Source organism: Magallana gigas, chromosome 9 (assembly GCF_963853765.1).
Source record: "Magallana gigas chromosome 9, xbMagGiga1.1, whole genome shotgun sequence".
In the NCBI taxonomy this organism is placed as follows: Eukaryota; Metazoa; Mollusca; class Bivalvia; order Ostreida; family Ostreidae; genus Magallana; species Magallana gigas.
Window position 1 is genome coordinate 35,667,756 of NC_088861.1, and position 72,089 is coordinate 35,739,844.

The window sequence follows — 72,089 nt, forward strand, 5'->3', positions numbered from 1 at the left end:
AACAGGATGAAGTTGCCATTGATTGCTCAAGCAATGACATTCCTGGCACTTCTATGGATAATGCATCCCTCATTTCGGAACCCTGCAAAACAGATGACACTTCAGATAATGCACCAGGGGTATACCAAACAAGAAGGGGGATAAATGTCAGAGTGCCAGGATACTTGAAAGATTATTGTAGTTAAATCTTTCATTATTGTATTTTTTATGCTGATAAGTACTTTTAAGAAAGACTGGTTTGTTATGAAAATTATGTAGACATTTGATAAGGTTGAAATCTTAAAATCTGTTGAAAGAAGTTTACACTTTATTCACAGATTTAAGCATTTCTGAATATGTAAATACATGTATATATTTTGAGAAATAATAATTTTGGCATTACTTCTAAACATTTAACTGCTAATACTTTGAAGAAAATTCCCTTAACAATGTATAAAGTACAGAATATTTATTTACCTGTATGTTTTTATATCTCTTGATTTTATGCCTCCAATATACTATGATGTTTACACATCTTAGTATCATTTTTATGCCGTTCATACGAGTAGTATCGAGAGATAGACAGATTTAAATTAGTATGTATCTATAGCTTCATTTGTCTACAGACTTCATTAATTGTCGTATAAAAAATAATGGCGGTGTCTTGTCGAGATGTTTACACATCTTTTTGGCACTGCGCATTACAATGTACATAAATTTAAGTTATTTATATAGCTTTATTGAATATAATGTTTTTTCTTACTTACTTTTGGTCGATCGTTGATAATCCACGCGTACCTTGCGTACAGACGACAATTGATGTATTTTTCAACCTCCTTTTGTGAAGAGTTCATTTTGGATAACTCATACCATAATTTATTCGTACTAACGTTATATATAATAATTTTTACTATCCTCGGAGGTCCATGAGTCGTTACCCTAAGAATGTCGGTCATTTTAATCACTTTATTAAAATTGTGACACTAAATTATTTATAACATACCTAAAGCACTTCTATTTCTGCGTAAAACTTTACACTGTTTTCATTATTTTTTTCATTTCATAAATAAATAAGTGGGCAGTGAAAGCACCAATGAAGCGGAGACGGCCATTTTGAAACCTGGTCCTAGAGTCGTGACGTCAGATATAAACAAAACTATAAGGCCAAAGCAATCTAAACATTCGTTTATAATGGACAATACTAACAACAATGAATTGCACAGTATAAAAAATTATGAAAATACATTTAACAATATTCAAAACTCTATTTAATTATAACAAATTGAATAATTTAAATAAACAGTAACACAATAAATCTATAAAAATAATGGAACAAATTTGATAACAGTTAATACATGTAAATCCATCTTTTGAATTGATATGTTCTATTTATAAAGTATAATTGACAACAGATTTAACAATGCAATATTGGATAGTTGTATTAAAACAATATGATCACTCTTCTGTACAGTGAGGACAGAAGAAGGAGTCATTCCTCCTAACAAATCTGACAGGTGAGCAGTAAATTAAATGAACCCAGTGGTTGCATCTGTCACATTGTGCCCATTTAGTAAACACTAAAGAAACACAATTTCTGATCTGTTCTGGCTGCCATCTGTGACAAATGCAACAAAGCTTTGACGGATCAATGTTCTCAGTGTCACTGTCTGAATCACTGATGGCATCATCTGAAATCAAATTTATAGCCGATGGTCCTGGTTGTTGAGTCTCGTCAACAAAAACAATTTTCTTCTTAGGTTCAGCTTTCTTCACACTAGTTGACTTTCTTTTCCCATGTGATCCTTTCTGATTTCTTTCATGCTCCACCATTTTTTCAATTACTCCATCAGAAATTTCCTTCCCTGCCACTATCTTACTCAATGTTTTTCTCTCCTTGGTAACTGGCTCACTCTTTATTTCCTTCAAGTGTTTCTCTTTGTTCACTAATTCCATTACAAAACCTCTATTATCTTCCTCATTGTCTAAATTTTCCGCATCTTCATGTGTATTCTTTTCACTTGGTGTTGTGTTTGTAATAGGGCTAATTTGTTTAAACACCTCTGCTGGAGCCAGATATTCCATTCTGATCGCTTCAGGATTCAAAGGGTAGATACCTGATTTCCTGAATCCAGACTGAATATTTTCTGGAGAAAGTGCTCTAGTGTATGCCTTGCCAGCAACCTCACATACATTGTATCTGGTAATGGTAGCAGAGGACTCCCTCATCAATTTGTGGCACAGGTTGTTGTATATTTTCTCCAAGGGACCATAGCAAGAGACATCCATGGGCTGCAAGATGTGACTAGTATGTGCAGGTAAAATGAAGATAATTATGCCCTGCTCTTTTGCCCATTCTATCAGATCAACAGAAACATGGGAGCGATGTCCATCCAAAAGTAAAAGAACCTTTTGATTGTCACTTCGTGGTACAAACTTCAAGAAATGGTTTTCTAAATATTCGCGGAATATAACACCATTTGACCAACCTGTTTCACTCACAGTCCCACTGGTTCCAGGAGATGCCCCATTTAATAACTCTTGTCTCATCCGCTTCCCTGGGAAAATAAAAAATGGTGGTATGGCAACCCCACATACTCAGATGCAATATTTACACACTCCTGTCGGGTGTAACCATACCCATAAGCTGCCATCGTCTTAAAATGTTGAACTAGGTTTGCCTCTTCAAAGCATTCCAGCACTGGGCTCTTCCCAAAAGCTGCTGTCTCAGGATCCACTTTTTGAAGAACTCGATCTCTTAGAGTGGTGTCTGGCACTTGAAATATTTTTGATGCCTTTTTCACTGACATTTGATTTTCTTTCACCATTCTATAAGCATTTGTTAGAGCTGATGGAGAATATGACCTGTATTTTTTCTTTTTTGACGTGGGATTAACCTAACAAAAACACAAAAACAAAATAAAAAGGCTATAAGGAACTTTACTTCTTATAACTAAAAATTATCTTTGTTTGGCCTTAAACATTCCAATCAGATCACATGACTTTCATTGACTGGATGTCAACAAAGGAGACAACCCCTGTTATATTCTTAAATTTTGGGTTTAAACGTGTATTTGACCATTTTCATTTGTGACTTTATTTGGTATTAAGTGATCTTAGCAAATAGTTGAAGATAAAAATTAAAATAAAAAATATTACCTGTTTTGACCGCATTGTCGGCTGCTGTATAGTAAAAAGTGACGTCACATATCGTAGTAAATTTTTTCTCAAGAAATGCGCAGCCTCGAACCAAATCTCGCGAGATACGCGAAGAAAACAAAAGGGACACGACTCTAGGACCGTGACGAATTTAGGACCTCCGACGATACATGATTGGGGGGAATGTGGTATTTACGTCGGGCTCGGTGACACTTAACAATAGAACTCAATTAAACTGAACACTAATCAGCGCCTTTATTCCCTTGTCCTGGAGACGTTCACACGTATTTCTTGGGACTGAGGACCTGGGCCATCTACTGCTGACCTTTTGGTAAGCTTTAGTATAGATATATATATTCACAAATATAACAATATTTTCTTTTGCACGGTTGTGAATTCATTTTCATCTGGTGATCAACAAAACTGAATAATTCAGGTAGGTCCTAATGTTTGAGATATTCCCCTTTTTACGTTAGCTCCTTCTGTATTGGTTATAATTATGATGTCGGAAGAAGCGATGTACGAATTGCGTTCGCTGAATCCATCCCATATGTAAATATATACTGTACATATAGCGGTCCTACTAAACAGAGAACTCTAGAGAACCATAGAGAACTCTGGGATTTTAGCTGTATTTATAGCTGTACATGCATATTTACATAATTAGGCCTATATATAATCGGTTGTTTATTTGGGTCAATTTCTTGATCTATGAATTGCGTTTAAAAATAGTATAAATTCGGAAACCTGATTTAGTCTACTATATAAAGTATAAAACCACGCATTGTAGCAGACGGTAAGAATATCTCTCTCTCTCTCTCTCTCTCTCTCTCTCTCTCTCTCTCTCTCTCTGCATGTAGACTGGCGATTTTATATGATATAGTATTCTTAATCGCTAAGCTTTTTCCAAATAGTGTAAACAATGGATAAAACAATGGATAAAATTTCAATATCAGGGACAATATCATAATTACGTCCCAATCTAATTAAAACCAGATCCTCGATCCGCTCCTTGCCCAGTGTTTTTCTATTGTCGCGAGAGAGAGAGAGAGGGAGAGAGAGAGAGAGAGAGAGAGAGAGAGAGAGAGAAGAGAGAGAGAGAGAGAGAGAGAGAGAGAGAGAGAGAGGATTGGTAAGATTGATATGATAAAAGTTCCGAACACAGGCACGTAGCCGCACGTATCATGAGAGGGAGGGGGGGATGACTTTTTTGAACGGCAAAGATTATTCGCAAGTTCGGTTGATCTAAGTCCCTGAGCCCCCCCCCCCCCCCCCCCACACACACACACACACACACAAACAGACTTACTTTTTTTGGACCATGAGATAAAAATGGAAGGAAATGAACAGGAATTTGAAGTGATATGTGCACTGGGCTATTTCAAAGTTACTGTAAATCAAATCTGATAACATTATAGGCGTATTGACATGCCAGTCTACACGCGTGACGGACTACATCAAGTGCTTCCCAATTATGACTAATGTGCTATTTTTAGACGAAGGCTCTATGAGCCTCCTCTATTGCTACCGGTCAGCTCACATGTGACGTCGATAGTGGATTTGACGGACACCACCTAGCGGCAAAAATTGCAATATTCGTTTGGGATTCATATTTCAATATTGTTATTGAAATAAATATCTTTTTTGCAATTACAATAAATAGAACTATACATTTTGCAATAAATAAACAAAATTTCTCTCGAAAATTTTAGTCCATATGTCAAATTCCAAGTAAGTATGAATATGCATGAGTTTAAGAATAGCAATGGTGTGTAGTCGTTTAGTGGCTATTTATACTTTTTATACAGCTTCCTGTCCGTGACGTCAAATAATGAGGATTCTTCAAGAACCATCTTGTGTTGACCGAAATATTGTGGTTCTTAGTCTGTATCGTATATTACTTGCTCATTATCAATTAATCTCCTGCGGAGATATATCTTTCTATGTATAGCTACACTCCCGCCCCCGGCATCGATCCTTCAAAAAGTTGAACTACTGCAATGTGAACTTGAGTATTTCCCCAATTAAGTACCGTGATCGTAGCATGGCACATTTTAGTTTCGTTTTACTTGGCATGCATACTAAACCTACTATAATGATAGTAAAACAAATACATTTAACATTCAGATTACACCCTTTAACGCACCCCCCCCCCTCCCCCACACATTTAGTGTGTGCAAAGGTAGAGTACCCAGGCCACATGCTGTGAAGCTTGATTAATCCTGCATGCATTGTCTGGCCAGCGCTGTCGATTTCAAAGTAAGTTGGGAAGTCAGTGTGTTTTTGCAAGCTGATAAAAGAATTTCGCGTGAAAAAGATGTAAAAACATTTGACAGAATGTACATATTTTCTTTCAAAAGTGAAGTACGGGGTATTACAAGATCTACTGAGGTATATTATTTTAAATTAAGTTTAAAGTGATATTACAGAGAATTCTCTTCATCTTGGATAGTTCCCTTTTAAAACATAGTAAGATAAAAGAATAGAAGTCGTGCATATACTGAAAGACTGAATCATTTTACAGCCAAAAAAAAAGCACGCAATTGCGTGTTAAATATTTTTCCGAAATTCTAAATTCATATCTCTAAAATTTTGTTTACACCACAAGTAAAATCTGTATAAATTAGTAATATTTTCATCCCTTGTAGAAAGTCACGATGAAATGTTTACAGTTGATGCGCTAAGCTGTTGATCAAAAGGCTGAGCTAGCAATATTTACTTTTTGGACCGCCTGAAATGATTAAATCAACGGTAATTTTTAGCAAAATTGGGCAAAGTGAGTTGTAGCGTCTCTTATATATAAATATATCATCTCCATAACCTTTTGAAACGCTTAGAAATATATTTGAACACTCTCTACAATCGAATCGTACATTCTGCAAAAGAAAAGGAACAACACATATGCATGAGATTGAGATCATGCATGTATTACCTACATGTAACATTAGGGGGTTTTTAAGCATGAACGAATTTTTCATGTGAAAAGGTTCACTGTTCAAAGTTTTTATTGATTATATATCATAAATTTTAGTATATAATGTGAATCATTAGGTATAGTTCTAACTAACCGAATATTTTTGTTTGTTATTTGTTTTTGCATATTCCATAAAAGAGCATGAATATGTTAGCAAAGTTGTTTCTGTCCTGTAGTATTTAGTATTGCAAACTCTTAATTGATACTCTAAACCTTCTATACCTTAAAATTTGAAGAAGAAAAAACCACTATTATTTTTGGGAGTTGATTTTTATCAACTCCTCTATACAGTTACTCTGACAAACCGGAAGTGAAACTGTGTTTGGACCTAACCACAAATCATCACCACAGACCAATCCTTGATCTCGAAAATAATCGAAAAATTCGATGTAATGCATTCTGAAGCATTAAATATTATTATAGTTAAATATTGCTTGGATCCATATAATTTTCCAGAAATATTTACATTACTGATACATAGTTTGATGGAATTTATTCTATCTTAAAATATTACGCCACATGATTCATATGATGTTTTCCTAGAATACTTAAAATTGTCGGAAAAGCCCGAAAATTCATATTATGAAAATATGCATTATTCGAATACGGATAAGAAACTACCTGCCAAGCGAAATTACATATCGTTGATTTTAAGATAAACATCAATCGATGAAATCAACTCCAGTCGGTACGTCAATACTTGGAATTATTAGATTAATCTCCTCCGCAAATTTCAGTACTTTGATTAGATATGTACCGACATGGTTTTCAGGGATTGTATATCAACAATAATTGAGTATACGTACAGATCGAGTAAACTTGCCGTCTAGCTTTATAATGAGACTGAACTGCAAATGAAGTTGGAGTTAAATGTATGTTAAATTTGATCGATAGATGATGAAGAGAATTGAGTTTAAACCTCGATCGCCTTTTTTGTCGGTTTTATCCTCTAAAATGAAATCCTTCATCAATTTTCTTGAAACCCGAATTTTCTCGAAACCAACTAGAACATATAGGACAATCCATTTAAAATTGAGAAGCCGGTAGGAGACATGCATCGCCGTGAATGAACCAGAGAGACAAATCATTGGGCTTACTTAGAATTGAAATATTGCAAAAAGGATATCTCTTTTGCAATTCTTGTGAAGTTGAATTACTTAAAAGCATTTTAAGGTGAGGTAGTTATTCTCATATTTCTGCTAAAATGACATTTAATAGTTTGTTTATAATTTCAGTATATCATTATTTAAATTGAAATATTTTTAGAAACCATAAACAAGAAGTAAATTATATATTTTCTGTGATTATGTTTATATTACAACACTCATTGAGGTATACATTTTAGATATAATATATCATTGACGACTGTATATCACGTGAGGCACACTTGGCTCTATGTGTTTGTTCTCTTTTACCAAGGTGTGATGACATGTATTTAAGTGCAAATTTTAAAATATCGTTTAAGAACGTATTAACATGTAATATTTTCAAAATCTCATCAATTCTAAGTTGCATTGTCTTATTTTATCAAACTTGATTATCTTACTGTTAAAAACAATCAAAGTGAATTTAGCATGTCTATGCTTCTTACTTTCATAAATTTATATATAATTTTATTTTTATCTTCCATGTACAATTGATTGAATTAAAGGTACACATTATATATATATATATATATATATATATATATATATATATATATATGTATTTGTTCGTTGATTAATCTTAGGCATATGGTGGTAAAATTAAAGAACAATCTTTCACTTTATGTATATTTTTTGTATTTCTTTACTTTTATTTGAAATCAGTATGAAGCGCTTAAAAATCGCGTTGGTTCAATTATTTATATAGGTGTTTCTTTTACATGCTTTAATCATATTCTATATATATCGTCTTTCATGAACTACATATATGCATGAATACATAAAAGTCCATAACCTTGACCCAAGGTCGACTTTTTCATATTTTAATATCAATGACTCACTTATGAGTGTTATCTTATCACCATTCATGTGTATATTAGAATTGGAGCAACTTTAGACATCAGCTGAAAGCTGAACACTATTCGTAGAGGCCATTTTCCCGCCATATTTCTTCTTCCGCACCGCTATTCCTATAACCCCTGTAGTGAGTAAGTAATTTATTTATCATACTCTTGTACGATTGTATCTGTAAATATACATAGATTGTTAGAAGCAGTACACATGACAAATAAAGTACCCCCCGAACAAATCAGTCACTTAAATACATATACATATAATATAACAAATTATTCAGCATGCAAGGTGCGATACATCAGTCTCATTGCATCCTGTAATAATGAAAAATGAAATGTAGTAACTAATAAATTTAAAAAATACATGTAAGTAATAATGAATATCTTAGCATATTAGTGATCATCCATTGTATGAATAGATTTATACCTGGCGTGAATCATGCAATATTTAAATGTATCAAAACATAATAAATGATATATTTTTGAGCATCTTATTGAGTATACCTTGTTTAAATAGTTCGATACGTGCTGAGATTATTTGAGAATTAAGAAGAATTTGTAATTTTTATCTGAGTACTAATTTTGTAGACACCAAATACTTGTTAGTAGTTTATTTTTGAATAATTGCATTTTTCACAATATAACAAAAAATGATATTTATCCTTAACTTGATTTAAAGAGCAAAGTATACACATTCGTTCTTGAATAACTTCACCCCGATATATTCAAGTTTCTACTGCTATTGAGAATACACCACATCTAAATTGTGCAAATATAGATATAAGGTACTTTTCAAGTTCATAGAACTGTTTGTTTCTAACCCCGTAAGAATCATGTTTACATTGTACATTTTTACGTAACTTTGAAAAAGAAATTCAATGGTTTAACTCGCCAGTATCTCAGAATAATAATGCAATACATTTTTCTCCACAAGACTAATATTATTAAATAGACTGAGTCTCGAAATAGTGGCCAAAACCTTAATTTAGAAGTACAATCAGTTTGTATTTCTTTTATTTCACTTCACCAAACGGTTATCTTTTAAAAGCATACTAGGCTACATGTATAATTATTCATGTCCAATACAAGTTTGGTAATAATGATCAGGGTCAAATTAAAATACTAGAATCGAATCATGTTTATCCCCTGACGGTATTGACTTGGATCTCCCTGGATAGCAAGAAGGGATGCAAATCTAGGACACTTATGTAAAAACGAATGATAAGGTTTTGAATATAATAATTGTCTATAACTTGGAATTTCCTGAACCCCTATACGCTGGAGGCGTAGTCTATGATTTTTACCACACACGTATAAAAGCATTTTTCAGCGATTAGCTGAAATAAAACATATTTTTTGTAATCATTAATAGTATATCTTATTAAGCAGTTCAAAATATTTCCATAACCAGGTCTCACCTGTGCAAACGAACAGTTCACATCGCCGTGTTACTAGGTCGCGATGAAATTATCAATTTTAAGCCAGGACAAATACTGTTCAATGCATCATATACAAACGGAAAATTCCCCGAAACAGGGAACAAAAGGGCAAAATCTAAAACAGCAGTGTGAGCATATATAGTGTTCCATCTCCAATCCTCGGCAATGCAATGTCCGATAACTCTGATAAAATTATTTCCATGTATCATAATTGGACGGTTTGAATTAACATATTGACTATATCTCAGGTTAACAAATTTGTCATCATTTTTAATAATAAAATGCATAGATATTATAACAATTATTTCATGTCAAAGAGAAGACTATGATTATTATGATTTGACGCTTAATCTTGGAGAACCTATATTTCATTTGAAGAAAAAAAGTATTTCATTGTAAAAAAAAATACTGTGGAATCATTAGATTTCGTGGTGGCCCAATTTTCGTGGAATTCGTGGGTACCTCTCAACCATGAATTGACATCCACCACGAATTATTAAATTTGGGTTATAAAGTCATATTTTCTGTTGTAGATATAAGAAAATACACGAAATTACGTCCCGACGAACTTGTAAAATTTCAGTAACCCACGAAAATTGGCCCCCACGAATTTTAATGATTCCACAGTATGTGTTTTAAAAGGACGATCGTATATGTTTTTTTTTAAATTTACTGGGTTTTATTTTTATTTTTAATCAGTTACTGTCACTAGTGGTAGAGAAAATAAATTGAGAGATTTGTATTTTAAAAAAATCAAAGTTAATGTTCAAGTCAATGAAACTTAGATACTGTCAAGACACGGGTAGTGAGGATAACATAACAGCTATATATTTGCTTTTTATTTGGTTATAATAATCACAATGTATGATTTCAACAAATGTACCAATGGACTTCATATGCATACTTGTTTGTTTAAGGTAATAACTAATCAATAACTAATTCATAACAAATGTATTAAAATTTAAACCCAACGATATTCACAATACCTTGACCGAAGCGTGTAATCACTCTATAACTGATTAAGAAGTGGACATTTATTAAATATACGAACTTTGTAATTATTTAAAAAAAATAATGTTTAATTTTCTATTTTATTTTCACTTGCAGTTAAAATTTTATAAAATGCAATAATGACACTGATAAGTTTGCATTTTCAGATAACGATAAGATTGAACTTTTAAATACATACTTTAGTTCAATTTCTAATTTAGATAATAACAATAATGACTTTCCTGTTTTGCAACACAAGTGTACAGACAATTTTTCAAATCTTGTCATTCAAGAACACGAAGTTTTTGACATTTTGTCAGTAATACCTGTTAATAAAGCAGTAGGCCCTGACAGCATAAGTCACAAAATGCTCAAATCCTGCAAAGAAACTATTTCAAAACCTTTGTGTCTTCTATTCAACAAATCACTAACATCTAAGACTTTTCCTGACTGCTGGAAATTGGCACATGTAATTCCGTTATTTAAGAAAGATGATCCATCTATCACATCAAACTACAGACCTCTGTCATTGCTGAGTTGTATTAGGAACATTTTTGATAGAATCTTGTTTAAACATCTATACCATTTTTTACACGCCAACAACTTATTTTATAAATATCAGGCCGGTTTTTTGCCTGGACATTCAACTGTTTACCAACTTTTAGAAACATATCACTCTATTGTGAAAAGTATTGATGATGGTAATTACTGCTGTATGATCTTTTGTGATCTTTCAAAAGCTTTCGACAGTGTCTGGCATAACGGTCTCATTCATAAACTTAAATCATCTGGAGTCTCAGGGCCAATTCTTGAATGGTTTATTAGCTACTTAAGTAATAGAACACAGAAGGTTATGTATAAAAACAAGCTCTCTTCCACCCAATTCATAAATGTAGGTGTTCCCCAGGGCTCTGTTCTTGGCCCATTATTGTTTTTACTCTATGTAAATGATGTGGCTGAAAACATGAGATCAATATGTAGACTTTATGCTGATGATAGTTCATTACAACAGTGTTCAAACAATATTTCTGTCATAGAAGATAATCTTAATTATGATCTTCATGTACTTAAGGAATGGTCAGAACAATGGCTTCTAGAATTTAATCCACAAAAAACAAAAGTTGTATTCTTTAGTTTTGAAAATGTTGAAAAATTTCCTTATTTGTTATTTGATTATTGTACCTTGGAATATGTTTCACAACACAAGCATCTAGGAGTATTGTTATCTTCAAATTTAAGTTGGTCTAATCACGACGACAACAGCTTACAAAAACTTAGTCAGCTAATTCCTTCTTTTAAGGTATGATTGTTTGATCTAAATGAAGGTCAAAAAGGAAGACACAAATCATTCGGATAAAAAGATTAAAAGATTAGGGTGAAAGTGCAGTTTGAAACTAATTAGTAAAAAAACCGGTTCTGATTTTGATAAATCCTAGAATGGTTTAGTTCTTCGTTTCTATTTTCAGGTATTAAATGAATGGGGTATATTATACGAAATACTATTCTGAACATAAAATCAGGTAAAGTATATTCGTATTCTTTAGAATGTTTATGGTATGTTATTAATGGTGAAATAGACTTGCTTGAACATGTCCAACAGATTATCGGTAATTTTGGGGAAAACCAAAGACTATTCTTTAACTTACAAAGTTAACACTCAAAATGATTGAAATACAATTGCACTTTTCCTAGAACCCATGCGTGCGTATTGTCAGCAATGAAAAAAAAGAGAGGAAAACTCAAAGAAAACACCCAATGTAAACTCAGTGCCATGACTCTACAGTTCTTTTGTAAGACTTGTACAGCAGTAAATAGTTTTTTTTATCTACATTAAATGCGCATGCATACAATATGTATATATAATCGCTTAATTTACTATACAATATGCATATACTTACATATATGTACATGTATTTTATATATGTAGTATATATTTACCATCTGTCTATTTATAAAGCAGAAATACCATAACTAAATGTATGTTAATATAGGAAGACAAGAAGTATTTGGAACCAAACACGGCAACAAATCATATGTAGAAATGTTTATTTACTGTCTAAAACTAGGATAATAACTAAATATAATAAAACACAGTGTTAGAATCTCAAATGTTAGGCTGTCAGTAAAAACAAAAAAACAAAGAAAAAAACAACACTGTTTTCTTACGCGTGTATTGCTTGAATACAGATTTACACACATATCTAAACTTTAGGGATTCCCATTTCGTCCAGCTCTCTCTGCATTTGCCATACGGCGCATGCGCCACAGAAGCACATCATGATGCAGTCATCACAGGCTGTTCCCTAAAACAGGTAGACCAGATAATCAATTATTTTCTTTCTTTGAAAATAAAATGTATTTATCTATTTACTTTTCGCACAACAGCCTCAGATTGGCAAAAGTCAAACGAATTGAACTGATTATAAAATGCATGTTGAAATTTGCAAAATCATCATTGTTTTGTACCTTTCATTAATATGAATTACTCTTGAAGATTTGCATTGCAATAAAATTGATAAAATAAGATACATCATTAATTATTAATATAACATATATGCATTGGTCAATGGATATGAAAAGGGAAAACATATAATAACCTAACTTTTATGGACAACTCAACTAAGTTTAAACACAGGCTGTATTTTGTTATTTCAAAATTTTTAGGAAATAAAAATTAAAACTAATAGGTGCTTTTGTGATAACATAAGGTACTTTTGTAATAATATAAGGTACTTTTCTAATAATATAAGGTACTTTTGTGATAATGTAAGGTACTTTTGTGATAATATCACTACCTTTATTCCCCCCATGGTTCTGACTCTCGTTCTGAGGACATTACCACCGCCAGGCATAAAGAACGGGAAGCACATCCACTCTCCAAGTCTCTGTGAAATCTCTGACATCATGCAGGGAATGCAGCAGAAGCCCCTGCAACCTACATATATAAACAACGTTTTGTATCTACATGAGAAACATTATAAATTTGTCATTAAGTCTGAGTGACAATTTCTCTGTAAAATTCAGTGACAATAAGAAACTTAAAACTTGATTTAAAAAAAAAACGTGATATAAAGTTTCATTATTTAAACATAGTTGCATAATCATGATAAAGAGCATATTCGAATATTGACTTACATGAGGGAAAGTCTGGAAAGCAAGCGTAAGGTCCAGTACTCCAATCCCTCTCTCCTTCAACACTCACAAACTTTTTCTTAGGCTCTTTATCCTTTATTGGCTGACTTGTTACAACGTCTACATGTACACCAGTGGAGTCCATTGGGTCTGCTTTCCTATCTTAAAGCAAGAGCGTGCGAACCTGTAAAAGAAAATGAGCCCTCTTTCATTTCTTTCTTAACATTGTGTAACCAACACCGATTCTAATTAAGTACACCAACATTTCTTTAAAAAGTATTTTTTCTTGGTATTGAAAGGGATCATTTCAAATGACATGTACAATGAATAATGTATTATTGCAGACTGTTTTTTTTTATCGCAATTCAAACATTTTTTTCATATCACATTGACAATAGCAATTTTCTTTTATTTGCATTATACGAGGAATAATATTTTATTGGACCTATAAATCTTTATTGTAAACACGAAATTCAACGTCTGTATTTAAAGGGATCAATTTTGGGAATGAAATTAACTAATTCCCCCTTTATATTGCTACAAAAAAAAAACGAAGTTCTAATCTAATGCAGAAAATATTATTGAAGAGGTTTCTATACTACTATATTAAAATAATAGACTCGAATTTTTTAGCTTTAATACCAATAAATCGGTAGAGTACTGTCTTTTGTTTTATATTTTTAAACATCATTGGTACTTGAATATTACCAATTTGTTGTTTTTTTCTCAATCAAGCTTCGTTAATTAATAATCAACGAAAATTTCTCCAAAAATTCCCGAAATCATCTGGTTTTTTTGGATTTTTGCAATCTTGCGCATGCGCATTACATTCACGCGAAATCACGGGAGGTTCTTCATTTTTTGCTTCAACAATATCACATTTGCATGGATAAACATGGAAACGATAAAACAAATGCGTGTTAATTTGCATTGGAAATTTTTTCTGTTCATTAAAGAAAATACGGGAGATAACTCTAACACAGCGCATTTACTATAAAAAAAATCCCGAGAGTTTTGAATGGCAACATGGTGTGTAAAAAACGTTGTTTAAATATGTCGAATTCTGCAATTCTAGAATTAAACTTTTCGAAGAAAGGAATTTACAGCTTCAAAATGGTTTGTTGTGAACAATTTGACGTATTTTCAATGCAACTTGATTAAGTTTCTCCAAAATCGTCTAGGAGCGATTCTGCAATTTTCTACTACATTGCAGGTATATGGGAGGCATTTTAACTGTGGTGAAGGCCTTTCCCGAGACACAGTTAGATTATTCCAACTCGGCATAGTGCATTGAATTTTATAGCATTATTGTAGGCTTAAAGTTTGGTTATGCAAATGTCAACAATATACGGTGTTTCGATTTATCTATGTTGCAAATGCCTGATATCATATGCAATGTCAACCCGCATGGGTCAAAGTCTAGTATATTTTAAATTTCATTCGCAATCATAATTATTTCCTTCATCTAAATTAATCAATGACCAACCCTCCAAATATCTTCACTTTATTATATTTTTTGATCTACCAATTAAAAAATAGTTCGAACAATTATTATTAAATTTTTACTTTTAAATGTGTATTTTTGTTAGTTGTGCAATGTGATTATTGTATATAATACATGTATATGTACACCATATTTTCAAGTTATTACACTTAGCTGCATTTTACAACGGTGCTCAAAATTATGCACCATGAAAGTTCCATATATAATACGTGGGAAAAAAATTCTGTCTTGCATTGTCGCCCTGATGAATGTTTACAAGATTTTATAGATACAAAATGATAATCTGGTTTTTTGTTGTTTAGACATTTGTCAAACTTAAAAGAAAATCATTGTTATAATCAGACGTATTAGTCACAGCATTCTAATTGAAAAATACATTAGTTATAAAATGTGATCTTTATTATTCTTTTGGAATAATGACAATAACGATCTGCTTTCTCCTTTGAACATAAAAATATGCTGTATTCATACGTTTTAATAAAAAAGATAGCAAGTCTACGGTCATATGTTTTATAAATACGTTGCTTTGTACTTACCTTTTTGAAAAGTCGTCGTTTCAGATAAGAGGTGTCTTTAATTTGTTACCAACATCTTTAAGTCCTTATAAAAGAAATATGTGTATGTAGGCGTTGACGTAGTTTCCAGGAATTATTTAATCCGAGAATTAGATAGGAAAATATTCAGAGAGACCCTGTACCCAAAATTCTAAAAAAGAATGTAGGTAGCCAAATAGATTTGTTGTTGTTCCATATTGCAAATACATATTTGGATAGCATAGATTATAACTCGACTGGTTTGCAGCGCATTTCACCATTGTCTCTGTATTTTCTATCAGAAAATTATAAAGACGAGGGTTATTTACTCAAGGCAAAAACATATGACATTATCATTAAAGAGACAACATCATTATTAAATGATATTTTATGGAATCGATTCACAATTATTTTTCATTTTCACCATTATACATATTGTAAATACAATTTTGTTTTTTCACTAATGAAATAGGGAATCTATTGCAAAAACAATTAAAGCATATTCTCTTGCTCCTTCTTTGTTCTTTTTTTACAACCGCTGGTTTTTCTATATTAGTGATGTATTCAGGTCTACGAATAAGGATGAGGATGCTAGATATAAGGCCAGAGTACACAAAATTGCAGGAAAAGAACAACGAAGTTTTGGATAAAAACGCATTGGTTGCATTTTTATCATTACATTTGATTTGCTCAAAACTTTTATAAATACAGCATTTGTACAAAAAAAAACTATGTATTCTATGTTTGTTCGTACATGAGTATTATGTACAAATATCATTTAAATCTTGTACCACAATATCTTAGTGATTTTGCTAACATTTATAGAAAAGATAATTCTCGCTACAGTACTCGTTATGAAGACAATTATATACCTTCTAGAGTTAAGTATGATACATATAAAAAAAAATCATTTATTTAAGATGCTATAGGCAAATGGGAACTCACTAAATTCGGATATCAACAAATCAACATCCATCCGCCAGTTTCAAAGAAGCATCTCTAATAATACTATTAACTCAAAAGTTCCTAAATATTTTCTTCATGGTAAAAGAGTAGCTAACATCATTTATACAAAATTAGGACACAATTGTTAACCAAATTATGATTTATACAGAAGAAATATTGTTGATTCTCCAAATTGAATATGTGGAAAGAAAGAAGATGTACAGTACCGATCAGACCCAACCTAACAGAAAGTATACCCCAACTAAACCCTGGGTTTACTTTCTGGGTTTACTCTGGGTTTACTTTGTTTTTACTAGAGTGGACCCAGAGTAAACCTAGAGTAAACCCAAAGTAAACCCAGAGTGGACACAGAGAGTAAGCCCAGTCATATATACCGCTGAAAGCAGACGCTAACTGTGTATTCGGAATATACAAAAGATAGGAATTACAGCCAGTAGGATGGTTAGATAAAATACTAGTCTGCTTCACACTTCAGTGCATACAATTGACCTCAAAAAGCAATTTCAAAGTAAACCCAAAGTAAACCCCAAGTGGACCCAAATTTTCAAAAAGTAAACCCAGTTTAAAAAACAAGTAAACCCAAAAAGTAAAACCGGGGTTTAGTTGGGGTTTACTCAAGTGTTAGGTTGGGTATGATCGGTACCGTATATCATTTTTCATTTGTTGAAAAACTATTTTCTATTGCAAGTAATACCTTATTTAACTATTCCAAATACAAAATTTAGGTATGATAGATTCGCATACTTTACTATGGGGTAATGACAGCTTAGATTATTAAACTAATGTTAGAATTTTCACCGCTGTGCAGAATTTTATAGCCAATTCTCGGAGATTTATATAAGTATACAATTTTGTTCTTAACCATTTTTTTTTAGATATATATGTATATATCATGTTTTATAACACTTGAAAATTACTTATTTGAGGGTGAGAACCTAGTAAGTTGCAAGAACTTGTGTTCAAACCCTTTGTATATTGAATATTGAATAAAGTTCTGCACAGCGGTGAAAATTCTAACATATACAATTGAATATGTTCAAACATGAGTATGTTTTCGTAGTCATAGGAATAAACAACACAGGGCACAAACATTCTATTTATTAGACAAACTCTGGTCGACACATCTTGAATATATACATGTAATATTATAAAAGCATTTTACATTACTTTTGTTGTCAAACCAACTAGAAGTGATGAATATTTTTGGTTGTCCTAGTTATTCCCATATGAAAAACAAGTTTCGGTTTCGGTATATTGTCTGAAATCAAAGGCTTATTTAAGGCAGTTTTGTGGTTACATAATCAAAATAGTGTGTTAAATAATTTATTCTTAAACGCGTCAGACGAATTTGAATGGCATCTCAACCTTTAACTTATACTTTTGAATGCTGTGTGTACCAACGTGGAGATTTTCCACTTTTTGCAATAAAAATATGCTGGGATAGATTTATTTGGTTGTCTAACCGATATTGGTTTTATCTTAGAAATATGAAACAAGAGGCCCATGGGCCACATCGCTCACCTGAGGAACAATAGGTTTGATAAAATCAGCATGATACAAACTATCTGGACAATGTAGTATAATATATGTAGAACCTGTATAAATAAAAATCCATTTTACCCCTGGATATTTTTATTTTTATTATCATATAGTCCTTTTTTAACAAAATGATTTTATAGTTACTGTTGTAATTTATATTGATCATTGCAGTTCCCAAAAAGATCCTAAACAATTGTTTAAGTATGGGGTATAAACCTACATAAAACTTTGATCCCTTGTGAGGCCAAGAATAGTCCAGGGGCCCACAGTCTAAACAATTTTAAAGATTGCTGATTAGTTTCGAAGAAGGAAATTTTAAAAGATACTACTCTATATATATTCCAATGAGGACCCCCCCCCCATTGTGGCCCCAGGGTCATAATTTTCACAACTTTGAATGTACACTACCTGAAAATGCTTTCATGTACACACAAGTTTCAGCTTTTCTGTATATATATATTATATATATATATATATATATATATATATATATATATATATATATATATATATATATATATATATATATACATACGTGTGTGTGTGTGTGTGTGTGTGTGTGTGTGTGTGTGTGTGTGTGTGTGTGTGTGTGTGTGTGTGTGTGTGTGTGTGTGTGTGTGTGTGTGTGTGTGTGTGTGTGTGTGTGTGTGCGTGTGTGTGTGTAAAAGCTCAACTCCTCATTGTGGTCTACCCTACCCTGAGGTCATTATTTTCACAACTTTGAATCTACACTGCCTGAGGATGCTTCCACACAAGTTTTAGCTTTTCTGGCTGATTAGTTTTTGGGAAGAAGGTTTTTAGAGATTCCATCTATGTATTCCGGGGGTCATTATTTTCACAACTTTGAATAAACATTACCTGAGGATGCTTCAAGTACTCAAGTATCAGATTTCCTGGCCAAATGGTTCTTAAGAAAAGGATTTTTGAATATTTCTTTAAAATGTTCAATAATTTCTTATTAACTCCCGTTGAAAAAATGTGAGGTCCTTAATTAGCACAACCTAGGATTATCTTTGCCTAAGGATGCTTTGTGCCATGTTTGGTTGAAATTGATTGGTCCAGTAGTTCTTGAGAGGATGTCGAAAATGAGAAATGTTTACGGACAGACGGGCGACAGAAAATATGACAAGGAAAGCACACTTGAGCTTTCATCTCATTGTTCTGCTGCTACCTTAATTACGAAAAACAAGAGTTTGTATGAAGATAACGATATAATGAATATAAACATTAAAATGTGAGACTGTATACATTTAGTAAATTATCAAAGTCAAAGTAAATTTTACATTCTTTTGTAGTTTAGATAATAATAATTAAAAAAAACCCTTTTCCTTAATAAGAATGATTTTTTTCCCAAACATAGTTGTATTACATTCCAAAACAATGGTAATAGGTTATTAAAAAAATGGATATCACCTATACGATAAAATTTAAAACAAAATTTTTGTTCCTGTTATTCTGCGTTGTACATTTTTTGTTTTTGTTGAGATTAAAAAGAAAAACTATTATCTTATTTTCTCAGAACTCTTTATATCAAAATGAATAGGATGTTAAATCTTATGAAAGACTGATGTTGTGGTTTAAAATTGTTTAAAGTTGAGATAAATTTATTATGAATTAAAGCCTGTTAACATTCAAATCAGATTATGTTTTGATAAGTGGTAGGTCATTTTTATAGAAAATTGATAACAATCCGAAAGCTCTAAGCAAAATTCACACTACTGGAAGTGTTCTTGATTTCCAGTAAAGTTTAAGGTCTTGGGTCGCAACCTAAAGGTCAAGGTTGCCTCATCATCTTTACTCACCTGAGAGATATATGGAAATGAGAAAATCACAACAACAACAACTATCCATTGATGTACAATGTAATATCTCAAACTGAGAGAGGGAGAGAGAGAGAGAGAGAGAGACAGAGAAATACTGAATATTGACAAGTAAGATATTTACCTTTAATAAATTATTCACTAGGAAAATGATAATTTACATAGGAGAAAAAATTCCTACAGGATATTTTAAAAACCCTGCAGGAAATTCTAGAAAATTTACAAGAATTATATTTTCCATAGGAGTTAATTTTTTCCTTAAGAAATTTAAATCATAAAGATATTTTTCTATAGGAAATGAAAATGTACTACTGGGGTTTAATTTAAAAAGGTAGTTTTCCCATTAAAAATTTATCTTTTCTGTACGATTTTTAAATCCTACATAAGTTTTGTTTAAATCCCATTGGAGTTTAAATTTCTAAAGAAAGTTTTTTTTTTTAATTTTGGAACGCAATTTTGAATTTCTATGAAATGTTTTTAACCTACGGGAAAAGGTAATGTTCATAAAAAAAAACAGGATATGTTATTAACTCTTCAAGCCGTGGTATCTGTAATGAGTACATGCGTTTTTTGAAATATGCACGCTGGAGGCATGCATTAATGCAACTGTCGCACTGGCATTATCATCAAGTAAAAAATTACTGACTCAGAGGCATCGACCCTTACCTCAGCGTTAGACACAAAGACGATTGAAAACAATTCGCATAACAATGTTGTATCAAAAAGGGTAACCTATATCTACGACTCCAAGGTACACTGTGTCAAAGGGCAACGTTAACGTGTCTTGCATAAATTAGAGCGATAGATGGTCATTTATCTAACTAATTTTATAGTGTTTTATGATTATTTTCAAGATGTGTCTGTATCTGGGGGTGTTTGTATTAACTTATAGGTTTTTTAGGGTACTTGGGGGGATTTTAACAGAACAGATTTAGAAACATGCATTATAATAACTAATTAATGAAAGCTTTACATATCATTAGGTTATTTTAAGATAATGAGACGATTATTGGATAAATACTAAGAATTTAGGTTCAGTGTTTGCATCTTTGCGAAATATCCACTTGCTAAGCTCCAACAAGAATGAAAGATACGGGACATATAGTCCATACATTGTATAAACTACAAAAATAAGTTCTACGAGTTTGTTTTTCAATATGTATTTATTAAAAGATGTCTATCATTTTAATACTGATCTCCAAAACATTTTGTTACGTTTTGTGAATCTTATCAATATACATACAATGTAAAACAATTTTGTTCATTAAATTTGGTTTTTTCTGTTCAGACACATAATGCGCAAAAAATAATATATAAAACGTGCCAAAAAGAGTTTATCAACATTAAGTTGATCTAAGTTTTCAAAAACTTCTCAGATAAATTTGATGTTCATGTATTAAAATTCTGTTTACACAGACGAAGTGGTACTTTACAGGGCATGCCAATATGACTTGTTTTCTTTGATTCGAGTATTGGGGATATCTCAATTCAAATAAAGTCATATATTGCACATTATGGCTTCTTAGACATTTATATAGTTGAAAAGAAAACAAAACACCTATATAAACTTACAATGTTTTGAAATTGATGAGTTTATTACATCTATTTGAACAATGAGAAAATGGAACGGGGGACGATTTTAAAAACAATTTGAACATTATTTTTTCATATTTGTTTTAAAAGACAACCATTATTGCAATCTATTTTGAAACTTCCAAAAGCCTATTAACAATCTGTATGATTACATTTACAAAAGTATTACACATGATGTGTTAAATGAATTCAATGTACTGTAATTTCCTTATATTATGCGAGTACTTAATTCCGCTGTTTTGTATCAAATTATAAGAGATTATAAAATCGCGAACGCAAAACATTTATCATAGTTTCCAACTCTCAAAAAATAATGGCGAGATTTTTAAAATCCACGAGGGGTTGTTCTCGCGATTTTACGCGGATATATTAAATTCTTCACGTTTAAATAGAAATTTAAAGTACTTGATTTTGATAATCTCTTTTAATTGCTTTTTATGTTTCTTCGGTTAACATTATTTTCATTTGTTTAAAGATGCAAAAATGAAATTGAATATTTTCCTCCACATATCTCAACAAGTATAAATGGTTAACAAAAAATTAAAGGTCAGTCTTGTTTTTTTTAACAAATCATTACACATTAAAAAAAAAGGAAAAAAAAAAAGAATTATATTCCATTCTCCCGCAAAGAATTATAGACGCCATTTAAATTTAAATAACAGTAAAACTAATGTGCATTTAAAAGTTTTATAATGCTAAAAGATATAAGTTGCAACTAACAAGTATTTAAAATGATTAAAGGTTTAATCGGTGTGATACGTGTATCTTAAGGTATTTAGGCCACAACGATCATCTTACCGTTTCTGGGAACAGTTTTTGGTTTTCATTTCGAGGTAAAAGCTACACTACAGTTCCTCGAAATTAATCACAATAGGTTAATTTCTTGGAAATTTAAGATAAACATGAAACAAAGGTTCGATTTTAAATACAGATTTTTTTTAAAAACAATCCCTCCTTCTTAGTTTATTATATATATAAGGAATATTCGTTAACCGTACACTATCGTAGATAGCAAATTTAAGGTCGAGGAGGTATTGAAAGACATGTATGCAGTTAACAAAGCAAGGCAGAAAAGATTGCTTATTTCAAAATGAGCGCCTTTTTAATTATGTTGTCTTGTTTATTATATGTACCTTAAATGGTGGCAAGGGGATAAAGAAACAAAAATAATAAATTAAAAAAAAGGATTTATGAGAAATTGTCAAAATACACTATTCATCGTCAATAACAAACAGTTTTACTTTACAGTCTTACTTAACATAAATTTCCCCATATAGTGCATAACAATTTAATCATTACACATTCACGCGCTCCATTAAGAATTGTAAATATACGATACCCAAATATCAAATTAGTCAAGTAGGACACACATTTTAACCGTGATTATTTGTTTGGTTTCTCCAAATAAACACCCAATCTGTACACGATCTTCTTTAGTTAATGTGTTGCGCATATGCGACTTTATAACAAAAACAGACAAGCGGTGTTCGGGTACGGAATCTTCGAAACATGTGGGCTTCTTTTAGTCTAATTTGTTTTTGGTGTCTCATTGAATATTCCATTTTAGTGCACTGGTTGTTTCTACATACCTTAAGCGTTTAAGATAACGTGTTCAGGTGAATAAAATACTCAAATGCGGTGGATCAGAATAGACTTAATAAGTGATCTGATCTATACATACCGTTTGTTTACCTTTAAGCGTTTATACAAGGTAAAAGCTTGCATTCCGATCGTCGTAGATGAAAGAAAAATAAATTGTATTTATGCCCTCATTTCATTTTTAACATTCAATTGAACTTTTATGTAAAATACTTAAATAAAGTTTAAAAAATACAAAATTAGGCATGCATAGATTAATTTCGTCGGAAAATCCAAAATATTTTATTTTTTCTTCGAAAAGTCCACACAAAGGTCACCGTCTAGAAAAGAGTGTAATCTGTTCCCACTAAACGGTGCGAAATACCTCCAACATGAGGCGCGGGTTAAAAGCATATTTCAGTTCCTCCATATCCGGCCATCGCCAATATTCATCGGATTATTCTAGTATTTTTTTTTCTCTGAGCAGGCCACATGCTTGTAAGCTGTCCATTTCCCTGCATGCTTATGAATAATTTTAAAGTTTTAAATATCAGTAGCCCAAATAAGGTTCTATTTTGGCGATTTTTTAATGTAAATATTAATTGTAAACCATTTTATGCTTTCAATAACATTTCTACATATAGCACGATGTATGTTAATTAAATAGTTACTGTTAAATTCCACTGTTTCTTATGGTGCTTTAAACAATGGCAATATAAAGAGTCACAGCGATTTGTTTAGAGTACTTACAGGGACGTTACAAATGATATTTTGAGAAATATGGTGCTAAATCCGACAAAGGGTACATATTAACTCTTACGAAATAAAGCCGGTTGATTTTCAAGGTATCGTTTTGTTTAACAATTTCTACACACAATTAACATGATTTGTGAGTAGGCGCAACAAGTTTTGATGATCTGCAGGGCTTGGACTTCCATCTTAAGTTATAATGGAATGTTAAACATTTTACTGTATGTGATTGTAATTTATCGTTTAAAGAATAAATACATGGAAGTAACAAGTTTTTTTTTTCTCCAGAAAGTGCGGGAAAAAAACCACCAGACAGAACTGAATGTTTCGATTAACCTCAGGTTAATTTCAGGTCTGATCAATTCACAAGTGGGTTAAATGAATACATGTAGGTTTGGAACAATTCTTTATAGGGATAGAGGTACGTTAATTTTTTTTTTTATGCAAACCAATATGTCACAGTCTTGCATCAAGCTAAAATAATCAGAATTCATGTGTGTCTTTATGTAGATTGCCTAACAGAAAATGCTATTACAAGATATATCTACCACTAAACACTACATGTACTAATAGTCTGTCGCAAGATATTTTTGCCACATATTTCCTTAAATTATTCGATATTCATAAATACCTCTTGGTTCAGTCGATTTTCTATCAATAGTATGAAAAAATCCCAAGATTTCCCCTTTGAAACGCCCCCTCTAGCTTGTCGGGTATCAATACACGGCTAAAAATAAAAAGTCTACGGGGTTTTTCCATTGCCAAGGAGATAAAGACGCCCGGATGATAACGTTGAAAAATTGCGCGAGGTGTCCCGAGGACTTTCGAATGGAGAAAAGATGTCAACATTCCCCATTATAAATCTCCGTAGGACGAGGGAAAAATGATAATGTGTGAATGAAGTTATCTTGGAATTTTTTCCTTTCATCGATTTTAATTGCACTTCTGTCACAGGTATGTGTATTTTTATTAAAAATCGTTCAAATATGCATCATAAATATCTTGGGACAGACTATAGTTGTGTTCATAGTTAACTTGAAATTGTAAACTTTTATCCATATTTAGCTTTAGTAAACGAAAACACATCACGGGTTTGAATGCCATTGCAAAGAACTTTAAGGGCTAGATAATAGTGTAGAAACTCAATAACTGGCATTTATTGAATAAGCTTTATACGTTTTTGTTAAATAAATAGAGAACCAAACATTTCTAGGTATACATGTATTTTGTGTTTGTTCATCTGCTTCTGCTTAAAATTAAACTCAAATAAAAGGATGGATAAAGAATGTGTGATGGTCGTGACCATTTTTGGGGTGTTTTGATCTCCTTTATCATGCTACAGATATTCTTTGTTTTAAATGAGGCTAAATGATAACGATACAGTCCCTTAATCGCTACTTAACAGGGTTTTTTTTAATTTACTACTTTTCTTTAAAAAAAATTAAAATATATATATATATAACTTATCAACTAAAAAATAATAATTAATTGTCTTTCTTAAACACTCCAGCTAAAACAAAACAACAACGCTAATTTATTTCATTCGAATGTGAATATGTATTTTAGTTTTGAGGATTTAAGACATTATCGGATATTCTTAAGCAGTCTTATACCCTTACCCAGTTTTTAATTTCAGTCAAATTTATAGAATTTCAAATTCTAATCATCAATAATTTAACAAGTACATATAATTGTATTTGAATACAAATACATTTACATGTACCTAGAATAAGTGAATCCTGCAATTAGTGTACATAAAAAAGAACATTTTTAACGCAAAGGTTTAATTAAAATAAAAGTTGATGGATATATGCAAAGTATACAGTACCGATCAGACCCAACCTAACAACAAAGTACACTACATTGGTTACAATGAAGTTTCTTTAATTATTTTTACAACTACTATGTACGTATATATCATTGGAAATCTTAAGTCTATAAGCAACTGATAAAATCATCAACGGACATTTTAATTCTTAAGCAATGTTAACGGGTATCTTTAACGAAGGGTAACTTAATGAGTCACACATCCTTATTCATTGCTAGCTCAGAATGACATATCATTAACTTACTAATTTGGACAGTCTTTTATTTCTCCCAAAGAACGAATTTAGCACACCAAAAAATCATAACACATTGCATTAGCTTCATTTGTTAAAAAACTATGAACAATATCTTTAAATCTGCCTTTCCATACACGTATTCATATACATATTGTTATAAACTTAAGGGATTCCCATTTCGTCCAATTCTTTATCCATCTGCCATACCGCGCATGCGCAGCAGCAGCACATCGTCATGCAGTCATCGCAAGCTGTTCCCTGAAAATGTACATCACATTTTGAAAGGAAATAACTTTTAATTACTCTTTATATATATTACTGGTATTTGGACATGGCTGTAATAGATTACCTTTTTTCATTTTTGTTTCCAACTCATGCATAAATTATTAATCATGCATAATGTTAAATCATTACATTCTAACGGCCCCCATTTGGAAGAGATATTCCATTTATATATTATTAAAGGTATGAAACAAATGACATTTAATAACATTATTTGTATAATTCTTTTTGTCCTGGTTTCCAAATACATGTATTATAAAGTCCAGTACCCTAATTCCTCCCAGTGTTCTGAGTCGAGTCCTGAGGACGTTGCCACCGCACGGTACACAGAATGGGAAACACATCCACTCCCCGAGCCTCTCCGCGATATCACACAGCATACAGGGAATACAGCAGCAGCCCCTGCAACCTACACACAGAAAAAAAACTTTTGGAACTAGAATGAAAATTCGAAACTCTGTCATTGTATATGCGGAATGAAGTTTAACTACAGTAAGACACATTCATAGAGAGGAAATATTCCTTCTCTCTAGCTCAAAATATATATATAATGAATACTTTACATATATAACGAATTACACTTAGAGCATAACAAAATTGTCCGTCCCTGGCACTTCGTTATAAGCTTGTTTTACTGTATATTTGATGTGAAATTAATATGAATAAGAACTAATTTTGAATTGTCTTTTAATGGTAATTGTGGTAAATAAAGTTTCTTTAAAACTCAATGATAAATGTTTCGACCAATTTGGTCGCCACCCAAACTGCATAATATCTAAATGTGATTTTTTACTCTCAATAATTTTTAATTTGTTGGTGACATATTAGCATGAGCTATTCTTATTTAATTAGAGCAATATGTCTTTCTTATCATTCTTAAAGATGGGCCTAAATGATACATTTGAGCAGTTGCTATAGGAGCATAGAAGCATGTTACGTTGACTCGTTGACTGTGTTGATATATAAAAAAGAGTGTACTTATAATTGTAACTTACACGAAGAGCAGTCAGCGCAGCACGCGCACGGTACAGTACTCCAGTTCCTGGTTCCATCCACAGTGTTACCCATAGGCTTCCGTCTTGACCGATCCATTCCTGAGTTACTCGAAACAACGTATACTCCCCTTGGGTCACTCATACTCAATATCTTCGCCTTGTCCTTTGTAAAAGAATCGTCTTAATTCATTTAAAATATCATTGTCTCGTACTTTTTTAGGGAATTCTGTAGAAAATGAACATTTTTTAGACATTCGTTTTTATAATTTCTAAAAATGTAGTCTAAATGCCTTCGTATAAAATATCAATTCTAAAGAGAGGTCAAGGATTTTCTATATTCCGTATTTAGAAAGAGACTATTGGCATTCTGGATATATTTCATTCGTCCAAAAAAGGGATTTGATGCTGGTTGCCTTCATATTGCATTGAAAAGACGATTAAGGGAATTTATATCTCGCATATCAGAAATTTGTATTTTGTTTTCAATAAGTAGATATTGACCGTAATAGTTTCATATGATACATACATGGAAATTTACATTTTTTCAATCATTCAAATATGAGAGTGGTATGAAATGTAAATGATATAATTTGCACATAAAACATTTATGCATTTTGTCATTTAAGCATGAGAATAATATGATTTGCCCCACATAATAATGGAATGATTTAATTACATGTATAAAATATTTTATATTTATTTCTTACGATTTTCATTATCAGTATACTTTTTAAGCATGAGAAAAAAATTTGATCATCAAATTTGATTTTAAAAAAATTAAAAAAATCTGGATTCTTTCTGTATTTACATGTATCGGTTCGGTTTTCCCAAGCATAGAAGGATCATCTTTAAGTATTCGTATAAGATTGTGCAAAAAAAATAAATAAATAAAGAAGTCACAAAACTTAAACACTTCTATGAATTTTTGCTCTTTTTTTTTTAAATTAAGGTAGTACAAAAAAGATAAGCTTAATTTTTCCTATCATTCAATTTTTCTAAAAATTTTATATATTTTTCTTTGGAGTGAAATCTTTTATTACGTATAATTTGAAAAAAATCCGACCTCACAATTTTTGCCCACATCGCCCCAAACCTACCATTGGAATCTCCTTTCAGTGGAGTGTAAAATGAAATAGTCATCGTTATAATTTTCTATGCCATTAAGTTATTTTTCAAGATATTACAAATATTTGTGCTGCTATTGAAACATGAGACCTTCTTGTTACTTTAAGATACTGAAATAAATTCTATCTGGTTACTTAATATAATTTTTCATGCGATATAATGTAAAACTAGTGCTTGTGAATACTCTTTTAAGACGAAAATTTGCAGCACTTAACGGTATTTAAAAAGAAAATGTATTATTCAAATTTGAATAAAATTTAACAGTATGATTGTCATGACCCTGTAATTAAAATATATCAAAATAAAGAAAATTTAACTATTGGTTTTAAATTAATTAAGGTTTAAGTATGTTTTACAGAGGTATAAATTGATAAAAATCCTAGATGACGTCATCATAATTGACCTTTGACCTGTTGATATGACCTTGAAATTTGTTTGACATAAAGCCTAAACACTGGTGGTGGTTGTGTCAAAATTTCAGGTCTTTACTATGAACAGACAACAAGTTACGCATTTTTAAATGATATAAGGCTAAATTCCACAAAAATCATATGAACACCATCCAAATGTATGTTTCAAAATATTCGAAATACGTTGTATCCTAAGTTTATTTGGCCTTGAGTTAGTTATGGGTATGGTTTATATTTTTTTCTTAAGATAATGGACTGAAATTAATTTTTACATATAAATATTAAGTCATTATTTTGTGTATTTGAGAAAATATTTCAAATAATTAATTTCAGGGGTGTTTCGTACTACCTTAAGATCAACCAGAAACACATATTGTTCTGAAAAAAATTCATTTAACAAAAGTGTTCTTATTTTGAAATAAAAAAATATTCTAATACATGTAGCATTAATCGGTTATTTTGAATTGCTATTATTTGTCACAAACTAATGATCAAGCATTTATTGGTTTTTTAAAAATAATTGCATAGAAGTATGGCATATTCTTACCTATTGGAAACCTTCTTTCCTGAATATTGCCTTCTGCTGGCGAGTTTAAGTATTTATACATGGGAAAGGTACGATGGATTTCCAAAACAGTTTTATTATTTCTAAGAAACGAAAATTGAAATACATTAGAAACATTGGGGGAGGGGTGGAGGGAGGGGAGAATGGTGCAAAACCAGTACTACAAGTCTTCACATGATGTATCCGGATCTCCAACCGGATTCTTTGAATCAATTATTTACACTAGTGTACAAATTTCCGATCAGATCTACCTTAGACTTTAATTTAGTGAAGAAAATTCCACATATTTTAGCTTTAAGAATTTCCTATAATTTATTCAAAGTTCTTATCAATAATGAAGTCAAAATGAATTAAAAAGGCGACAGCCATCAAACCGTCGGAATATGGTTAAATGGAGAAATCGACTTCATAATCAATGTGTAAACAACAAATTGTTAAAAAAAATTTATAGTGCACACAAATTAAAAAAACAAAAATAGTGCACATATTTCAAAGGTTATTTTTTATCTTTAAATTTAAAGTCATTTGCACTTAATTAACAATTTACATAAAACAATTTTTCAAAAAACTGCCCACATTGCTTTGATATCAAATTAATTAGAATGCTTGTGTTTACGGAAAAGGGAATAATCCAAATGCAGACTGATAACTTTTGAAAAATTAAAATGATTAGAAAAACAATGGCTTACTTTATGTCTTAATTTATGTATTTTACGTGTATTAATGTGTGTTGTATTTGTCATTATACATGTTTCAGTTTGTTGTTTAAACTCTAAATTTGAAATATTGTTATGCAGTTATATATAAGTTTTTTATATCATTATTAAACATTTTCAAGGATTCATATATACATAATAAATATCTATCTTTCATTTAAGATAGTCCACTTTTTAAATCATTACAGTTTTTGTATTTTTTGCAAGTTAAAAACATATAGATATTAATTTAAAGTACTATGTGAGGATAAAATGAAATCATTCATGAAAAAATGTTAATGGGAAAAGTAAATATTTATTTTATCCGGAAATAACAGTTGTTTAAAAAAGTATTAAACTATTTGATGAATCATATTCTATCTAATTGTAAAAAAAATGTAATTTTCAAAAATCTTAAAGATTGAGAGCACTACCAACCGGTGTGGGTTTTTTTGGTATTTCTCAAACATTTGAGATTATAATGACATACAATTAAAAAAAACACCAAAAGTAATCTGATAGCCATGTACATAGAGCAATAGAGAAATATTTGAATCTAATGGTGTCGTTAATTATAAGCTATGTAAAACTTTGAGTCATCATTTATATAAATTTTGATTTTGATTGATCCTTTTAGCTACACTTTTACAAATATTCTCCAATTTTTAGTTTATAGTTTTTTAATTTGTTTATTTCTTTTACATCTGTTCAGAACTTTCTCCGAATTATGGGAAGGTTTACAGCGGTATTACTTAATTGCGATAAAATCATTTATACACAAAAAATCCCATCATTTTAATTCACCTTATTTTTTGACCTATTGATCGCAAAAACACTCTGCATACCTATTTGACATTTTAAAGATCAGATATGTACACGACCTCATATATTCCCTCGTAGCCGATATATCGTAAAAAAATCCCAAGGTTAAACAACTGACCGATTTTCTAAATCAATAGAGCGGGACCTTTGCCCCTTCAGTAATTGGAAAAGAGTTATTTCAGTCCTTAATTTTAAAGTGCACAGAAAATTAAAATGCTCTAGTGAAAACGGCTAATGTTAGATATTACATCGTCTTTAACCCTCATCTTGCATTGGTTAATATTTTTTCTACTGTATTGTTTATCTGTACTTTAAAAAGTACCTTTAAATACTTTTTAATTAGCAAAAACAACAAGACGCAAACTTTAAACTATTTTGTTAAAGCATAATCAACATGCAGATATAAAAAGATACTGATTTTCTATATGTTTTATCATAATTTAACCTATGGCATTTAAAAAAGATCACACAGGATGAAATCAATCTCTGCCATTCAGTCAATTGAAAGGTGACTGAAACGTAACTGAAAAGTGACTGAAATGCATATCTGTGTCATTCAATCACCTTTCCAGACCATTTAGTTACTATTTAGATAAGTTGACTGAAAGCCAGAGCTTCATCCTGTGTCAGCTGCATTTAATAAATGTAAAGTCTGTATCTCACATGTAACTTTCATGCTGACATTGACGACACAAATACACTGATAACGCTTTGTTAACAATAAAGTTGATTGCAACAAGACAGTCAAAGAGAAATATTTTTGCTTGAATCGTGATACGTTGTAATATTCAAACAATAAAATGTTTTCTTTGGTGATTCATGTGGGTATGAAGGTAACGACTTAGCAGTGAAAAAAATAAATCCTCATTTCTGCAATGTTTGCTCCCTTCGTAACCCACATGAATCAACAAAGAAAGCATTTTATTATCTATATTTACATCTTTCTTTTCAGAAATTATTGCAGTGGTTAAAAAGAATAAATACAATTAACTAAATAATTGTTAAATTACATCAGTAAGTTAGATGAAGAAGAAGCTTAGTACCATTCTTTGGGAATTTGAGTCTGACATCCTCATGATTATTTCGTGCAGTCCGGTATTTTTCGTAAGATATCAGGCACGTAGCATCGTTTTTGAAAGTGGGGGGGGGGGGGGCAGACTCATCCGAAAAATCTTTAAAATCTTAATCCTGGGGGGGGGGGGAGTATACCTTTAACTTCAATTTCACTATTTATTTCCTCCGGCCCCTCTAATAGTACGTGCCTGGATAAAGAGGAAACCATAGTTGGGAATGTTTATATGTATGATAATACTTTGTCTGTAAAGGATGCTTATTTTCATAATTTTACTACACCGCTGATGCTCTATAATTCTTATGCTGATATATCATAATTATGTGCTGATTAATTAGTCGTCATAAATTGGTGATATTTGTATTTGCTGATACGTTGCCATCGTGTGATGATAATTTGTCGCAACTGGAATCATGCAACATTGCTATAACATTCATGTTTCCTATATCAAACGTTTAATTTCTACGAAATCCATTTCCTTAATTCACAAAGAAGATGGGTGAATTAGGCTTGTAAAATGTATGCATGAGGAAAGATAAGATACATGTACTATAAAATCAAAATGTCTGACTTTTTTTTCAAATAATTGAAAACATTGTACATTTATCAAAACATTGATTTTTAACCCTTAAATACATCAAATACTTTTAATGGGTTGATTTAAACTTGCGTTTGCGTTTCAAAATCTCCAAATAGTGTAATGTTTACACCAAGTAATGCCTTTTCTTTTATAGAGTGGGTCTAAGCTTCATTTTTTGTCATGCTGCCTACTGTGGAATAATTTTTATTCGTGGGGGTCTGTGTTCGGGGGTAGCCAAAAATTGTCTGGCGCGTTGGGACGATATTTCGTTGGCAGTATAATCTGGGTGATTTAATTAATACTAAACAAATGATTGTGTATTAGTTCGTGGGAATATAAATTCGTGGGCAAGGGATATCCACGAAAGCTGCGAACATTGGTCTCCACGAACAATGATGATACCACAGTATCTAACGATTAAAAGGAATCAAATTAATTTCAATTAACAAAAACGTAGAGAAATGACCCACTATAATTTTAAAATGTCATTTTGTATCCCAACAACTGAACGTTTGGAAAAATAATACAAGTTCGTAAATTTCTGGTCGACGTCGCATTTCTCATTAAATAATGGAGTGTGTTGTCATTTAAATGGCTCAATGGTTAAAGTTATTTTTTTTCTCATCGTTTGCTAAAATATTCAAAACTGAATATAGCTAGAAAATGTCCTTTTGTAAACTTGTATTATAACATAATATTTAGTTAGAAAAAATTAAATTTGTATTTTACGACTAAACCAAATGGGCATTTGCGCTATCTTATTCCCAATCTTCTTCCACGACACCACCAAGACAAGCAGGATGCTCTTGGATTTCCACTAAAAAACATAATAAGCTGTGTTCGAATAAATTCATCTAGAATTACTGATTTGTGTACGATGTGCATTTTTTAAAAATATTTGTTGGTTAGCAGATACTGAGATGCTTCAAAGTGTAAGTATGGTAAGGTTTCTGATATATTACTATCCATAGGCGTATGTAGATGTATTGCAAGATGAAATCTGTATATTTTTTACAGATTGTGCAAATCGTTTTTAAGTCTTCTGGTAACAATTTTATTTTATAACTCCTAGTTACATGTTTTTGTCTTGATAATTTTCTGTTTTATAGTGTCAAGTTCGGTTACATACATGTAGATCTTACGAATTAAAATTACTTGCATGAAAATAAGTATTTGAGACTAAATAAAATAGAATAAAAAAGACGAACTTAAGTAATCCAGTTTAATCATCATTATGGTGTTAATAAAAGTTTTTGTTGAATGAAAGTCAAGTAATCTCTCTCTCTCTCTCTCTCTCTCTCTCTTAGATGGAGAAAAAAACTTTGGAAACAAATTTGCCGTTCTATTATCCCTCAATGTCACCTCAGGCAATTCAGTCCAGTATTTGATTAATACCATCATGTACTAAATTTGCTCTTGTTTCTTTTTCGTCCTGGGTTGGCGTTGTTGGTCCCATCACCTAAAACCTTCGTGGAGATCTCACAGTCTTTGGACTGTCTATATATGTTGTCGCCTCTAGATTCCATCTCTAGTCGGCAGTTGTTCCGTTCACCATTAATATCGATATACTTGTGATAGGCTTTTCGTTCTCAGAACGAGGCAGCGTATCGAAATCGTCGTCGTCTTTCTTGATTGAAATCGAATCACTATCACCAAACACACTGCGGACCTTGTGAAAATGTTAAAACCATTGCTCTTGTAGTGTGATAAGCAAGACAGGAAAACGCTTAGCGTCAATTAAAACACGCTGTAAATACTCTTGTTTAAAGTTTTGAATCAAACATGATTTATAACTGAAAGTTCAAAATATGACAGCAATACTTCATGAAAATAAAACTAAATCGTTGTAAAAATGATTAGAAATTAGTGTGCAATCATTGTTCTAAATATATGCGGACAGTGTTTGCTACATATGATGCCTAGAAAAAACATGACAGTTTCACACTTGCTACGATAAAAACATGTTTTGCTTTTTTTTTTATCAATTTCTATTTTCTTTCGGAAAAAAGTATTGATTAATTAAAACAAAACAGACCGATCCCATTTCCTGAGAATTCCAGAAACTTAAAAACACGTAATTTTTTCATTAAATATCAATATGCATTAGGATTTTAAAGATTTTATATTATACTTTGTTAAATTATCCTAACAAATCTTATGCCTTTACGTACGTAGCTCATAAATGCAATGCCAAATTAATAAAAATGATCATCACTATAATAAAAAATATGATTTATCATCATTTGTTACAAGTATAAAGAATTCTATTTAAATAAACAAAAAACAAACCAAAAAAAGAACCTGTAAAAATTCTAATGGCAATTAATACTTTAACAGTAAATTATTAAGCTAGATATTTTAATTGTAAATCAGTATAAACGGGTCTTTTTATACCAAAAGGTACATGTAGATCAATAAGTTGCAAATCTTTTAAAATGCATTGCTAGGTCAGATTTACACATTATTTTCGTAAAATTCCTGACTGTTTTTCATTTCTCTCAAAGGACTGAATTTTGCACTCAAAAGATTATTATCAAACAAATTCCATAGGCCTCAATTAAAAAAATACTGGTACTATAGACAATGTCTTTTTATATGTCCTTTCATATAAATAATGTTATAAGATTAAGGGATTCATGTCGTCCAATTCTTTATCCATCTGCCATGCAGTGCATGTGCAGGGGCAGCACATGGTCATGCAGTCTACACAATCTGATCCCTGAAATATATCATAATACAACATATTGTAAAATAAAATCATCTTGATTTATTACTTTTTAATTACTGTTCATGTATATTGCTGGTATATGGGAAGGTCTGTAATAAAGTATCTTTTCCAATTCTTTCTGCATTTAAATCATGCATAATGTTAAATCTCAAAATAAAGTTAATCGCTTACATTTTGGTAGCTTTGTTTAGGGGACTACACAAAGGGCCTTCGACAAAATAAAATCTTGTTTAATGAAACTAAACTAAACTAGTACCCTAATGTCTCGCATAATGCCTCGCACGGTAAACACAGAAAGCATATCCACTTCCCGAGTCTATCTGTGATATCACTAAGCACACAGGGAAAGCAGCAGCATCCACTGTAGCCTACAAATACAAACCATATTAAAGCTAGAACGAATATTTAAAACTCTGCCACTGGATAGACCAGATGGAGGTTAACTACATATACATTTGATGTAAAGTAAACAAGAAGAAGACACGTAATTAATTTTTTACTGTCTCTTAACATGATCTGTGGTAAGTAAAGTTAATTTAAGAAAATGAGTGTCAAGACCAATTTGTTCGCTTCCCAAGCTGCTTGGTAACAACACGTTATTTTTTTTACTGTAATTTAATAGGGATATGTCATTATAATAAACATTTCTTATCTATTTTTAGCAATTGCGTTTTCTTGTTATTTTAAAAAGAAGGACCATTAAGATACGTTTGAGCAGTTGCTGTAGAATTAAAAAAAAACATATCAGGTGTTCCGTTGACTCGTTGACTGTGTTGAATACACATAATTGAGGTTTTTTTTTTCAAATGTTGCCTTAACTCAAAAATTCAGATTTCCATCTTTTGTCCTACTTTTTATACATATATTCCACATTTAAGACAAAATGGGAGCACCCCCTAATTGAGACTCACTCGAATAGCAGTCGCCGCAGCATGTGTATGGTACAGTACAGTTTCTGATACAGTTGCTCTGGTCCATTCCCGAGTTGCTTGAAACATCGTATACTCCCCTTCGGTCACTCATACTGATTGGCTTAGCCTTGTCCTTTTACAAAAATGACGTCATAATTCATTTAAAATATTTTTCTATCTGAACTTTATAAATATAAGGGAATTACGTAGAAAATGAACCATTTTCTTTACATTCGTTTTGATTTTTTTTTTAAAGTATTCTCAATACCTATTTATAATTTAAAATCATTTCTTTAAAACATGTCAAGAACATTCTAAAAGCCGTTTTAATGAGGATGTAAGCATTGTAGATTGTAGAGTATTTTGTCTTTGTAATATAATTTGCGACAAATGATAAACATAGTATTCTATTTATATTCTTTGGTTATACGATTACAATTAGACATGTACTTTTTTAATCATCTTCGTCAGAAGTAATTATTAAGTTCTTGTCTGACTTCTATTCCCAAACGATGCATTCATTTAGTTTTCGAAAGAAATTTAATAGGAAATATGGGTTCTTTACTGTTTTTTCGGGTTTTTTTTTTTGGTTATGACATGCGTAGAAAGATCGCCTATACTGTGGTTTATCAGTTTTCTCTCAGTTTTGGTTGATATCATTGTTGAGTTGATCGACGGAATCAAATATTCATTGGAGTGCAATTATAATAGCATACTACATTTACTTGATAAGTCCATTGGTTATGAATTTGTGTTTTTGGACCTCACGGTCATTTGTATTATTTTTCCATGAAAACTGATCCCCACGAATATTGATGAAACCACAGTATACTCTAATTGTCTAAAATGAAACAAATAAAACAAAAAAAAAAACACATAAAATGACCGGCAATCTTATACAGAGAGAATTTAAAAACTTTCTCTTTTCCTTACACACAATATTTCCAAACAACTTTTAAAAAGAAAATTATAATGAAAATAAGAAATTCTGATCTGCTAAAAAAAAAAAGTCACAAAAATTAAACACTCCAATGAATTTGTTGCTATTCTTAAAAATTAAGACGAACGATGAATACAAATTGTTCTGGAAAGCTTTGAATTTTGTTAATCAAAATGCTCTTATTTTGAACACAACAGTTACTCTGATTTAAATTTTACTGCAATACTTTATGATAGCTTTAATCGAGTATTTCTTTTTTGATTGCTGTCATTTTAATAAACAAAGGAATGACAAAATGTTTTTGTTTCTGTGTAACAATTTTTAAAAGTTTGCCATAACCTTACCTTTTAAAAACCTTTTGTCCTGAATATTGCATGCGTTAAAACAGCATTTGAAATGTTAAAGTATTTATATGTGGAACAAGCATCAGTGACATTTGGAATAGTTTGATTATTTCGAAGAAAAAAAATTGAAATACATTAAAAACCACACCTCTTAAATACATGATGTCTTAGTCGTGTGCTACTTTATAATTTGCTGATGCTTTATATTACTATATAATTGCTGATACATAATGATTATAAGCTAATTAATTCCTCATTAATTGCTGATAGTTTGCATTTAAATGCTGTTACGCTGCCATTGTGTTGTGTTAAATAATTTGTCCTGTGTTCGCAAGTGTAAGCATGCAACATCTGCATGACACCCATGTATTCTATATAAAACGTTAAATTTTTTTGGAAATCCATTTTTTTAATTGATTTCACAAGTTCCACGACACTATCAAATTTGCGTAGCAGTGTGCTTTTGGATTTCCACATATATACATAATATTAAATTGTGTTCATCTAGAATAACTAAGATTTGTAAAAAAAAAATCAAAGTACTGAAGTACTGAAAGCCGGGCTCTTTTGCTGTGTCTTTATGTATATTGTGTAGTAAAGGCTGAAAATCTCTCTCTCTCTCTCTCTCTCTCTCTCTCTCTCTCTCTCTCTCTCTCTCTCTCTCTCTCTCATGCTTTTAATGTCGGCAAAGCGTCAGAGAGCGACCAAATTTTGTAAGCGGCTATAAACAAAAACTATGTCTGTCTAGTAGAAGTTAAAAAGTTCACCAGTTGCTGCCTTGAATTTTGCAACAAGCATTATATATTCAATCCCCATTTCTTCATAGCGCAGCAAAGTAGTTCATGGAAATTCATGCGCATTGTATGTGTACAAAATGCATAGTAATGTTTTAAAAACACGTTATTAATAAGATAACTAAAAAAGATAGACAATTCATTCGAAATTAAAAGAAAAAAGAAGCAAAATGCCAACACTTTTGACAAAACGTGGCTGTTTGTGTAACTATTTGGTATAGCGGAAGCTTTACCTTGACGCTGTTTGGTTTTTTGTTTACTTGTGCTATTTATAGTAACATTGGCGATTTGCCTGCCTATAGCCAGGACTCTGCTTTCAGCAGAGCCCGGCTAAAAATGAAATATTTGCAGGTTAGCCGATACCGAGATGCTTATATCTAAAAGTATGGTGAGTTTTCCGATATATTACTATCCACATACATATAAACATACACTGCAAGGTAAAATCTATCTTTTTTACAGTCTGCAAAAATTATCTTTAACCCTTTTGGTAAAAAAATAATTATGAAATTCCTCGTTACAATTAGATCATTAAGGTCTTCCGTTTCCAACGGAAGACCTTATAGTGATTGTAAGGTTTTTTATTAAGGTCTTCCGTTTCCAACGGAAGACCTTATAGTGATTGTAATGTTTCTTTTTAAGGTCTTCCGTTACAACGGAAGACCTTCTAGTGATTGTAATGTTTTTTATTATTAGGGTCTTCCGTCTTCAGCGGAAGACCCTTCTATTATTCTATTGTTTCTTTTTCACTTTTCTTATTCTTATTATTAGGGTCTTCCGTCTTCAGCGGAAGACCCTTCTATTATTGTAATGTTTCTTTTTCACTTTTCTTATTAAGGTCTTCCGTTTCCAACGGAAGACCTTATTGTTATTGCTTTGTTTCTTTTTCCCTATTATTATTATTATTTTTCTGCCGTTTTTTGTGCACGCGATTTCTCAGAAACGGCTCGGCCGATTTCAATCAAATTTTAGGACGTGATAGATAGTGGTCTGAACTTGATTGGAAATTTTTTGTATTGATGACGTCATATCCGTTTTTGAGATATTGAGATTTTTCTAATTTTTATATGGGTATTTTGTCTTCTGTTGTTCTCCTAAACTATAAGAGATATTAAGCTCAACTTTTTACGGTAGGTAAAGGAAAGATTGAAGTTTTGCATGATTGTTGTTTTGTATGTTTAGCACTTCTGGCGCCAAAGCTCGCTAGGGCTCGAAAATTGACATTAAAAAAGCGTCGTGAATTTTTGTGCTTTTCTCTTTTTATCTCTTTTCTGGAAAATATTTTGTTAAAACATGTAATGTAAAAAAAGTTTATTTTTACAAGACCTTTCAGCTGATATCAAGAAAAAGGGGCTGGCCCCTCAAATTAGGGACCTAGAAGGCTCTAAAGTCTTTTACCCATAACTCTTTACCGAGAGATATTTTGTAATAAATTATAGAAGCAAATATGTTTATCTTATAATTATAAAGCCAAGCAGTATAACAATTTTCTCATATGTTACGTAATTAGGGGTTTTTAGGGGTCAAAAGTCCAAAACTTTGATCACCTATATCTCAAAAAGGAAAAATATTTTGAAATGCAGTATTAAAGAAAAGATGCTCAAAATGATGTACTTAACAACATGCAACCTAAAAAATTTGGTTCAGCGGCCCCAAAAAGGAGATAAGGGACCGGCCCCTAAAACATTCTGTCTCAGATATCTCAAGAATGGTAACGAATTTCTGAACACTTGTTGAACAAAATGTCTTTATAATCAAATGACCTTTCATTTGATACCAAGAAAAAGGGGCTGGCCCCTAATATAAGGGACCTAAAGGGCTCTAAAGTCTTTTACCCATAACTCTTTACCGAGGGATATTTTGTTATAGATTATAGAAGCAAATATGTTAATCTCACAGTTATGTATTCAAGCAATGTAATGATTTTATGATGTGTTACGTAATTAAGGGTTTTTAGGGGCCAAAACTCCAAAATTATGATCACCCATATCTCAGAAAGGAAATATATTTTGTAATGCAATACAGAAGAAAAGTTGTTCAAAATGATGTTCTCAACAAAATGCAACCTTCAAAATTTCGTTAAACGGCCCCTATAAAGAGTTATGGGATCGGCCCCTAAAACCTTCTTTCTCATATATCTCCAGAACTGTAACGAATTTCTAAACACTTGTTGAACAAAATTTGTTTAGAATTAAATAACCTTTCATTTGATATCAAGAAAAAGGGACTGGCCCCTAAAATTAGGGGACCGAAGGTCTCTAAAGTATTTTATCTATAGCCCTTTATTGAGGGATATTTTGTGAAATGTTATAGAAGCAAATGTGTTTATCCTGCAGTTATGTATCAAAGCAATGTATTGGTTTTGTCATGTGTTTTGTAATCTGGGGTTTTTGGAGGCCAAAAGTCCCAAGTTTTGATCACCCATATCTCAGAAAGGTAAAATATTTTGAAATGCAGTACAGAAGAAAAGTTGTTCAAAAAGATGCAAAAGGCTCTAAAGTCGTTTATCTATTACCCTTTATTGAGGGATATTTTGTGAAATGTTATAGAAGCAAATGTGTTTATCTTATAGTTATGTATCAAAGCAATGTAATGATTTTATCATGTGTTACGTAATTAAGGGTTTTAGGGGCCAAAAGTCCTAAATTTTGATCACCCATATCTCAGAAAGGAAATATATTTTGTAATGCAGTACGAAGAAAAGTTGTTCAAAATGATGTTCTCAACAAAATGCAACCTTCAAAATTTCGTTAAACGGCCCCTAAAAGGAGATAAGGGATCGGCCCCTAAAACCTTCTTTCTCATATATCTCCAAAACGGTAACGAATTTCTAAACACTTGTTGACAAAATGTGTTCAGAATTAAATGTCCTTTCATTTGAATTCAACAAAAAGGGATTGCCCCTTAAACTAGGGGATCAAAGAGCTCTAAAATCTTTTATCTATAGCTCTTTATTAAGGGATATTTTGTGAAAGGTTATTAAAGCTAGATTAGGTATAATACGTTTATATATCCCAACAATATAATGATTTTCTCTTGCGTTACCCAATTAGGGTTTTTGAGGGACCAGAGGTTAATAAGTTTGATCTTTTCTATCTTAATTGAAAGAAATGCAAGTATTTAAAAAAGCAAGAGAACTTATAAAAAGCAATACAATAAAGCATTAGTACTTTACTCCTTTTTTTCATAACATGTTTTGTTGTCGAAAATCAAAGTCGATGATGTCATATTTCATTCTAAAAATCGAACGGAAGACCTCCTCGTTGCTCGCAACGAGATCGTGTCTAGTTATTAGGGTCTTCCGTCTTCAGCGGAAGACCCTTCTATTATTCTATTGTTTCTTTTTCACTTTTCTTATTCTTATTATTATTATTATTAGGGTTTTCCGTTTTTCAACGGAAAACCCTTCTGTTATTCTACTGTTTCTTATTATTATTTTTTTTTTTTCCCGCAAATTTTGTGCACGAGATTTCTCGAACATTTTTTGTCTGATTGCTATGAAACTTTCAGGGTATGTAGATGATATTAATATCTCTAGACGTTTTTTTCAAATTTTTAAAATTCACTTCCAGTTATGAGTTATTGCCCTTTAATTGAAAATTGGGGGGTCTTTTGTCCAGAGTTGATCTCGGGAACTACAGATGATAGACGCATGAAATTTGGCGAAATTGTCGGTAACATTTTATATTTTTGCTGGCATGAAAATTTTGGTAATTTCTTTGTTAGTTTTTGAGCTATTTGTCGCCAAAATTTAAGATTTTTTCGGGGCTGAAATTTTGATGCTTTTTGTATAATAACCTTTTAACTAAAAATATTTTGTTAATACATATAGAACAAAAGTTGTTTAGAATAACGAGAGCTTTCATTTGAAATTAAGAAAAAAGGGCTGGCCCCTATAATTAGGGGTCAGCAGCTCATACACGTATTTTTCTGATAGCAAAAATCGTTATCATTTTATGAAAAAAAATTAATTCAGTTATTGTTAATATATTAAATAATGTCATTTGGTATCAAATTAAACAAGTTCTGTGCTATATTTGTTTTCAAATTTCATAAAACAAATATGTGAGAATCGTACATGAACGAGTTAATATGTCTACATAGACACATAAGCGAACAAATGCCACTTTAAGGACCAGGCATTTACTGCATTACGTTGTGTTGCGTCTTAGATAAATTGTTGTGATTCAATTTCATTTTTTTCATCTTTATCATTTATGAATTCAATGAACACACATTATTTAAACGCTCTATGTGCAACTATTTGTCGGGGCGCCCCTGTTTGTAACCCCCGCGCGCGCGCCGAATGTAAACAGTAACGAACGGCATTGTAGAAAAGAGAGAGCCGTAATGCAGAAGAGAAGTTGTGTATTCTTTCGCTGTACACATGCATTTTCAATTTACTGTGAAACATATGAACATGCACAGGGAACAATACTACATATTTGTTTAAGGAGGATATTTTTCTCGTGTGAATCGTTTACGAGGAAATTCTGACAGCCACACTTCTGTCGACGATCAGCCGTTGATAAGCTACGAGTAATAAAGGAGAAAAGACGCTCGAGGTTCATGGGGGACTGGAAAGGGTAACTGAATTTATCTATTTAAAAAAAATAACAGATTGTGAATTTTCAACTCAAAATTCAAAGCAGGGTCTAATTAGAAACATATCATATATTCTTGTGCAGAAGACTCCAAATGTAGTCATGAATACCCTGTAGACATAACTTGTAAATAAACAATAAACAAGTAAATAAAATTGTATACTTCAGACTTCAGAGTTAAAACATGACTTTAATATATTTATGATGCTGATCATTGTATCATTAGAGAGGTTTAGCAGAGCAACGGGTACCCGGTACATGTACTTGTACATGTAGGTTGCAAGTTAGAACTATGCGTACCATTCTACCAGTTCACATAATTTTTCTTGTTTAGCAGTTATGATGTGTACTTAAATTGTCCTTGTTAATGTTTTAAATGTAATTTTTTATTCTCTTTTTTTAATCTGACTACTGGCAGTACTGGCGTACGAGCAGTTCTCGCCGAGGACCATTTCTCGCTGGTGCACTGTTACATCATATTTTCGTATATAATTTTATGTATTGATAAAATGACGTAACAATGCACTGGTGAGAAATGGTACTCGGCGAGAACTGATCGCACGCCAATATTGATTAATTACAGACAAAAACTGAAGGTTGCGAGTGTTATTTTTTATTGAACAACATTGTTTAAAATAATTCTTTATATATGTGACGATCAGACCGGTTTGAATACCAGTGCCAGATGGTAGTTGGTAGAGCACCTGACTAGAGATTCAGGGGGCCCAGGTTCAAATCCTGGTTTGGTCCTTCATTATTTCTCCCATCCTGTTACAATATTGGTGTTGTGACCAACCCCTGGAACTAACAGGTTAACTCGATCCTGCCAGGGGTGATCTTCGAGGGTGAAGATCATTTAAGGGGGGAGGAATGTGATGGTCAGACTGGTTTGAATACAGGTGCCAGATACATGTAGCTCAGTTGGTAGAGCACTTGACTAGAGATTCAGAGGGCCAGGTTCGAATCCCAGTTTGTTCCGTCGTTATTTCTCCCATCTTTTACATATACATGTATATCAGATATATGACAGATGATTAAGGGTCATCACATATGTTTTGCAAGATGCAATAAGTGTTAAAAACCTTTACTTTACAACACAATACATTTAAGTGAATATTTATGTTTCTATATTGTTATTATTTGGTGTGGTTTTCTTGACAGTGTCGCATAAACAATTTACCCGCTCCTAAAACACAAACTTTCTTTTTGTGGATTCAGCTTACTGCTGATTGGCTGCTGTTGCAGCAGACAAATAAGATATGCACGCACAAAACACAATGAACTTATCAGAGAATGAGTTGAGTTAATTTCAACTATTGGAATTTGGGTATTTTTTTAATAAAATGTATACTTGTAACAAAACATATATGTGGTACATACAGCTGTAGCTTTATGAAGAAAATTTTGGTTAGACCATATATACCTATCATGCAAGTAAATGATATTTACAAAAAACTTGCAATTTATGGCGCACGAAATATACGCTAGTTTTATAAAGATTGACATACATGTAATGTACCACATTCTGTGAAAAATAATCTATTGAAAATTCTTCATTAAGTTTACTCATACATGTTTTATGCTTATTACACATAGTATTGTTTTTAAAACATGTAATTTATAAGAAAATAAACAAAAACCCTCGCTAAATTTATTTGCAAAAAAAACAACACAGTAGAATTGATAAAAAATGGTATACCAGAAGCTAATACCAGTACATGTACTTTGACGCTGTTCGGTGGGTAATATTCGTTTGTAATTTACGAATTGAAATATTGACTGTTGCACTATAAGTACGGTAATAAACTCTCTCTCTCTCAAACTCTCTCTCTCTCAATTTGATAAGTGTTTATACCTATGAAATTTTTTTAATATTATATTATGACTTGATATGCAAATTTTTGATCTTGTACTGCCTAAATGTTATGTCATGTATTGGGATATGTCATACTTATTACACTGCATGGTCAGTGTATTTTTTCCAGAAATACTATGCATATGTTAATGTAAACACAGCTATTACTAGTACATGTATGTAAACACAGCTAATTATTTTTTTTTTATTTCAGCTCAAAACAGACTCTTGTTACCACATGGCTTTTACCGGTACCTGTTGATTCTTGTGGGTCAGCTCCTGAGATTAACCTGTCACCTCTATCCACATGCATATTCCTTGTGTTCTACAGACTATTTACCGGCAATTCAAATTAAATCCGATAATGCATGAACAATAATGGAACTTGAAGAAAGCATCATGCCATGTTGTGGTTTGTGTTTGATAAGAAATTATGAAAACAAAATTAAGGCTGTTTAAAGAAATTCATAATTGCTGTGAAAATTTGTTTTTCAATAAAAGTATGCAATTATGTTTCCTTTATTTTTTATTTCATAAAGATATTTAGATGTGTTTACATAATTGAAAAATCCCCCCCCCCCCTCTATTTAATTGTCTGCATTAAGATTACATGTAGGATATGTAAATGTACATTTGACTTTGAAATAACATCTGCTATGATAATTGCTTTTGAAATGAACAAGAAACAACCTATTTCTACCTTTCTAAGGTATATATGCATAAAAAAAGTAGAAAAACATGTCAAATTTGAACATTTTTCATTGAAATCAACTCTGTCTCCAGCTACCTGGGTGTGTTTGAATTTAATTCTAATTTAAGGTAGATGTCTAACTTGTAGGTTGTAACTTACTGTTTTAGCATGGTTAGAAGGAGACTAGAAATCAGAATAGATTAGATATTCACTAAATATGATTGTTAGCTTACTTTTTTCATGAAAACAAGAAATCACAAGCAGGACAGCTGTCTATTTGTTAATTAAAATGGTACAAATCATACAATAAACAAATAAAGATCAAATTTTAGAATCATTGATGATTGTTTTCAAATATGTGTGAGAAATGACTCAAGGAAATTGCCACACGTTTCATAAAATTAGGTAAAACATTTCAAACCATGACTTTTTATGAAAATCAAAAGATTGGGGGGTGGGGGTATACATGTAAGGGTATTTCTAAGTGATGTGAAGCTTTTAATTTATCATGATTATATCATGTAGGCATATGTTGTATTGAATAAGGTTTCTTTTTAAAGGTGGTTGAACAAAAGTTGACCTCTAAAAGGTCAGGTAAAGATGTTTTACTATGGAGAACCCTGTAAATCTGTGTTTACTTAAGGAAATTGGAAATGGTGGGTTCACTTAAATGGCCATATTTTTATTAAACCTCAATGGAATTGGCAATATGTGGTATTCTTTTTCTCAGAATTGCATTAGCTTTCTTATTCTAAGACAAACCGTCTTTTCATAAAAATGTTAGTGTACTAAGTTAGAGGTACAAGGAACAGTTTCGGATAAAGTACCGTCAATATTTTTGTAAAATTGAGAGTGACTGTACTTGAAGGTTTATCATTGTTGCGTAGATTCATGAAATGAATTTTAATGATTATCAATAGTTAGAGGGATGTCTCTTGTTGGAATTGGTAAGCAATATTAAGGCCCCTAATTTGAAGTACATGAGAAGCAGAAATAAATTGTGAAACTTGCGGCTATGACAGATATGTTGACTTTACAGTGAAATTGAAGGTTACAAACGGGAGGTTATATAACATGAAATGTAGGTGGATGGGATATTATATGCCTATTTAGTATTTACTGGGTATGAGGACAATAGCAAGTTTATTGTCCCCCAAGACAGCAACTATTTAATGAGGCAAAGCCAAGGGAAATAGTTGCTGTGGAGTGGGACAATAAACTTGCTATTGTCCGAATAGTCAGTTAATTGGTATTTCATTATACAGAAGAAAACTTTATTTGTCAGCGATGCAGAATTTCTTGATGATAAACAAATTAGAGTTAAATCAAACTTTGTATTTAATGCGGCGATCTTATTAGGTCAGAGGTGTTCCGAGTTCCGAGGTGATATGGGACACTTCCATGTTGTGACGTATTGTTTATCGAAATAAACAATAAAATAAAGTGTAATTATATAAGTACATGTAGTTTCTTTTCAAAAATGGTCACCTAACTCCTTAGCACAGTGGGTTAGAGGGTTTACTAGGAACCTGTAAGTCATGAGTTCGAATCCCGCTGGGGTTTTTACAATTTTTACCTTTTCAAATATTTTTAAAAGCTATTTTTTGGTTAAATATTGTAAAATTTGAAAATTCTAAACCGGTGAAAATTTTTCAATTATATAGTACTTTAATCCACATTAATATCGACAGATGTCCCATACCACCTTAAAAAGGAGGGAAATCAAATTCTGCTGATGAATAGTTTTGATGACTATTCACCATGGGCAGATAGCATGGATACTATTTTAAATTGTAATAAAAGGCATGTTTATGCGGGCGCCTTCTAGTGATCAATTTGTCCGTCTGTTAATCCGAAATGGCTTGACAGGAGCATAGCTTCTCTCCCCTTGGCCCAATCTGGCTCATACCTCATCCACAGGGTTCCTTTGGTTGAAGGATGTGCAGTGACCTTGAACCATGTTTTTAGGTATAAGGTTAAGGTCATAGCAGAATTATATATATAAAATCCTTGTCTGGGGCATATCTTTTTTCCCTTTGGTCCAATCTGGCTAATACTCACAGAGTGTCTCTATGGTTAAACGATGTGCAGTGACCTTGCATGAAATTTCTAGGTAACGAGTGAAGATCATATCAGATCATGCAAAAATTCTTTTTTGAGAGCATGTAAAATTTCTACTTACCCCTATTTGGCTCAGACTTCACATAAGCAGAGCTTTTGAGTAAAGGGTGAAAGGGTGTGTAGTGACCTTGAACCTATTTTCAGTGAAAAGAAACTGTGAAGGTCATAGCAGAATTATATTCTTAAAAATCCTTGTCCGGAGTATATCTTCTCTCCCTTTGCTCCATTCAGCCTCATACTTCACCCACATGATGCCTTTGATCAAAATATATGCAATGACCTCGAATGATATTTGTAGATGAAGAGTCAAGGTCATATCAGAACCACACAAAAATCCATATTTTAAGAGCATAGATATACTCTCCTTTTAGCCCCTATTTGGCTAATATTTTACCTTTACAGAGTTTATTGGTTAATGGCGTGCAGTGACCTTGAACCAAGTATGTCAATGTGAAGGTCATAGCAGATCTTTTTAAAATTAGTTTTAGACAGTAGATTATTTTCCAATTAAGCTTAATCTTGGTCAGATTGAACAAAAATGCATGTATGTTAGGGGGAATGAAATTGAATTAAAAGTTCTATGCCAGCTGGAAAAATTTCAAGTTATAGGTCAAGGTCAAAGCAGAATTCTCTGAAATAACATAAGCGGGGCCCTTTGAAATGTTCACCATTTCAATGTTGTCTGGTTCATAGTAATTTTACATAGAAAATATTCACAGAGGTATAGTAAAGTAAACTTTACATCGATAAGTTTCTGACAATTAATGACGCAACGAGCACACAGTACGAAAGGTCAACCCTTTGAAAAGCAGTGAAGAGGAAAATTTGCTCAGAATTATGTTTTAAACAAAATTGATTTTTTATGTAAATTTTAATTTTGCATTCTGGGTTAAGAAAAAAGATGTTAGTTCAAGGTAAAGTAAACTTGTACCTAAAATGAAGTCAAATGTGTTAAGTCGTACTTAAACACATTTTTTTTTTGTTAAGTCGTTCTTGAAATGGTTAAGGGTTTTTGGTTAAGTCGTACTTAAAAACATTCGGATTATGTTAAGTTGTACCAAGAATCATTCGATTTTTTTTTATCTTTTTGTACTTAGGTTTCTTTGTTACTAGATTAAGAACTCTGCTTCTTAGACGTACTTCTAGCGTTGCTTTCGACATTAGCGGAAAACCCACTCGTTGCTTTGCAACGAGCTTTGCTCTAGTTATTATTCTTTTTTTTTCTTACCGATTTTGTGCAGACGATTTCTCGGAGATGGCTTGGTCGATTTCGCTCAAATTTTCAATATAAACGTGTTTTAATCTAAAGCTGATATATAATTTTTATTTTTTGAAAAAACACTTCCGGTCAGAAGTTATCGTCCGTTTACGATTTTTAAAAGTCAATTTTGTCTGTCGGGTTTCTCAAAAACGAGTAAAGATAAAAGGCTGAAATTTTCAGAGATGATAGATTTAGCGTTTTTCTGGTGAACCTCGGTCAAGAGAATGTCCGCCGTCACTTCCGGTCGTCATCGGAAGGAAATTTGAAAAATTGAATTTTTCGACTTTTTTATTTTTAAATATTTTTCTTTGAAATTTTTACACCTTATAGTGACCCTTTTACTGATTAAGAATATGTAATTAGTTTTAAAATCGATCAAGACATTCTCGAGAAATTAAGCGTCAAAGTTCTGAAGCGAGAGTCCGAGTAGCTCAGTCGATATAGTCGTGGACATGGCCAAGGCGACCCGGGTTCAAGCCTCGAGGGCCGCAAATTTTTTTTCTTTTTTTTTCGCTTAGATCTACGATTTTATCTTTGAATTGATAAGTTTGATCTTATCTATTCAAAAATCGGACGGGAGACCCACTCGTTGCTCGCAACGAAATCGAATCTAGTTATTATTAGGGTCTTCCGTCTTCAGCGGAAGACCCTTCTATTATTCTTCGGTTTCTTTTTCACTTTTCTTATTATTATTAGGGTCTTCCGTCTTCAGCGGAAGACCCTTCTATTATTCTATTGTTTCTTTTTCACTTTTCTTATTCTTATTATTATTAGGGTCTTCCGTCTTCAGCGGAAGACCCTTCTATTATTCTTCGGTTTCTTTTTCACTTTTCTTATTATTATTATTATTAGGGTCTTCCGTCTTCAGCGGAAGACCCTTCTATTATTCTTCGGTTTCTTTTTCACTTTTCTTATTATTATTATTATTATTATTATTATTCTTTTTTTGTCTTACAAATTTTGTGCAGGCGATTTCTCAGAGATGGGACGATCGATTTCTCTCAAATTTTCAGGACTGAAGCCTCGTTATCTGAAATTTATACCGCTGAAACAGATTTTCAAAATTCACTTCCGGTCGGAAGTTATCGTCCGTTTACGATTTTAAAAAGTCAATTTTGTCTCTCAGGTTTTTCAAAAACGAGCAAAGATAGAGAGCTGAGAATTTCAGAGATGATAGATCTATCAATTTCCTGGTGCACCTCGGTATAGAAATTATCCGCCGTCACTTCCGGTCGTCACCGGAAGAAATTTTGAAAAATTGAATTTTTCGACTTTTTTATTTTTTAATATTTTTCTTTGAAATTTTTACAACTGATAGTGACCTTTTCACTGATTCAGAATATGTATTTTGTTTTAAAATCGATCAAGGCATTCTCGAGAAATTAAGCGTCAAAGTCCTGAAGCGAGAGTCCGAGTAGCTCAGTCGATATAGTCGTGGACATGGCCCAGGCGACCCGGGTTCAAGCCTCGAGTGCCGCAAATTTTTTTTCTCTATTTTTCTGTTAGATCTACGATTTTATCTTTGAATTGATAAGTTTAATCTTATCTATTCAAAAATCAGACGGAAGACCCACTCGTTGCTCGCAACGAGATCGAATCTAGTTATTATTATTATTCTTTTTTTGTCTTACAAATTTTGTGCAGGCGATTTCTCAGAGATGGGACGATCGATTTCTCTCAAATTTTCAGGACTAAAGCCTCGTTAGCTGAAATTTATACCGCTGAAACAGATTTTGAAAATTCACTTCCGGTCGGAAGTTATCGTCCGTTTACGATTTTAAAAAGTCAATTTTGTCTCTCAGGTTTTTCAAAAACGAGCAAAGATAGAGAGCTGAGAATTTCAGAGATGATAGATCTATCGATTTCCTGGTGCACCTCGGTATAGAGAATGTCCGCCGTTACTTCCGGTCGTCACCGGAAGAAATTTTGAAAAATTGAATTTTTCGACTTTTTTATTTTTTAATATTTTTTTTTGAAATTTTTACACCTTATTGTGACACTTTTTCTGATTCATAATATGTATTTTGTTTTAAAATCGATCAAGGCATTCTCGAGAAATTAGGCGTCAAAGTTCTGAAGCGGAGTCCGAGTAGCTCAGTCGTTATAGTCGTGGACATGGCCCAGGCGACCCGGGTTCAAGCCTCGAGTGCCGCAAAAAAATTTTCTCTTTTTTTCGCTTAGATCTACGATTTTATCGTTGGATTGATGAGTTTTATCTTATTTGTTCAAAAATCGGACACAGAACCCATTTGTTGCTCGCAACGAGAAGGATCTATTCACTTGCTATACTGTGTCTAATGACAGCTTTCTTGAAATGATTGGATTAAATTTTAAATTTTTCAAAGATTTTAAACTCATTTAAATCATGTCAAAATGACCTCAGACTAATTTTAAATTATGATATTTCAGTCAAATTCTGCGTCTGATGACATTTTTTTTTTCAAATTGATTGGATTAAATTTATAATTTTCAAAAAATTTAAACTCATGTAAATCGTGTTGAAATGACCTCAATATAATTTTAAAACAAAAAAATTCAGTTTTTCAAAAAAAAAAAATACAGTTGCACTTGCAATTCTGCGACTGATAACTTTTTTTTCGAATTGATTGGATTAAATTTTAATTTTTTAAAAATTTTAAACTCGTTTAAATCGTGTCAAAATGACCTCAGACTAATTCCAAGTCATGACATTTAAGTTGCGCTGTAATTTTGTGTCTAATGACAGTTTTCTTGAATTGATTGGATCAGATTTAAATTTTTCAAAATTGTTAAACTTATTTAAATCGTGTTGTAATGACCTCAGACTATTTTGAAAAGATGTCATCAAAGTTGCGCTTGAAATTCTGCGTCTAATGACAGCGTTCTTGAATTTATTGAATTAAATTAAAAATTTCAAAAACTTAAAACTCATTTAAATCGTGTCAAAATGACCTCAGACTCATTTGAAAAGATGTCAGCTAAGTTGCATTTGCAATTTTTCGTCCAAAGACAGCTTTCTCGAATTGATTGGATTAAGTTTAAATTTTTCAAAATTTTAAAACTCATATAAATCGTGTTGAAATGATTTCAGACTAATTTGAAAACATGCCATCTAAGTTGTGCTTGCAATTCTGCGTCTAATGACAGCTTTCTTGAATTGATTGAATTAAACTTAAATTTTTCAAAAATCTATTAAACTCATATAAATCGTTTTAAAATGACCTCAGAATAATTTGAAAATTTTATATCTAAAATACCCTTGCAATTTCCCACTCTCTCTCGATTTCTAATTCAATAAATTTTTCAATCTGATTGTTCTTGATCATTGATCTTGAATTTCAACTTTATACACTTCTAAATCAGTGTAATAAAGACGTGATCAATTCGTTCATTTTTTAACAGAATTAAGAATGTTTTGGGTATTTGAGTTTCAATTGGCGTAGTTGAAGTCCTGTTATTGTATAAAAAATACCTAGACCCTATTCTTATTGACTGGTAAATATGAAGCAGAATAAACCATTAAGAAGACGTCCTGAGATCAATAGGCACGTATTGTCGTACGATAAATCTAATTTAGGCAGTACATATGAGATGCAAACCAGCCGTTTGCATGTACAATGAATACCGCTCTTATTTTTCGTTTAGTCTGTGTTTAGTCGCCGCTAGCGTGTGAATTACTTCTGAATGTTAGAATTTAAAATCTACTGTTATCGATTTGTAGTAAATAAATTTACAAATTACTTACTGGATGAAATTCAAATTTGTCATTTAAAACGAGCTATAGTAACCTTAAACCAATTTCAAAATACACGTTTGCCATTTGCTGCTGCAAGTCTGCGTCTTATGACGTTTTTCTAGAATTGACTGGTTAGAATCTTACATTTGTATTGCCTTTCAGTTTTGTTAAATGTAATAACTTGAGTCGGAAGTTATCGTCTTTAGCAATTTTAAGAAGTCCATTTTGTCTCCAACAATTTGAGATAGGGCTCTTTAAAAATTCAGCCATAAAAAGCGTGATGTGTCTTTGGTGCACCTGGGTAAACAGACGTCCGTCATCACTCCGCTCGTCACCGAACTTAAACAAAAATTGAGTTCTTTTAATTTTTAATTATTTTTGTCCTATTATAAATTTCTGCTATTTATTTATTGCAGTTCTGAAGCGCTTCTTTCGGTTATGTAATAGTTAGAGTGTTGGTTTTGGGCCTAAGGACCCGAATTGAATCCTAGTGCGACTTATTATTTTCTCAATTCTGTGGTCAGCCATGTCCAATATCCTATATTTCTTGTCTGCAACCATCCAGATCTTCTCTTTTTTAAAGTTCTCCATAAAGATATTTCTCTCCATAAAGTTATTAGAAATAGTCACCGACCATATATTGTAAACAAAATTTCTGAAGAGTTGTAAAACAAAAAGGCTTTTTTTTGAACATGTATTTTATAAATTTTTTAAGCACTGAATGCTGATTTTAAAATGTCGTCGGTCCTGCAACACACCAGGTGGTGCAGAAAGGTTGAATATTGTGCGTTAACGCGGTATGATTATTTGTTTAAAATGTTGAAAAAGTGTTTAAAAAAGAAAAGCTAATTGATTTTTAATGTAGGAACAATATATAAAAAAAAATTTCAGCTCAGGTGAGCTAAAAAGTGTATTATATATTGCTTTCCAAAAGTTTAAAAGTATAATTATTCTTCGTGTTTGAAACTAATACATGTATTAGAAATGCTTATAAACACATTATATTTCCTTGTTGACTTTAAGAAGGTTGGTAACGGATTTTGGTAAATTAGGCAACGCTTTATCCCATTCATTAACATTGTTCACAAATAAACAAAGGACTCTTTTAAGTCCAAGTATAACGGTGAATGGTAAATTTACATTGAAATAATTGAAATGGACGAACTCTTCTTCTTTAATAAAACAAAAAGCCAGATACATACTGTGGAATCAAAATTCGTGGAGGCCACTGAAATCTTACAGATTCATTGGGACGTAATTTTGCGTATTTCTTATATCTACGAAAGGAAATATGACTTTATAACCCAAATTTAATAATTCGTAGATAATGTTAATTCATGGTTGAAAAGTACCCACGAATTCCACGAAAATTGGGCCACCACGAAATCTAATGATTCCAAAGAATATACAATACTTATAAAAAATTTTTTTTATCCATTTCTATCTGGGGTTAAACCACACTGGGGTTTAATGTATATTTGATGATTTTTGTACTATGTCAATGTATTTACTATAACCAAAAATGATTCTATCTGAAAGTGGTTATGTGATTCTGGGGTAATTATATCCCAACTGCAAACATTTTTTGACTGTACTTTTTGTAATTACACTAAAATGAGTATTCAGTAGATCATCTGTAGACTGCAAAATTCTTCTGTACCATGATCATTTGAGTGATTTGATATATGATTCTAAGTGTACTATTTGGAGTTCCCTATCAATATATTTTTGAATTTATAATGTTCTTGACATCGTATAATTTTTTCCATTCCAGATAAATTGTAAAAAAAAAAGTTTTTCAAGTTGGGTTGTCCACTGTTTAGAGTGTGTAGGCAGAACGGTCAATTTGGGTAATAAAAGTTATTTTATGACCGTTATTTTTCCTAAAGGAGTCAGCTGTGTTTTATTCCAGCTATTTATTTCTTTAATTATTGATGGTAGTTTTTGTTCAAAATTTATTTTTGTAATATGAATATGACTTGAGTTAAATTTAACTTTAAATATACGTTAAGTCCTCGTTTCTCCATTATATTTTAAAATTTGGACATAGATCCAATCAAGTTACCTCAAGGGTCTTCAAAGCAATGTTCGGTAATTTTAATTTATTCTTTATTTTAATAATTAATACCATTATATAAGATCTGCCTTTCAAACACACAATTTTAATTCGTCTTATTGTTAATGTTATTCAAAGATATTCAACGAACGACTTTGCATTGTGGATCCACGGAGACCTACTTCATACAGATGAAATAGTTCGAGCCACCTTTGCCTCAAAATAACCGTTTTTTTCTAATATCATCTCATTTTGTATATTCATTCCATTATATCCATCGTGGCCCAACTTGCAACTAATTAAACTCGTAAAATGCATCGATACTACAAAAAAAATCTTGCAATTTTATTTCAATTATTAAGTTTGAAGACAATTTGAAGGATATATAACATTTTAATGATGAAAAAATTACCAAGAAGCTGAAGGCCGGAGACCCTTAAAATGAATAATGAAACGATATCCTGGATGTTTACGGGATATAATGGGCGAGTAGACAACGGTTGCATACGTATCTAAAACATTATTCAATTAATAAAGGTTTCTAAGGTTGTCAAAATACCCTTTACTAGGTTTTTTATGCTTGAAATAAATCAAACGCTAGATTGATCAGATTAAAACAATTTTTTACTGGTATATTGAACCTATGTAAGCAGAAAGAGGGCACGAGCTTTGTTTAAATGACAAAGAATTGTGAGCCCTGAATTATGTTTATAACTGTCGCCTGACTCATTTGATTTAGAAATGTATACCTATAGCATTTTAAATTTTAAAAAAAGAGTTGAATAAATCTTGATCAAAATCTTGACCATGCCCCCTAATCTTTATCTTTTATGAATAATTAGTAATTATATATTTTATGACTAGTGTTTTCTTTAACTACTAGTATGTTTTTCTGCCTAATATGACAATAGTCTGTCATAATGGTGTGGATAGAAACTATCAACGCACATTGCAAGCTTTTGTAAGACTGAATTGCTTGCCAAATGAAGCAGCACAATTAACTATCTAGCAATTTAAGAAGTACAGCATCATGATAGCTGTAATAAGTTGGTAATCGATGGAGACTGTCAATTTGTATGGAACTAGATACATACACATGATCTAAAATAGTTCCCCCTTCAGTAGTGCTAAAGGACACAAGCTGCCTGAAGTTTTGATTTCTTAAAAACCTTTGAAGTGGACCATCAGCCTTGGCATCCTCGTTAAAATCCCCCAGGATAATACAGTTTTGATTTCCTGTTTTCAGTAAATCAAGAACATTCTTAAAATTCTGGAGGAATGTTGACATTTTTGCTATGGATGGGCGATACACAGAAATCAACAAAATATCTTCCTTCAATAATTTCACAGCTATTGCTTCCACATTCATCTGAGTGAGTGAAAAAAATTCATACGGACCTTCACTATCTCTCAAATAAAAAGCAACACCTCCACCTTTAGACATGCGTAAATTCTGATTTGAGACAATATTTTCCTCATATGCGTCCTTTCTAGGGAGATGATGAAACTGAAACCCTTCAAGAGCAAAATTTTCTGTGTTTTCCCTAGATCCTAACCATGTCTCCGTTAAGCAGATAGCATCAGCCATAATGAACCTATCATCATTTCGCAGATCACCAAAATGGCCATATAGACTCTGTATATTATGCAAAACTATCTTTTTTCCACACGAATTTAAAGTTCGCGAAATGTTACCAAAAGTAACTTTTGTCATTTCATTTAAAGCTGTCTTAACTTCTGGATCAGCATATACATTTTTTCGTAATCGAGCTGAATCGTTTGTATCTATAAATAGACCAGCTTTTGAAGTAACCCTAGACAATGCAACATATCCTTGGCCAGGGGCAAATGCTCTGTCTAAATTCACTACTACTTCGTCTGTTGTCATCCCCTGCACCTTATGAGCCGTGCACGCCCAAGATAACTTAATTGGAAATTGGTGACGTACCACTGTAGTTATCTTGTCTTTTATCTCATCCTGTACTCTTTCTATGAACACTAGATTCCCATCCTTTGTTTTTTGGCCTGACTTTTTCCCAACTTCCTTATTATCAAAAACAACTCCCACAGCTTTGACGATTGTATTACTGTTTTCTTCAAACACAAATCGACAGATATGACCCATAACTCCATTCACAAGTCCATCCTCTACATTGCAATTTCTTGTGAGCATCACTCTTGCTTTGATGGACAAGATCAGGGTGCTTGGAAGCCCATCACTTCTCGATTTTGTCATAGGTTTATTTTTCAGTATCAATTTTCCAGATGTTTTATCCTTCCTATAATCTTTAGCATCGATTTCTAATAAATCTTCACAAGATCTCTGTAACATAGTGAGATTGAATGTGTTTACCTCCTCGTTGGTAGAAAACACATGAAGAACATCTTCTGGTCCTTCCCTGATACAGTCTTCTATCATAGAACTTTGCTCCTGTGTAAATGGCTCATCTCTCTCTCTTACACGAAGGGAATTAAGAACTTGAGCAAAAAGCATATCATCTCTTTGTCTCATAATTTCTTTTAATTCAATGACCTTAAACAAGTCAAGCCAATAGTCCATAGGATATGTCATGTTTTGTTTATAAAGCCTTTCATCTTTTCGCTGCTTAACTGGAGGAAGCTGATAAAAATCTCCAACAGCAATAACACATACTCCACCAAATGGCTCTCTGCATTTCTTAATCTGCACTAATCTTTCATGTACATAGTACAGAAGTCTTTTGTACACCATTGATATTTCGTCAATAATAAGAATTTGAAGATCTCCTATCTTTACTCGTAACTCACTGAGACTTTGTTCTCCAAGTGGTATATAAGGTAATGGAAGATACTTTGTTAATGAAAATAAGTGGTGTAGAGTATTTCCGCCAATGTTGAAAGCTGCTGTTCCTGTGAATGCTGCGAGAAGCACCGATATTCTCTCTGGGTCAGACATAATTCTTGAAAGCAAACGCGATGCTTCAAAATGAATAGCTTTAATGAGATGACTTTTGCCCGTGCCTGCACCTCCAGTTACAAATAAATGCATTGGTTCACATTTCTCTCCTGTAATCTTTGCTAAACACCAATCGCGCACCAAGTAAAATACTTCCCTCTGTGTTTCATTCAAACGTTGAAGTACAGGTATCATTTCTTCTCTAGAGATCGTGTTTTGTTGAACATGATACATGACATCTGCATTATGTGTATCACTGTCAATATCTGGTATAACATCCACACTATCTTCCTGCGGTACCGGATTGTCTTTTTTTAGTGCTATTCCTTCCCTCCTAAGAACCTCTGTTTCTGGACATATGCGAGACCATGCATCTTCTGGTTCACCATTCATTTCATATGCTTCCTGAGCAATGTCAAGTACATCTTCATTTCTTGCATACCTTGAATGATTCATATCCACAACTGTCTTCACTGATTGTTTACGATTGCTGCCAGAAAATTTCACGTGTCCAGTTTTATAAAAATCTTCATATAAATCAAACCCCGGTGGCTTCAACTGTGCCTCTATCCAATACGGGAGAAAAAGTTGCAGAAGCGATTGATAGTATTTTTCTGACATTCTTTCAACGTTGAATCTAGGATACCTTACAACAGCATGTTGTGTTCTAGTTCTTCGTTGCACATAACCCTTGCCATTCTGTAGTTCAAATACATTTTGATTTTCTGTCTTAGGAACTTGAGATTTAGCTAGCACTCTAAATTCAGAACAGAAATTGGCAAGGCACATTTCATGAAAAATTGCATTATCCGGCCGGTTCATGTAACGTTCAACGATGTTTGTCATCCAGACTTCATTCTCGTCATCTTCTTCGTCATTTATCTCTTCATCATTTGAAGATTTCTTTTTCAACAAAGACAGGGGCTTACTTAATCGCACTGGGTTATCGCCAACGGGTACAAAAACAACTTTCCTAGAACATTCCTTCATCTTCAAGTTACACACTCTATACACAGCTTCCTGAGCACTTACTTCTCTATGATGCAAGTAAGCTGAACCAATCTTCTTCATTGTTTGTCTGGCATCATAGTTTCCTTCTTCGGCCTCCAATTTTGTTTGTTTAAGTAACATGCCCATTTCTCTTTCTGCCTTTGAAATATAGGAAACAATATAAACAATACAACTGAATGGATCCAAAACAAACTGTATGTCCATATTAGCATCCCATGATTTTAACAAGCACCTGTTATATTGGTTGGTCCACACTTCATTTGGGCAGCGTTTAAGAATAATTGACTTTTTTGATGACAACATATTATGAGCTTCTTCGTACAGTTCCTGAGTTAGTGACAGATCATCAAATAACTTCTCTGTTGTAAGGATTTCATCATCTTCATTCTGTATTTTATCCCAAACACTAACTAATATGTCCTTCGCATACGCCTTGTTTGCCATTGTTTCAGAAACAATCTCACAGTCATCCGAGCTTTCTTCCTCTTGAACACTTGTAATGAAGGTCTTTTGAGATGGGGGCCTTGGGAAATTGAACCTACATTCAGTACCCTTCTTTTTACACGATTTCGAATGTTTCTTACTATGTTGTTGCACTTCCAAGACACTTTTTCTTAATTCTGTGTCAGAATTTTCTGTTGGTACAGCACATGTCACATATCTGTCAATGAAGTTACATACAGCTTCAACTCCATCAGAATCAATACTCGGTGCATCTTGAATCCAGTATAAACAATGCATGTGTGGGGACCCCCTCTGCTGAAACTCAACTCTCTGAAAGAAGTCAACTACCTTTCCTATTGGTTCGGCTGGGGAAAGTATTACTTCCTTGTGAAATATTTGAAATCTATGTTCAAACATTCTAGCCACTGTTACTGGATTTGCCCTTAAAACATCATTCTTTTCTGACCATTCCATTTGATCTGGGTTTCTGTCATCGCTCTGATGTTGTAATATGACTTTAACAGCATCGTTCCATCTATATTCAGCTGCAGAAAACGAACAAAACCAAGTTGGAATTCCTAACTGTCGCAGCATTGCAAAGAGGTCCTTTTGTGCAGTTGCCCAATAAGCAGGGGTTCCTCTAATTGGTTGCATAAATCTTATAGCATCATCATTTCTCAGTAACCTAGAAAGAGTAGTTGGATCTTGCAACATTCCCAATGTAACTGGTTTCCCACTACTACATTTTGATAGAGATTTTCTAACTGAAATTTGTGTCTTCTCAATCACTTGATTCAATTCAGACATATACTGGCTAAAGAAAATATAATTGCTATCTTTTGCAAACCTGTTATCGGCATTCAATAACCTATTGTTAAAGTACCTAGACAGTGTTAATTTTTCTGACCTTTCTTCATTCCAGGAAAATCGACCACTTGGGAAATGACAAGGAAAAGCCTTCGCTTCATTACCAGGTTCCTGTAACATTCTAACTGGGTTTTTACCTTCGCCTGGTGCAATATTGTACACATCATCAAAATAATGGTCTAAAACTTCCTGTGCAACATCAATTGGTTGTAAACATGTATCGAATGCAATCATTTCCTCTTCAGCTTCTTCAGTTTCATTTGTATTAACTACACCATCTGGCATTTCTTCATGACTCTCTAGATCTTCATCCAAATTTGATTCAACTTTCACATCCTTGTACCAATGGTTGTTTTCTTTAAGATATGATAAGGCTGACAGGACATTCTTTGTACTAACAAACTGATATTCAAAGTAGCCTTTGTAATTCAATTTTCTTTTTAACTTAACTCGTAACAACAAGTTTTCATCCTGATGCATTGGTAAATGGGCAGCTTTTCTCATATCTGATGGCACACAAACAACAGGTCCATGTATATTTCTCTGTTGACCATGAGGAAGAGCCATAATTTTCATGAATGGTATGTGAATCGCAATCAAATGCTGTTCTAAACTGTTCAATTTTGTCAATTCAGGTGGAATATCTTCCAGAATCAAACCGTTGACTGCAGCTTCAGCTGGTGCTTTGCCACTAAGTATTTTCCTGTGACAAGTGTAACATATCCATAATGATGACTTAGTACACCCTTCTTGGCAAGATTCAGAACACTCATGCAAATACTTGTTTGTTAGACAAATTTCAGATATACACTTTGCTGATTCACTTTTTGTATACATCTGATATTCACAAGCTTGAACTTGCTTTTTGAATAAAAGTCTATGGCAACAACTACAAACATAATTCGGACCCTCCATAGCCAATCTCTTAAACGATTTGATAACTTCCTCTTCCTGTTCCAAGTTCAATTGTTTTAATTTTCTGCTTTCTGTTACTTTAATCTTTTTGTTCTTCCTTAAGTCCTCTGATAACTGGTACTTAGTTTTACTGCAATTTTTAATTTTTGACCGAACTTCAGAATCAGTTTGATATCTCCTTGCAGATTTTTCTTGCCTCGCTGCTTTAAAGGTTTCATTTGTACTATATCTATGAACATTAGCGGCCTTGTTTTTCATCCTGTAACTTTCATTTTCTTTGTATTTTTTCAATACTCTCTCTTTGACGATAGTCTGATGCTCCAAGTCTGTGTCATACTTGCTTTTGCTGATGCACTTCACCCTTTCTTGATGTTTCAAGTCTGTCCTGTACTTCTCCGTACTTGCTTTCTTCACGTTTTTCCGATGCTCTAAGTCTGTCTTATACTTCTCAACACTTGCTTTCTTCACATTCCTCTGATGCTCTAAATCTGTCTTATACTTCTCAGTACTTGCTTTCTTCACGTTTCTCTGATGTTCTAAGTCTGTCTTATACTTCTCAGTACTTGCTCTCTTCACGTTTTTCTGGTGTTCTAAGTCTGTCTTATACTTGTCTGAACTTGCTCTCTTCACGTTTCTCTGATGTTCTAAATCTGTCTTATACTTCTCAGAACTTGCTTTCTTCACGTTTCTCTGATGTTCTAAGTCTATCTTATACTTCTCAATGCTTGTTCTCTTAACCTTATTCTGATGCTCATAATCTGTCCTGTACTTTTCTTTGCTCGATTCCTTCACAAATTCTCTGTGCTGAACATCCATTTTATACTTTTTAACACTCTTTTCCTTTTTTTCCTTTCTAAGATTCATGTTTGTTGAATACGTCACTTTACTCGTCTTTCTACTTGTTGTTTGCACTTTTTTTCTGTGTTCTAAATCTAGTGCATATTTCTGAACACCTTTCTGAATCAGTTTAGACCGATAAGCAATGTTATTCTGATATCGCTCCTTCTTTTGTTCTGACAACTTCAAGCGAAACTCTTCACATTCCCTGTACTTTTTCCTTAATGTATTCTTGCGTCTTTCATTCAAGTCTAATGCCACTTTCAATTCTGAAGTACTTCGGTTTCTTTTCATTCGATTTCGATTTCTTTCACGCAGAGTATATTCTCTTCTGCATAATCTCTTTTGAAAGGGAGATTCCATTTCAGATATTCTTTCTGACACATTCAAAACAACATCATAATGGTTCTGTTGTCTGTGATATAAATAAATAGCTTCCTCCTGTTCAACCAATTCCTGATAAGGCCCACCTCTTCTAAACTGAAGCCACTTCAAATCTGAATAAGTGAAAATGTCAACACTCAACATATCAGACATAGCATAAATCTCCAGTTCAGTGGCCCAAGTCCCCTCTTCTGTCATTTTACTGGAAATTAAGTACTGCCTCAAAGATCCCTCTGATCTCATAAATTGCTGAAATTTTGTTTCATGTTTGAGCAAATGTTGACAAACTGCTTCACGGATATGTTGGTGATGATTTTCAGAGTTTGTCAGACTAAATGATATTGCCCTGAAAAAGCAATTTCCATCTTGTTCAATTTCTTTACACTGGCTTGGTTTATCAATATCTTTCAAAGACATTGAATTTTGTTCAAATTTGGAAATAGAATATGGTAATCCCAACTTTTTGCACAATTCCCTTTTTGTCTGGATAGATAATGGAATAAAATCATGTCGTTTGACTTCTTCCCTCATGAAAACTACTTCCTTTGTCTCTAATATCTCTGATTCATCTGGTTTTGATCCAATAAATACATCTAAATATTCTAAAGTTCCATCAACCTCTGATTCATTTGCCAATTCAACATCTTCATTTGAACCCTTTTTTGCTCCCTCAAAGACTTCTGCCACAGCAAAATGTTTCAGTGAACATAAAACTCCAGTTAATTCACATTCTACAGTTCTTGAAAACCCCATAGAAATGGCCAAACATTTAAGATGCATATATACATCCTGGACATCTTTTAACAATATTCTTGTACTCTTCCCTGCAACACTGAGATACCCTCGGGAGCATCTGGCATGTGAATCAAAAATGAAAAACCCATCATTTGTTTTCCCTACTAAAAGAGTATTTCCCCCAAAACACACAAAACAACCATTTGTCTCTGTGAGTGCCATTTGCAAACCTTCAAAAAGGGAGTAAGCATTAAAATCTTCATAACACGGTTCCTCCTCAGATAAGCTGATTAAACTAGGGACCACTTCTTTCACTGTGAAGTCAAATGTTTTGTTGAAGCATTCAAACAACTGAGGTAACTCTTCTACTAACAAATACCTATTGGTAATTGAGGAACAACGCTGCAAGTATGTGTATAATTCATCTCCAGTCACCAAGATCTTGTTCATATCAGCTGTTTGCCAAATAACTGCACTCTTCAAAACATTGTAAGCTAGACCAGCTAAACAATTTGCTACACACTGTGTTCCAGCATTATCGCCAAACAATGGATCAGCTTGATGAAAAGAGCCCTGAATCGAAACAGAATGCAAAGTCTCAGTGTTACAATGCGAGTTTTCCTCGTGATCACTATTTTCCAAACCAGTACCTTCTTTTCCACAATTTTCCTCAATCAAATACTCAATATTCTGACTGTATCCACATTTGTCCACATTCAAGCTTCTGTCAGACTCTTCGACATTTTCCTTTCTCAAATGATCTACACCATCAATTTCAATTCTTATCTTTGACTCAGTTTTTTTCATCTCTCCATTATATCTACATTCCATCATATCAATACTTTCTCTGCTCACAATTTCTACAGTATCCAATTTTTCATTCAATTTTCCATTTGTGTTACTTTGAGATTCCTTTTTGATATCGTTTAGGTAGCCCTCATCTTTTAGTTTTCTACTGGTCTCCTCCTTCCAGGAGGTATCCAGCTGCGCCTGACCTGCTGGACCAGACACGTGCACGGTGTCCGGTCCAGATGCCCTCGGTGGAGCACAAACCCACGGTGGGGAGTCAGTGGACGGTGCCTTGCCCTTCTGGACAATCAGACGGCTTCCCCGAGGAGATGGCAACCTCGGGGCAGGTGAGTGCATTTTCTCACGAAGAGAGGCCTGCACTCTGGCCAAGGGTTTTCCCTCAACAGGAGGCAACCCTATAGAGCCTTGCCCCGGAAAGTTACCGGGAGGAGCAAACTTTGCTCCATCTGATGTTTCGCAAGAAACAACAGACTCTGGATCTGAAGCTTGTGAACTGTCTTGGAAATCTTCACTTTGCTTCTTCCTCTGATTTCTTTTCCTGAGCTTGTCAGCTTCCCGCCGCTTTCTTGCAGATACTTTCTTTGCCTTAGGCATCTGAAAATAGCCGAAAATCTGATGATGATTAAGATAAGACCAGTGGCCATAATGCAAATGTTCACACACTAAGATGATCCATTTTATCCTGCACTGATAAGTGATATACAATTCATATGTTTGTTCTTTTTAATAGAATAATTTTTCTTGAACAAAAATTAACAACATACCAGTAAACTTTTATCACTTAGTTCTCTTTCAGGGTAATTTCATTTTTAAACAATCATTAAACAAGAGGCCCATGGGCCACATCGTTCACCTGATGAACAATAGGTATGATAAAATAAGCTAAATGGAGTCATAATACCAACAATCTGGACATAAACAATAATTAATGTACATCCTGTATAAATAAAATCCATTTTCCCCTTTGGATATTCTTATGTTTATAATCATTAGTCCCTTTTCTAACAGAATGATTTTATAGTCATATCATATGTTGAATATTGCAGTTCTCAAAAAGATCCTTAACAATTATTTATATATGGGATATAAAGCTACATCAAACTCTGAACCTTCTTGTGAGGCCGAAGAATTGTCCTGGAGCCAAAGTCTTAACAATTATAAAGAATCATCTGGCTGATAAGTTTCTGAGAAGAAGATTTTTAAAGATTTACTCTATATATTCCTATGTAAAACTTTAACACCCCCCCCCCTCCCCAATGTGGCCTCACTTTACCCCCAGGGATTATAATTTTCACAACTTTCAATCTACACTACTTCCACACAAGTTTCAGCTTTCCAGGCTGATTAGTTTCTGAGAAGATTTTTAAATATTTACTCTATATATTCCTATGTAAAATTTCAACCCTCCATTGTGCCCCACCCTACCCCCAAGGATCATGATTTTCACAACTTTGAATCTACACTACCTGAGGATGCTTCCACACAAGTTTCAGCTTTCCTGGCTGATTAGTTTTTGAGAAGAAGATTTTTAAAGAATTACTCTATATATTCGTATGTAAAACATTAACACCCCCCCCCCCCCCAATGTGGCCTCACCCTACCCCCAGGGATCATGATTTTAACAACTTTAAATCTACACTACCTGAGGATACTTCCACACAAGTTTCAGATTTCCTGGCTGATTAGTTTCTGAGAAGAAGAATTTTAAAGATTTACTCTTATGTAAAACTTCGACCCACCATTGTAGCCCAACCCTACATCCAGGGGTCATGATTTTCACAACTTTGAATCTACACTACCTGAGGATGCTTCCACACAAGTTTTAGCTTTACTGGCCCATTAGTTTCTGAGAAGATTTTTAAATATTTACTCTATATATTCCTATGTAAAACTTTAACACCTCCCCCCTCCCCAATGTGACCTCACCCTACCCCCAGGGATCATGATTTTCACAACTTTAAATCTACACTACCTGAGGATACTTCCACACAAGTTTCAGATTTCCTGGCTGATTAGTTTCTGAAAAGAAGAATTTTAAAGATTTACTCTTATGTAAAACTTCGACCCACCATTGTATCCCCACCCTACATCCAGGGATCATGATTTTCACAACTTTGAATCTACACTACCTGAGGATGCTTCCACACAAGTTTTAGCTTTACTGGCTGATTAGTTTCTGAGAAGAAGATTTTTAAAAATTAACTCTATATATTCCTATGTAAAACTTCGACCCCCCTTTCTGGCCCCATTTGTGGCCCCACCCTAACCCCGGGGGTCATGAATTTCACAACTTTGAATCTACACTACCTGAGTATGCTTCCACACAAGTTTCAGCTTTTCTGGCATTCTGGTTTTGTGAAGAAGATTTTTGAAAATTTCTCAAAATTTTTCATTAATTTCAAATTGTCTCCCCTTGAAAACGGATGCCACCCTTAATTTTCACAACTTTGAATCCCCTTTGCCTAAGGATGATTTGTGCCACATTTGGTTGAACTTGGCCCTGTAGTTCTTGAGAAGATGTTGAAAATGTGAAAAGCTTACGGACAGAAGGACAGACAGACGGATGGACAACAGACAAAATGTGATAAGAACAGCTCACTTGAGCTTTCAGCTTTCATCATGGGGAAGGTCATGATATCCTCAAGGGGTTATATCCTATATATTATACAGTTTTATAAAACTCGTTCGACCACCTTCGAGAAATGCAATTGATAACTTCAGGGTCAAGAAAGAAAAAATAAAGAGGAATCAAGTACCATTAGATGTCTTAGTCAAAAAGATCAACATAATCTACATAAAAATTAAAATTAACATCGGTAATAATTAATCACGATGATATTAATTTCACTATGTTGGCGATTATTCATTTTTTCTCAAAATTAAACCAATTAAAAACACTAAGTTTAGTTTTGAAAAAGTTTCAACATCTTATCTTTGATAATTGCAGCATGAAATCAAAACCATCACAATTGGTGCTTTTGTATAAATATTGCTATTTCTGATGCAGTGGTTCTTGATATGAAGATCTTTCAACATTTCTCCTACGTATTTCTATGGTAATCTTTCAACCCTGCCTGGGACCCAAGTTTTAGGTCAGAGGTAAAAAAAAATTCAATTTAGAATCTTCATTTTTCATACAAGCTTTTGTGTATATATTCGCATTTCTAGTGCATTGGTTCTTGATAAGGAGACTTTTATACATTTTTCCTATGTATTTCTATGTTAAAGATTGAACCTGCCAGGGGCCCTATTTTTAGTCCGGGGCTCTCGAATTATACAATTTAGAATATTCGCTATATATACAAGCTTTTGTGTAATTATTGGCATTTCTGATGCAGTCGTTCTTGAGAAGATTTTTGAAGACACACACACTGTACTTAATGTTTCGCAATAATCTCCACTTTAAAAAAGTTACAGTCCTTTATTTTTACTATTTCAAATTCCATTTTAAAATGGATGCTTTGTACGAAATTTGTTTAAATTTGGCCCAGTGGTTTCATAGAAGAAGTAAAAAATGTGAAAAGTTTACAGACGGACAGACAGACAGATGCCAGACAACAGGTGATTTTAAAAACTCACTTGAACCAAGCACCTTTTAATATTATCATTCCGTAACTCATATATGCATTCCCTCAAACATATAAAACAAACAAATCTGTGAGCCAATGCTCACTAGTGATACCCCCGCTCTGATGTGAATATGCAAAATAAGCAAAGTCGACATTTAACAGAAAGCTGGCATCCAATTGGTACAGAAATATATCCCACAATATGGCATGCCTAAACAAATAATACGTGTGTTAAAATTTCAAGCATCTGCGATAAATAGTTGCTGAGAAATCTTTGATGGAAATTTTTTTGAAAATTTTGGCTAAAAATAAACAAAGTCATCATTTAACAGGAAGTTGACGCCCGATTGGTACAAAAATATATACCACGATATGGCATGCCTATACAAATATTGTGTAAAAATTTCAAGTATCTGCGATAAATAGTTGCTGAGAAATCTTTGACAAAATTTTGTTTCAAAATTTTGGCTACAAAAAATACAAAGTACTCATTAAACAGGAAGTTGACGTCCGATTGGTACAAAAATACATCCCATGATATGCCATGCCTATACAAATACTGTGTAAAAATTTCAACCATCTGCAATAAACAGTTGTTGAGAATTCTTTAACAAAAATTTGTTTGAAAATTTTTGTTAAAAATAAACAAAGTCATCATTTAACAGGAAGTTGACGCCCGATTGGTACAAAAATATATACCACGATATGGCATGCCTATACAAATATTGTGTAAAAATTTCAAGTATCTGCAATATAGTTGCTGAGAAATCTTTGACGAATATTTGTTTGAAAATTTTGGTTAAAAAATAAGCAAAGTCGTCATTTAACAGGAAGTTAATGTCCGATTGATTCAAAAATATATATCCCACAATATGGCATGCCCAAACAAATAGTGTGTAAAAATTTCAAGCAGCTGCAATAAATAGTTGTTGAAAAATCTTTGACGAAAATTTGTTTCAAAATTTTGGCTACAAAAAATACAAAGTACTCATTAAACAGGAAGTTGACGTCCGATTGGTACAAAAATACATCCCATGATATGGCATGCCTATACAAATACTGTGTAAAAATTTCAAGCATCTGCAATAAACAGTTGTTGAGAATTCTTTGTCAAAAATTTGTTTGAAAATTTTTGTTAAAAATAAACAAAGTCGTCATTTAACAGGAAGTTGACGTCGAATTGGTACAAAAATATATCCACAATATGGCATGCCTTAACAAAGACTGTGTAAAAATTTCAAGCATCTGCGATAAATAGTTGCCGAGATAAATGCGACAGAAATTTTTGTTACGGACTAACAGACAGACAGACGGACAGACAGACACAAGGGTAAAACAGTTTACCCCCTCTCCTTCAGAGCGGTGGTATAATTATTCAAATGTGTTTGCTATTAATACATTATTTATCTTAATATCTGCAATATTTGTCTCCATTCCATGTGAAGCTTGCTTTTACATTCAATGTAAACAATATGACAATTATAGATCAGAATTTTGAATTTTTGTTAAAATAACAAATATCATGATGCTTATCATGCTTATGGGTGTTTGCCTTTTTGATGATTGATTAGGTTGCACCTTTCTAAATCATGGTACTTGTACCAACTGAACAGAATTTGAAAAAGTTTGAGTATTATCTTCCAAAACCCAGTTTCTCTTTTCAATTGTAACGAAATAACATGATGCTGTATAAAGCATCTTGAATAGAGACACTATGACATTTCTGTACCAATTATTGCATACCATATAATAATATTTACATTTTCCAGTGTCTTTGCCTGTGATGACATTACGCATCGATTTTGTACTATAAAACCCAAAATACAAATGACGCCAAATTGAGGCGCCAGCGGGGTTTGCTTATTTATATTTTTATATTTAATCGTACGATGGCTTAAAATTATATAAATATATGTAATAAGGAATCATTCTTTGAATATTATGAGGTGATAATTTCGGTCAGGGCGTGATCAAATCTATCAGCATATTATATTAATGCTCCATATAACCCTGTTTTTTATCAATCACAACATCAAGTCTAAAAGTATATTTACTCCAAACAGACACTGAACAGATCCCATTTTCTCAAATATTTTCACTATTTCAAAAATCAAAGGCCTGAAGGACCATAATGGCTTACGGGTTTGATATGACTATATTTAAATGTATGGAGCATGATTCCCTCTATTTCTTACGGAAACTTTAGTTTATTTATAGCTATATAGAAAGTAACGTACTGGTACTAGTTAATTCATATCTCTGTAAAAACTATAAGGACGGATATCAACATGCCCCATTTATTGATTGGTTGAACCTTAATGACCAAAACAAACAGGATTGAAATCTAGAGGCCTCTTTTATCAGTTGGTTAAAACCACCATTGATTCAAGGGAAATCATGGACTGCATGAAATAATTATGTCAGACTCAAATTCCAATATGAGACAATTTGTTTCTTACTTTTATCCAATGACTGAACTACATTAACAGTAAATTCATTCAACGATATAAGACACAAAAACACTTAAAACAAACATTCAACAATATAAGACACAAAAACACTTAAAACAAACATGCTCTCAAATATCAGTATACCATGTATTCCTGTGCACTATGAACTGGCTCAAAATGTGAAAATGTAATGAGGTTAGAGAGTTCTCTTCCCTTCTTTTCAGTGTTTTCCCCAGAAAATTTTAATTGCATGGGGGGGGGGGGAGGAGTTTGGCAGAGTTGGTGTGCACTGCGACGAAACACAGCCAGCAGTTTCACTGCGTGTAATATAACCATATGATGATGAAATGTACAGCATGTTATGAACTATAATTAATGCATTCTCATGAAATCTACATCAACAAGTATTATTTTTTTTTTGTTATTCATACATGTATATTTATTCATATTTTTCTGAGTTTTTTCCTAGCAAAACTAATAGCATTTTCTTAAGAGGGTGACCTTCACAAGCATTTATAAGAAATATAGATTCACAAGGCAGTTCTTACACCTTCTGCTTTATTTTTGTTTTCCCTTTATACAAAAATAATTTCTTTTTTTTTTTGGGGGGGGGGGGGGAAGGGGGGAAGAAACAGGCAGAACTATGCAATTACAGCAAACTTGTTTTGACACCAAATTTAATTAAAATTAATTACTGCACTATAACTTCGCAGTTAGTCTCTTCACATGACATGTGCACAGTCATTTTTAGAGGCATACTATATACGATTTCTCTATATAATAGTTTTGTGACATCGTTCCGTCTATGACTTGATATCAGGCTTAACTGTACTTTTTTTTCTTATTTTAATACAATTTCTTGTTTCCAATATTTTATGGCAAAATAACAGTTCAATCATAGCACAACCAAGCTAAATCCATCCAGGGAACATTGTGCTATTTTTACATCTTGGAAAATCCCCAATATTTGAAAATGGCGTAGATGTCGAAGAAGGCACATTTTATTAAAACAAGTAGTAATCACCCTTCCATTTATGCATTTATTACCAATTTATAAACTCAGTTTCAATATAATAATTTTAATCATAACTTCAGTCCTTTAACCGTTAACCACGTGTGCCCACTTGCTGAGATCGATGTTGATCGAAGTTAACGAGGCTCTCTGTTGGTGCAAACGTTTTTATGAATATTGAACGAAATAACGACAATTTTACATCTACTTATCACTGTTAAGATTTGAAATAATTGAAAAAAGATTTTTTGCTTATAATACATGTAAGTATGCATAGCGGAAGCATGGCAGCATTTACTGATGCATGGTGGTGGGGGGGGGGGGCTATACCTCTATGCAAAAACGGCCCGGGGAAAACAATGCATTCAATATTCTCTTGTTAGATTTCGAGACTATTTAAACAAATTAATTCATATTGATTACAATAACGTAGGTGATAATTAACATACGGAAAAATATAATCTTGCTAAAAGATATTCATTACAACAACAAACAATTTACATTGCAACATTTGAATGGAACTATTTTGTGTCGTCCATGTTCAGATAATTGTGAACTCTTTGCCGTAAAGATTATCCGGTAACTAGATGGCCATAAGCCATAAATAATCTGCTTCTGGTTGCCTTGTTTTTGCCCAATGTATTCATTTTTCATAATTAATTTAACTATATTTGAGTCTGCATTTGAAAATATAGAGTTTTAAAACTGAAGATGAATCCTTTCTTGTCCATTTCATCTTGAACAAAATTCAATTCAATCAAACAAGCATAATGCAAGTTTGTGACATCATAACTCAAACCAAAGCATGCTTTTCTTGAATTTAACACCAACAAAACATATAGGAATGTATCATGTATGGACGCACAAGATTATTCTTATATATCCCCCCTACAAAAAAATCAAAGGCCGGAACGGCCACAAAGGCGTCGAGCTGACATTTTCTTTTATATAGATTGATATCAATAATTTGAATTTTTGAACTAATATAATTATATAGACGTTTATCAAATAATATTATAATAAAAAAGAAATAAATAACTTTTTGTCCTGTTTCAAAAACAATAATCGTATATTTCGTTATAAAATAGGTAGTGATGAGTTTATAATACAATAACTCATCATGGTTACAAAAATCGAAGAAATTTCAAAGTTCAAAAAAAATTATTATTTTCTTTCTGCTTTAAAAAGTCTTTGCACATTTCACAGGCTCATAATTTGAATACATTAACAGTGTGTCCCTAATTATAATAATAAAACATACTTTTATTTATTTCAATTCCCGTTTGAAACAAGATTACCTATGCTATGGTTGTTTACAAACAAATCCACAACATGTGCTATCTAAAATGCTCGACCAAACCAACTGCATTATCGTGTTTATTTATTGCAAAAAAATCACTAGATAAGTTTATCGCTTACAATTATTTTGGAGACCATGCCCGATAACAAATACATTTACATATCAAATTTTATTTCTATCGGGCACAGTCTCCAATCAAAATGTAAGCGATAAACTTAAATAATATTTTAGTTAATGTTTAC

At 32.6% G+C, this 72,089-nt stretch overlaps 3 protein-coding genes, 1 long non-coding RNA gene and 1 pseudogene across 5 annotated transcripts; 1 reads left to right on the forward strand and 4 right to left on the reverse strand.

The window, feature by feature from the left end:
• Positions 1-888: 888 nt before the first annotated feature.
• Positions 889-3,303, reverse strand: LOC136271661 (uncharacterized; annotated as a pseudogene).
• Positions 3,304-11,961: 8,658 nt separating this feature from the next.
• Positions 11,962-13,849, forward strand: LOC136271729 (uncharacterized). The gene is made up of 2 exons (XR_010709690.1): positions 11,962-12,054; positions 12,227-13,849. It is a non-coding gene; the product is annotated as an uncharacterized lncRNA (long non-coding RNA).
• Positions 12,563-15,861, reverse strand: LOC117691331 (cornifelin). Its single transcript, XM_034477260.2, has 4 exons — positions 15,707-15,861; positions 13,670-13,850; positions 13,330-13,469; positions 12,563-12,837 (listed from the first exon to the last, which is right to left on the reverse strand). The coding sequence occupies exons 2-4, from the start codon at positions 13,809-13,811 to the stop codon at positions 12,736-12,738; spliced, it is 384 nt and encodes a 127-aa protein (XP_034333151.1). The 5' UTR covers positions 13,812-13,850; positions 15,707-15,861; the 3' UTR covers positions 12,563-12,735.
• A 9,918-nt stretch (positions 15,862-25,779) lies between these two features.
• Positions 25,780-29,402, reverse strand: LOC117692261 (placenta-specific gene 8 protein-like). 2 transcript variants are annotated; one of them, XM_066072230.1, is made up of 4 exons: positions 29,372-29,402; positions 27,290-27,452; positions 26,564-26,703; positions 25,780-26,270 (listed from the first exon to the last, which is right to left on the reverse strand). In XM_066072230.1, the coding sequence occupies exons 2-4, from the start codon at positions 27,429-27,431 to the stop codon at positions 26,175-26,177; spliced, it is 378 nt and encodes a 125-aa protein (XP_065928302.1). In that variant the 5' UTR covers positions 27,432-27,452; positions 29,372-29,402; the 3' UTR covers positions 25,780-26,174. The 2 variants fall into 2 exon arrangements, with proteins under 2 accessions (XP_065928302.1, XP_034335610.1); XM_034479719.2 differs by lacking the exon at positions 29,372-29,402 and having other exon boundaries at positions 27,290-27,455.
• A 26,895-nt stretch (positions 29,403-56,297) lies between these two features.
• Positions 56,298-64,110, reverse strand: LOC117685649 (uncharacterized). The gene is made up of 3 exons (XM_066072471.1): positions 60,947-64,110; positions 56,527-60,538; positions 56,298-56,363 (listed from the first exon to the last, which is right to left on the reverse strand). Exons 1-3 carry the CDS (start codon positions 64,108-64,110, stop codon positions 56,298-56,300), a joined length of 7,242 nt encoding a protein of 2,413 aa, XP_065928543.1.
• Between the last annotated feature and the right edge of the window lie 7,979 nt (positions 64,111-72,089).

Excerpts from the sequence above, each read along its gene's own strand:
- LOC117691331 (XM_034477260.2), bottom strand. The coding sequence starts at position 13,811 with ATGGACTCCACTGGTGTACATGTAGACGTTGTAACAAGTCAGCCAATA. Across the intron at positions 13,470-13,669 it reads CTTTCCAGACTTTCCCTCAT|GTTGCAGGGGCTTCTGCTGC; the intron begins GTAAGTCAATAT and ends TTATATATGTAG. Across the intron at positions 12,838-13,329 it reads GAACCATGGGGGGAATAAAG|GGAACAGCCTGTGATGACTG; the intron begins GTAGTGATATTA and ends TACCTGTTTTAG.
- LOC117685649 (XM_066072471.1), bottom strand. The coding sequence starts at position 64,110 with ATGCCTAAGGCAAAGAAAGTATCTGCAAGAAAGCGGCGGGAAGCTGAC. Across the intron at positions 60,539-60,946 it reads GAAACCTTTAAAGCAGCGAG|GAAAATACTTAGTGGCAAAG; the intron begins GCAAGAAAAATC and ends CACTTGTCACAG. Across the intron at positions 56,364-56,526 it reads AAGACAAGATAACTACAGTG|ATACAAACGATTCAGCTCGA; the intron begins GTACGTCACCAA and ends GTCTATTTATAG.
- LOC117692261 (XM_066072230.1), bottom strand. The coding sequence starts at position 27,431 with ATGAGTGACCCAAGGGGAGTATACGTTGTTTCGAGTAACTCAGGAATG. Across the intron at positions 26,704-27,289 it reads CTGCGCTGACTGCTCTTCGT|GTTGCAGGGGCTGCTGCTGT; the intron begins GTAAGTTACAAT and ends TTCTGTGTGTAG. Across the intron at positions 26,271-26,563 it reads GAACACTGGGAGGAATTAGG|GGAACAGCTTGCGATGACTG; the intron begins GTACTGGACTTT and ends GTACATTTTCAG.